Source organism: Megascapheus bottae, chromosome 14 (genome assembly GCF_031878675.1).
Source record: "Megascapheus bottae isolate mThoBot1 chromosome 14, mThoBot2.hap1, whole genome shotgun sequence".
Lineage (NCBI taxonomy): Eukaryota > Metazoa > Chordata > Mammalia > Rodentia > Geomyidae > Megascapheus > Megascapheus bottae.
Window position 1 is genome coordinate 53331012 of NC_143522.1, and position 68684 is coordinate 53399695.

The 68684-nt window shown below is 50.0% G+C and overlaps 4 protein-coding genes across 5 annotated transcripts; 3 read left to right on the forward strand and 1 right to left on the reverse strand.

Moving 5' to 3' along the window:
* Nucleotides 1–10526: 10526 nt before the first annotated feature.
* LOC150055319 (dehydrogenase/reductase SDR family member 4-like) lies at nucleotides 10527–23261 on the forward strand. Its single transcript, XM_090345271.1, has 8 exons — nucleotides 10527–10773; nucleotides 12249–12426; nucleotides 16673–16774; nucleotides 19569–19639; nucleotides 19735–19786; nucleotides 20059–20193; nucleotides 20651–20706; nucleotides 22821–23261. Exons 1-8 carry the CDS (start codon nucleotides 10643–10645, stop codon nucleotides 22933–22935), a joined length of 840 nt encoding a protein of 279 aa, XP_090201397.1. The 5' UTR covers nucleotides 10527–10642; the 3' UTR covers nucleotides 22936–23261.
* Nucleotides 23262–25335: 2074 nt separating this feature from the next.
* Nucleotides 25336–42129, forward strand: Carmil3 (capping protein regulator and myosin 1 linker 3). The gene is made up of 40 exons (XM_090344176.1): nucleotides 25336–25351; nucleotides 25630–25724; nucleotides 26010–26060; nucleotides 26155–26214; nucleotides 26298–26413; nucleotides 26593–26690; nucleotides 26927–26997; nucleotides 27103–27176; nucleotides 27402–27477; nucleotides 27555–27643; nucleotides 28106–28200; nucleotides 28417–28503; nucleotides 28687–28796; nucleotides 28921–28998; nucleotides 29490–29566; nucleotides 29645–29749; nucleotides 29837–29906; nucleotides 30372–30453; nucleotides 30552–30648; nucleotides 30797–30851; nucleotides 30930–31102; nucleotides 31334–31402; nucleotides 31598–31691; nucleotides 31785–31883; nucleotides 32233–32361; nucleotides 32529–32642; nucleotides 33063–33238; nucleotides 33748–33835; nucleotides 33984–34124; nucleotides 34407–34470; nucleotides 34639–34847; nucleotides 35953–36053; nucleotides 36682–36997; nucleotides 37308–37436; nucleotides 39441–39507; nucleotides 39603–39692; nucleotides 41025–41143; nucleotides 41223–41400; nucleotides 41576–41686; nucleotides 41780–42129. Exons 1-40 carry the CDS (start codon nucleotides 25336–25338, stop codon nucleotides 41959–41961), a joined length of 4251 nt encoding a protein of 1416 aa, XP_090200302.1. The 3' UTR covers nucleotides 41962–42129.
* A 2058-nt stretch (nucleotides 42130–44187) lies between these two features.
* Cpne6 (copine 6) lies at nucleotides 44188–50873 on the forward strand. The gene is made up of 17 exons (XM_090345272.1): nucleotides 44188–44290; nucleotides 45544–45715; nucleotides 46165–46344; nucleotides 46981–47055; nucleotides 47214–47288; nucleotides 47454–47537; nucleotides 47628–47717; nucleotides 48014–48118; nucleotides 48374–48460; nucleotides 48710–48769; nucleotides 49032–49165; nucleotides 49239–49293; nucleotides 49384–49435; nucleotides 49739–49872; nucleotides 50002–50238; nucleotides 50378–50551; nucleotides 50674–50873. The coding sequence occupies exons 2-16, from the start codon at nucleotides 45548–45550 to the stop codon at nucleotides 50513–50515; spliced, it is 1674 nt and encodes a 557-aa protein (XP_090201398.1). The 5' UTR covers nucleotides 44188–44290; nucleotides 45544–45547; the 3' UTR covers nucleotides 50516–50551; nucleotides 50674–50873.
* Nucleotides 50874–55345: 4472 nt separating this feature from the next.
* Nucleotides 55346–56840, reverse strand: Nrl (neural retina leucine zipper). Of its 2 annotated transcripts, none has more exons than XM_090345482.1 (2): nucleotides 56775–56840; nucleotides 55346–55678 (listed from the first exon to the last, which is right to left on the reverse strand). In XM_090345482.1, the coding sequence occupies exons 1-2, from the start codon at nucleotides 56838–56840 to the stop codon at nucleotides 55346–55348; spliced, it is 399 nt and encodes a 132-aa protein (XP_090201608.1). The 2 variants fall into 2 exon arrangements, with proteins under 2 accessions (XP_090201608.1, XP_090201606.1); XM_090345480.1 differs by having other exon boundaries at nucleotides 56460–56840.
* Nucleotides 56841–68684: the final 11844 nt, after the last annotated feature.

Genomic DNA, 68684 nt, shown 5'->3' on the forward strand with positions numbered 1-68684 from the left:
TTATGAAAGTTCTGCCTAGGAGCATCTCAGGCAGGTCCTAGTGCCCCTCTGCGGTCTTGGAGTCTGTCAGATCTGAATGTCAACTTCAGGCTGGGCCTGGCAGGCTCCTGACTTCTGCGAGGACTCACACCAGTCAACTAGGAACTCAGATAATCAGTGCTGTGGAGGCCTTGGCTGAAAACTAGTTGCCACACCTAGTATCAAAAGCCAGTGAACAGTGAAACCAAAGGAGGATATTCTTAGGAGTAGAGCACAAAGGCGCAATAGCTATGTGCATATGATCATATAAAATACCAAATAAACGCCAAGGTACGGAAAGAAGAGATTTTTGTTGTTTTTGTTGTTGTTTAAAGGCCAGTAAATTAAGCTTCAGTGGGGAACATACTCTTCCAGGGATAATAAAAGACACCATCTGTGATCTGTACCTACATGAAATGCCAATCGGATGGCATAAAGCAATCATGGAATCAGAAGAAGGGAAGATGGCTAAGGCTACAGGGTTCCCAGCTAGACAGGTAAACAGGTCCTTAGCCCACCCCGACCCTCTCTTGTTTTCAGTCTCAGAAAAACATAGATTGAGAAAACAATATCCTAAGGTAAAAGAGAAATCCCAGAACAGCCTGGGAGAAGGAAAACTCCTTCTCCCTCCTAAACAAATATTCTGTTATACATGACTCAACAACCTAAATGTTCCCTCACTCAAGCTCACACCTGTAAGTCCATGAGACTTTTATCTCCAATGAACCACGAAAAAAAGCCAGACGTGCAGCTGTGGCTTGAGTGACAAAGTTAAAGTGCCTAGGCCATGAGTTCAATCCCCAATGCCAGCATAAATAAATAAATATATATATGCCTTCCTCAGAGTGCTTCTGAGTATTCTTTGCTGCACTGCCACGTGCAGCCCACAAAAATGAGACTCTACCTTGGGAAGCTTTCTCACACGTCAGAGTGGAGTAGGGATCTGGTCGTGGGTCCCCAGCTTCTTTGATTTTTACTGTGAATAATAAAGTTGCTTCGCTTCTGTTAGAATTGCTTCAGCAAACTCAGACTCTGGATCTGTGCAAAATCCTGCTGGGATTTTGGGACCCTTCACGGACAATGTTGGGGTGTTTCAAACCCTCTATCATGACTGGTAACTGGTCCCAGACTTCCCACCCAGGGGTGGGGGGTCCACACACCAGCAATCTGTGTAACAATGACCCACACAGTGCAGGGGAGCACCCTGTCCCCACGATGTCTGGACTGTTACATCTATGAAAGGATGACTCTCCTTTGAAGCAGTAATAGAGATAAGATTTCTTCATCTTCATCTGATGAGTTTCGGTCTCTTTCTTTTCTCCTTAATCATTCCATCTGATCTTCAGCACAGGCTTTGGCTTTGTTGGTTTTGTTTTCATTTGTTGTTGTTTTGTTTTTAATTTGAGCTGGTGTTGCCTCATCCACTGACAAAGATCTCATGGACAGCTGGGTTCATGAAGCTTCCCTGGGGATATAGAATCCCTTCTATTCCCTAAACTCTGCTTCCACATTTCATCTCTATTGCCCCCTGGTCCTCTCTGTTCAGGGCTCCAGGGAGTTCTGGCAGCCAGGTCCACTGCACAATTGCCACAGATCTGACCCACAGGGATTCACTCACCTGTCCTCTTAGGTTTTGCCTTCCCTATTCATATCTACACTGTCTTTGTGGATAAACAAAGAGCAATTCTGAGGACCTTCCTATCTCTCCAGAGGCCACAGCTTCAGGGTGATGATCCGCCTTGTCGCTCTGCAACTTAGCAAATTTGACTGGTCTTCCTGTTTCTGCTAGTCTGGAAAACTTTAACATTTATGGGATAATCAGCTGTCAAGACTTTTCCACCACATTCATCAGCTATGGTAGAGGAAAAGCTGGTCTTTGACAGTGATTTGAAAAGACTCACTGTCCAAGGAAGTTCAAAGGTCATCCTATCCAGCTGTGTTATTCAGAATTATAACGAATACAGGTTTTTGTTTTTTGTGTGTGTTTTGTTTTGTCTTGTTTAGTATATTTTAAATCACTGTACTTTCATAGACAATAAGAGCTGCTATCTAATCTGTAGTTCTTTTTCTGGGCATCAAGGAAACTTTCCAGCTCAGTGAACTATACAAGTAGAGAAAGAGCTCACCAGGGTATAGGTGTTGTGATTCTATTTTAATGTTTGCAGGTACCTTTCAAATATTTTGGCTTCACAGTAAGAAACACAAGTGAAATGATGACCTGATAGTCACACACACACACACACACACACACACACACACACACTACAAAATTGAAACAAAAGTACCTTAAATGGTACTACCGCCTTAGGTGATCGCTATTCAGATTTGCACATGTGCTCTGAAAATACCTCAAAAGAGTGCTTCCTCCAACTGTTCAAGATGTGTTTACACACAAACACCAGTGAGGGGTGTGGAATCCATGCTAAAAAGCAGTAGACACTTGTGCAGGTGTCACTATCTCCGGCCTCAGACTTTGCTCCCCCTTTATCAAGGTTTTGTCATGACACTTCCCCCAATTAAAAAAAAATGCTCTTTTGCTAAGCACCCGTGGCTCACACCTTTAATCCTAGCTACTGGTGTGGGGGAGGGGGGCAGCTAAGATCTGAGGATCTTCGTTAGAAGCCAATTCCAGGCAGGAAAGTCTACGAGACTCTTTTTATCCCTGATAAACTACTCAATAATGCCAGAAGTGGAGCTTTGGCTCAAGTGGTAGAGTACTAGATGAGCAAAAGAAGCTTGGGATCAAAGCTAGGCCCTGAGTTCAAACCCTAGAATGGACACACACTCACCCATCAGCCTTGAGTGAAAAGGGACAGGCTAGGAAAATAAGCAGATTTCTCTGGAGAGCAACTACAAATTCTAGCAAAATATTAAAGACTTGTACCCTTTGTCCTTTATCTTCAACCCTTTACCTTGGCTTACTTAATAGAGTTGTGCAAGAAAGCTGTTACAACATCGTAGGTATTAGAGAGAAACAACTGAAGCCAACTTCAGCATGGGACTTCTAAATTATAGTTAATCCAGATAATTAATGGAGTAAGAATGAAGCAGATATATATGACTACCCTAACAAAGATCTCCAAAATATGTCCACAAATTAAAAGGCATGCATATGTGTGTGGTGCCTCTGTGTACACACACACACACACACACACACACACACACACACACATACACACACACACACATACTGTGGCCCTTGCAGTGCATGCAAAAGTGATAAGAAAAAAGGAGGAGGGGGGAATAGATGGGGTTGAATACTGTCATACTATGGAAATAGATTATTTGAAACTATGGAAATGTAACAAGGAAACTTGTTAGGAATGCTATTTTTTACAAGGAGGGAAGTAGGGAGTGTGAAGGTAAGATTAAGATTGACTGGGATACAGCATTTGTATTGGTGGAGATGTAACATTGACACACCTCCCTGCATAACTAATTTAAGCCAATAAAAATGGGCTGGGAGTTTGGCCTAGTGGTAGAGTGCTTGCCTAGCATGCACGAAGACCGGGGTTCAATTCCTCGGTACCACCTATACATAGAAAAAGCCAGAAATGGTGCTGTGACTCAAATGGTAGAGCGCTGGCCTTGAGAAAGTCAAGGACAGCGCTCAGGCCCTGAGTTCAAGCCCCAGGACTGGCAAAAAATAAAATAGAGGCTGGGAGTTTGTGTATGCTGGACAAGCACTCTACCACTAGGCCAAAGATCTGGGGTCAATTTCTCAGTACCACATACATAAAAAAAAGCTGGAAATGTTGCTGTGGCTCAAGTGGTAGAATGCTAGCCTTGAGGAAAACACCCAAGGACAGTGCTCAGGACCTGAGTTCAAGGCAAAAATAAATAAATAAACAAACAAACAAACAAAATAAATAAATAAAAATAGAGAAGCCAGGTGATGGTGGCTCATGTCTAACATCCTAGCTATTCAGGAGGCTGAGATCTGAGGATCACAGTTCAAAGCCAGTCTCACAGCACAAAAGTCTGTGAGACTCTTATCTCCAATTAACCACCAGAAAACCAGAAGTAGTGCTGTGGTTCAAGTGGTAGAGTGTGAGATGTGTGCTGAAGAGCTCAGGAACAGTACCCAGGGCCAGAGTTTGAGCCCCACGACCCAAAAAAACAAAAAAAAGAACAATACAAAGTGCAGAAAGTGTCTGATGTTTTTACTTTCTCCCTGGCAGAGATCTGAAAGGAGTATTGAGTTCTGCTCAAGAATTTGATCTGACCCAACAAACTGGAAAGCTCAGAAATGGATCACTTTGTCTCCTGCAAGGATTGTGAGGGTATTTTTTTTTATTTGTACCATAGTCCAAAAACAAGAAATAGTAACTGAAACTACTAATAATGTCAAATATTATCTCCAGAGAGAGTAGGCTGGGCACCAGAGGGAAATGGTCCTTTTTTTAAAGTGATACAATGTGTGTGTGGGGGGGTGTCACAGAAATTCTGTGCAGGTAAATGAAAGGGACATTTCACTCTCTCATCCTTGCAGAGAGATGACTAGAAAAATATATTGCAGCTCCAGAACTGAATTTTCAGAGTTGTGCCAGCCTGAGCCTGCCAAAGCCTACCCTTTCATTTTCTGAAGACCTTTGTTGAGTAACTAAACCTGGCATGGGTTGTAGTGACTGAGTTCCTGCTTTAGAAGACCCTGATAGGTTAAGAGTTTGGCCTAGTGGTAGAGTGCAAGCCAGGTTCAATTTCTTGGTACCACTACATAGAAAAGGATAACATAGTGCTAGCCTTGAGACAAAAGTGTTTAAGGATGGTGCCCAGACCTTGAGTTCAAGCCCCAGGACTGGCAAAAAAAAAAAGAAAGGAAGGAAGAAAGAAAGAAAGAAAGAAAGAAAGAAAGAAAGAAAGAAAGAAATGGAGGTATGGCTCAAATGTTAGAGTGCCAGCCTTGAGGAAAAAAAAAAAAGTTAAGGGCCAGCACCCAACACCTAAGATAAGCCTTAGTATGGGCAGTGATAATAATAACAACAACAATAATAACCAGGGCCAAAAAAGGCTAGACGTATGGCTTAGATGTAGAATACCTGCCTAACCAGTACAAGGTCCTGAGTTCAAACTCCCATACTGTAAATGCATACATGCATACATATATCACTAAAGCAAACTTGAGGAAACAACAGCTGGCTAGATGTTCACAGCTAATCGGACTCAAAGCAGCTGAATCCTGAATCCTTTTTTCTTTCTTTCTTTTTCTTTGTGGGGGGAGAGGTTGTTTTGCTTTGTTTTTTGTTTTTTGCAGTCATAGGACTTGAACTCTGGGCCTGGGCGCTGTCCATGAGCTCTTCAGCTCAAAGTTAGCACTCTACCACTTCTGGTTATCTAGTGCTTAGTTGGAGATAAGGGTCTTATGGACTTTCCTGGGCTGGCTTTGAACCTCTATCCTCAGACCTCAGCCTTGAGTGGCTAGGATTACATGTGTGAGCCACCAAGCCCTATCCAAGCCTGAGTACTGAGTTGTTAATCACATCTCTGTATCTGCCACAGGTATCCTCTCTCTGACAGAAACAAGGAAATCACAATTTTGAAATACAGGCTAGAAATGTGAGTATGCCATAGGGAAGCAGAGGCATCCTATAAAAGAGTTGTCTTTCTGTCTTAAAATTCAGTGTGGCTGGGCTCAGTGGCTCACACCTGTCATCCTAGCTACTCAGGAGGCTGAGATCGGAGGATCAAGGTTCAAAGCCAGCCCGTGCACAAAAGAACCTGAGATTCTTATCTCCAATTAACCTCTTAAAAAAAAAAGCGGGAAGTGGGGCTTGGCTCAGGGTAAGGCGGTAACCTTGAGCTGAAGAGCGCAGGAACAACGCCCAGGCCCAGGGTGGTACCCCCAAACCTTCAGTTGATTTCTTGGTACAGTATTATTTTTGAGAAATGGAGAAGACAGTTTAGGGCCTTCCCTATCTCAGCCCTGTCCCAAAGCCTGAAGCTCAACAACCTCATGAAAACTGTGTGGGGACCATAATCCTGGAAAGGGAGGAGAGGTTGGGAGAGGGAGAGAGGGAGATTCTGAAAGGGACCCAAAGGAAGACTGGGTAATATCTAAATAGAATTCACAAATAATTGTCTATGGGCAATTAGGAGAAAAAGTATTTAAAAAGCAGAAATTAAATAAGCTATGCAATATAATTGTGAACTTCTAAATAAAGCAATATCTCACAAAATTAATAACCCTTCACTTTTAAATAGGCAGAAACTGTCAGTCTCTGGCACATACACATCCATTTGCTGTTTTGCTTTGGAGGTTTTTTTTTTTTAAGTAAATGAGTTGCCAACATTTAAAATCAAATGTTTCCTGTTAACACCCAAGTTTCTAGCTTCTGTTTAAAAACCTCAAAATCTGGCAGGCACCAGTAGCTCATGCTTGTAATCCCAGCTACTCAGAAGGCTGAGGGTTAAGGATAGTGCTTCAAAGTCAGCCCAGAGAGACAACTCTGAGAGACACTTATCTCCAGTTCGTCAGCAAAAAGCTGGAAGAGGAAGCATGGCTCAAGTGTTAGAGTGCCACTCTTGAACAAAACAGCTAAGCAAGAGTGTACAGCTCTAAGTTCAAGTCCTAGCACCAGCATAAAAACTAAACAAATAATACATTTTTATGGCCAGGAGCATGGCCTAGTGGTAGAGTGCTTGCCTAGCATGCCTGAAGCCCTTGGTTCGATTCCTTGGTACCACATACACAGAAAAAATTGGATGTGGTGCTGTGACGTAAGTGATAGAGCACTAGCCTTGAGCACAGAGAGGCTCAGGGACAGTGCCTAGACCCTGACTTCAAGCCTCAGGACTGGCAAACAAAAAAAATTTAATTAAATTTTTAAATTAATTAATAAAATTTTTAAAACAAGATCTGGCATTGCTGGACCAGCATTCTTGATTTCACACATGAATAAAGCTAATGATGTTCACATCTATAAACCAGTCCAAGCTCCCAAAAACAGAGACCCAGGGAGTATTACCATTTACCACTGAAGTCACATCATTCACCAAAGTTTAACCCATTATATGTACTATGCACTAGTGAGAAAAGCAGCAGCTAAATTCACCTGAGAAAAACAAACTCATCAAAATTAATTCAGCCTTGTCAAAGGTAATTTGTCCATAGCCATCATTTTAAAATATGTGATCCAGGTAAAAACCATAAAATGTATATATCTTCAAGGCTGTTCACTATAGTATTATTCAAAATAGCAAAACACTAAAAGCCACTGAAATGTTAAGCAGTAGGAGACAGGCTAACTATTCCATTGTGTGGAAGATCCACACAACAGGATACTGTACAGCTATTTTTAAAAAGGGAAAGAAGAAAGTAGACCTATTATCTACTCAGAACATTCCTCAAGAATATATTTTAAGAAATGAAAGAAAAGAATGGGGGAGGAAGAAAAAAGAATCAGGTAATTTGAAGGACTGTATATATAATGTCATCTCATTTGTGAGAGAGACTTTTAAGAGAAAAATACACTTGTAAATGTGAAGAAACTTTCTGGAAAAATACATAAGACCAAAAAACTATGTAAGGAGCAGGGATTTGTTTTTGTTTCTTGTTTTGTTTCATTTTTTTGTGGGTCATGGGGCTTGAACTCTGGGCTTGAGCACTGTCCCTGAGCTCTTCAACTCAAGGTTATCACCCTACCCCTTAAGCCACAGCCTCACTTCCCTTTTTCTAGTGATTAAGTGGAGATAAGAGTTTCATAGTGTTTAGTGCCCAGGCTGGCTTTGAACTGGGATCCTCAGATCTCAGCCTCCTGAGTAGCTATGATTACAGGCGTGAGCCACTGCACCCGGCTAGGGTTTGTTTTTTTAATTGTTGGAAAGAATTACTTTTATTTTCATATAATGTTATTTAAATCATAAGAACATATTAAATTATATATAATACATAAGTTATATATTTAAAGAATTAATATTTTAATGATTATAGCAAAAGCAGGAATTAGGCATCCATGGCTCACGCCTGCAATCCTAGCTATTTAGGAGGCAATCTTTGAACTGCCAGCGTAGGCAGGAAAGCCCATGAGATTCTTCTCTCCAATTATCCCCCAAAAAGCTGGAAGTAAAGCTCTGGCTCAAGGGGTAGAGAGCTCTAGCCTTGAGCATCAAAAGCTCAGGGAAAGCACCCAGGCTGAGTTCAAGCCCCACAACAAGAATGCAAAAGGGAGGGAGGGAGGGAAGAAAAAAAGAGGTTAAAAAGGGAAAGAAAGGAAAGGAAAGGGAGCCATGTGATGTTCATCAAGCCCCTAGGACATAACTTTTTTCCTCCCAAAATCCTTTGATTTTTGAAAAGTCTCCCACTTATCCTCACCTCCTGGGTCTCATTGTACATCTCAGAGGAAGATTAGGTATGCCCTGAAGGATTGTCTCTTTAAGTTCCCAGAGCACCAATACTGTCACCCCCCCCACACACACACCCCTCCTCACACCCCTACCCACCCACCACCCCCCCTCCCGGTGAAGGTAGAAGCTGAGAAGTGTTCCCACAGTGCATTAGCTCCCAACAGTGAAAGAGGAAGAGGAGCGCTGTGCTATCTATCCCTGGTCAATAATTCAGGAAGCTCAGACTGTGGGGCACCAGAGTCAGTTTTCCCTCGACATGGAGAAAAGTTGAGTTAGGCTCTCTTATCTCATCAGAATATGCTGAGTACCACAACTATGCCTTCTCAGTTGAGAAATACACTATAAATCAGAGCATGGCTGCACTATCGCTTACCATACACACACACACTTCTGATTGCTAAAGCCCCATTTCAGCCACTCAACTGACCTCACAAATCCTAAGTGAACCTTTAGCGTGTATGAATTCAATTAAACAAGGACTCCCCAGAACTGGATTTCAGACCACGATTCTCTCCCGTCAAATTGTAGGAACTGACATAAGGTTGACAGACTGGTGATTTCACTGACTAACAACACTTTTTAAAACCTACCCATCTGCTTTAATCATCTTTTCTGAAAGAAAAGACTAACGCCAAAACCGAGAGCAAAAGCACATTGAAGAATAAAGGACTAGCTGTTACGTTAAATATGCTTAGCTTTATGAGACTCATTAGATTTGTCTTTATTTTCTCATTTTGCCTCACACTGGTGGAAATGTTGACATAGGCCAACCCTGTTTCTTGGTCTGGCATTTGGCAGCCCTTGGGTTAACCCAATTCAGACACTTGCTCTTGGATATGTTCAGCCTTTGTATAGTGTACCGTAGCCATCCAGATTTATGAATTCTCCCAGAAACCCAGGAGAGAGATCATTTCAGCCCACTTGACAGAAATGGAGGCTGAAGTCTTGGATCCAGAATTTATAGCTGTGAGGACTTTATTCATCATCTACTCAACATTCTCAGTTCACAGATGAAGACTCTGGCCTGTGGCGACAATAATAATTACTATGTGGTGGCAATAATTACTATGTGTTTAGTAGTTTACAGTTCATGAAGTGCTTTTTATATTCAGCAAATATTTATTGAACTAGGCTGGAGGTTAAGACCTGGAGATATAATGATTGGGAAGAATGTGAGCATTTCTGAGTTCTCTGGGTGTCTATTACTAGCTGAGAAGGGTCCTCCAGTAGTCAAACTACTATTTAGTCCCTCTTAAATACAGTCAGTATCTTTATCCCTGCATTCTGGTTACCACTGTGGTCCCAGTCTGCCCTCATGGACTGTGAACATGACACAGACCTTGAGCCAGAGGACAGGGCAGTGCCAGGCCTATGGCTAGCTACAGATTTGTTTCTTGGGCTCCTTTGAGAACCACAGTCTTCACAGCCTCAAAATACTGTCCTCCTCTGAGCTGTAACCTGTGTACACTCAGATTGCGTGTGTGTATGCATGAGCATGTGCAGGCCAGCAGTGGGGCTCAGACACTGAGAATCTCAAGACTCTTTTGACCACACTGGCTTCGAACTCAGCCTGCTGCCTGAGTAGCTAGGATTACAGGTATGAGCACCAGCACCCAGCCCAGAATAAAATTCTTTCTTTGAGAAAATCTAAGTCTGGGGCTGGGAATGTGGCTTAGTAGTAGAATGTGTGTCCAGCATGCATGAAGTCCTGGGTTCCATTCCTCAGTACCACATAAATAGAAAAAGCTAAAGGTGGCACTGTGGTTCAAGTGGTAGAGTGCTAGTCTTGAGCAAAAGAAGCTCAGGGACAGTGCCCGGGGCCTGAGTTCAAGCCCAGGACCAGCGCGTTTTCACACACACACACACGATCTATTTTGAGGTTTGTGGGAGCAAAAGAAAGCGATTCAGATCCTCCTCACCCAAGGCCTCCCCCCAATCACTGAGCCAGCATGAGAGATGGAAGAGGGGCTGGGGCGGGGAAGTGGGCGGAGTTGCTGGGGTGGGAGGAGCTACGGGGTGGCCCTACCGGAAACTCCCACCCGGGCAGGTAGGTCGCCGAGTCCGGACGAGCCCGGCGGGGGGCGACGGCCGGGCGCCGGCAGGGGGCGCCCGCGGCCGCAGCGGGCGGCCGGGTGCGGAGCCGCCCCGGGCCCAACGCCCGGCCCGGGAGGCGTGGGACGGGAGGCGGGAGGAGGGAGGCGGCCCGCGCCTCGCCCTGCCCCTCGTCCTCTGAGCCAACCCCGGCCGGGGCAAAGGTGAACCCACCCCGCAGGCCTGAGCCATGCAGGAGGCGAGACTGCTGCTCGGTGGCTGTGCGCGGGTGTGGAAGTCCGTGAGGATGGCCAGTTGCAAGGTGACCCGCCAGAACCCGCTCCAGAATAAGGTGGCCCTGGTGACGGCCTCCACCGACGGGTGAGTGCCGGGACCCGGGCGCTCAGGCCCTCGATCCCAGGAAGCCGGGACAGCCCGCCTAGCCTTTGTCCTCGAGCGTGACTCGGGGAGAAGAGGAGGCCACGGGGCACCCGAGCCCCCCGCCCTCGGGAGTGCCGCCGCTGCCCTAGCCCTGTGCCCGTCCGGCCTTCCAAGACCCAAGCTCCGGCTCGGGCTGCCCCAGCCGACAGCTCCACCTAGAGCCCGGGAAGACCGGAAAGCGGACTCCCGAGGGGCCACCCTTCAAACTCGGGTCCCGCATTCTCCATCCTGCAGGAGAATGCCGCCGCCACCCTGTTTGGGCACCCGACAAGTCACCCAGCCTCCTTATCTGGCTGGATTTTGGTTCCAGTCAATACATATTGGCCCACCGTGCGTGGCCTGGATCCCATCCATCACCCCACCACCCGTGGGGCTCTCCTGTTTCTCCTTCCCAAAGGACTTTGCTGGATGGCAGTTCCTCGTAAATGTAGAATACAGAGCCCAGAGCTAGTGACTCACACTTGCAATCCTAGCTATGCGGGAGGCTAGGATCTGAGGTGGTAGGCTCAGCAAGAAAGTCAGAAAGCCGATCTCCAATTACCCACCAAAAACCTGCAAGAGGAACTCTGACTCAAGTGGTAGAGCACCAACCTTGAGTGAGAAAACTAAGGGAGAGCACCCAGGCTTTGAGTTCAAGCCCCAATATCGACACAAAAGTAAGTTGGTAGGTAGATAGATTGAATAAATATTCAATACAAGTTATGTGAGCTGCTCGTGGCTGGGCTCAGTAATAGGACATTTGACAAGCGTGCAAAAAGTGGTAGCCAAAAGGGACATCGATGTGCGTGAAGTAATGCACCCCTCTGATTACAATAAAAATATATGGAAAAAAAGTGGTAGCCTTATAGAGATTCCCTTCTTGAACACTTGTTTGTTAAACATGTCATTTGAAATATGATGTAAAAAATCAATGTTAATAAATTCTTTAATAAAAAAAGTGGTAGCCAGCAATTGGAAAATGTATCATCTTTATTTCTGTGAGAATATTAATTTTTTTTAACCAGCCTTTCTCATTCAACCCCAACATGTAACTAAAGGAAATCCCTTTTCATAGTTGAGAATGATGTACTCTGGTAAGGGAGATATTTGGGGACAGGGTTTTTGTTTTTTTGAGGGAGACCCTCAAATAGCTGATGTGGCTGCTGCAGCACCCCCATCTCATTCCTGTCTCCTGTCTGCATTAGATATCTGGAGATGATGTCAGGTCCAGGGAACTAATGTTGAAGGGCAAGATCATGAATCTGCCCAGTAAAGACCACGCCACTTGGCCTGTTTTACGTCTAATGGAGATACATGGGGATTATACAGAGGAAGAGCTGAATCCAAACCCAGGCAGTCGGAGCCAGAGCCCACGCTGGCAGCCTTTTTCCCTGCACAGGCTTTGACAAGTCTTTGTCTCTCTCTCTGCCTGGCAGGATCGGCTTCGCCATCGCCCGGCGTCTGGCCCAGGATGGGGCCCACGTGGTCGTGAGCAGCCGGAAGCAGAAGAACGTGGACCAGGCCGTGGCCACGCTGCAGGGGGAGGGGCTGAGCGTGACGGGCACCGTGTGCCACGTGGGGAAGGCCGAGGACCGGGAGCGCCTGGTGGCCAAGGTGCGCGGCAGGGATTAGGGCATCCAGCCAGGAGGTGGCAGAAGGGAGCCAGTCTGCTCCATCTCGTTTCCTAGACAGCTTTGGTGAGATGCAACGCAAAACTATTAACGAAAATTTAACAGTACATCTAAATATCCCACTAGTACACTAGCTTTTTTTTTATTATTGTGTGCCTTTCTATTATGTCATTATCCCAAAGTCTGAGAACCATCTGGTTCCAATCAGAAGATTCAAAACTATTCTAATATTTCAACCCTGCATCATCTCTTAGCCAGGGGAATGGGGGACTGGGCCTGGTTCTCTAGGTGTTTTTGTGTAATTGAGCAGATATGAAAGGTAAATACAATCACAAAAATAGATGTGCCCATTCCTAATCAAATAGACAATCCTCTGTGCTTCTGCTTATCCTGGGAACTTATCAGAGGCAACACACCGTATTTCAACCATCCTCTGCATGCTACTTACTGGTTTTGAGCCATACACAGGTTTTCTCTAAAGCTGATACTAACCCAAGCACAGCAAGGATTTTTCTTCCTGTTTTCGCAGACTGATTCAGATAGCTGAAGCCACTTCCCCAGGTCTCACAGCCAATAGGGAAAGAGCTATGATTCAATCTAGATCCCCAGCTCTTTGGGGTACCTCACTGGCACTTCTCCATTAGTATAGAGCCAGGCCTTAGGTGCCTATAGGGACTTTAATCTCAAAGAAAGCATCTCAGTCAGACTTTAAGTTGGTACCTGACACCACCTTCCAAGTGCAACAACCATACAAACCATCCAGCAGAGAGGTTCCCTTGCTCTCTACAACAGAGTAACAGGGAGAAACTCTCCATGAAGGCAAAGTAGGAGATTGTGCTAACCGCTTGGAAGAGAGGTATTGTGGACAGGTAAATTAATTCCCTTTCTAAGGAACAGTGTGGCAAATGTTCCAGTGTGATTGCAAATGGACAGGTATAGACCTAAGATCATCTTGCATCATGTTATAAGCTGATGGCCAGAGCCAGAGATTGGACCTTGATTTTTCAGGATGAAGGGAAACATTTAGAGAGCCAGTCAGTGACTAATCATTTGAAATAGATACAGTAACCTCCCCTCTCTTTTTATTTTCCAGTGCCAGGGGTCAAACCTAGGCCCTCTTAAAATCCTACAGGGCCAGGCACTGGTGGCTTACACCTATAATCCTAGTTACTCGGGAGGCTGAGATCTGAGGATCTTGGGTCAAAGCCACCCAGGCAGGAAAATCTGTGAGACTCTTATCTCCATTTAACTAGCAAAAAATGAAAGGAAAAAAAAAAAGGCAGAAGTGGTGTTGTAGCTCAAGTGGTAGAGTGTTAGCCTTGAGCAAAAAAAGAAAGGCAAGGGAAGAAGGAAGAAAGGAAGGAAAGAAGGAAGGGCAAGCCAGGCCCTGAGTTAAGCCCTAGGCACAGGAAAAAATATTTTACTTAGGTAAAAGTCCTCTGGCCAATGCCGGGTCTACCTAGCAGGTCCTTTCAGCCCTACTCAAATAGGATTTGAGCAATGAGTGAGAGACAGAGTGAGGATGGGGATCCAGGTGACCTTACAAAATGGACAGACAGCCAAGGAGAGACTGGGGCAGAGAGGGAAATTCTGAGTCCTTGGCATAGAGCAGTTACTGAAGAAAGACTGTGGGAAATGATGGGCTGTACAGAAAAGGTGCAAACAGGGCCATCCACAGCCTCCTGGAGGCAGTTCAGCATCTCCATAGGAATAACAAGCCATGCGAGGCTTTGAGCAGGATGAGGATGACCATTAATCAATAATAATCCAGCAATGGTAGGAAGGATCACTACAGAAGACCCTGAGCCAAGGCCATTTTTGAGAAAGCTGTTGCTGTCATCCATGTCTAAAATAGTAGTGCTGGGACTGGAATGAATTGTCCAAGAAACATTTAGCAGGAACCAACCAACATTTTTTCCTGAGCCACGTGTCAAAAAAAAAAAAAAGGCCCTGAAAAATAGAAGAGATAAGTCAAAACAACTTGGGAAGTGTGGTATGACTGATGTCAGAGTGCAGAAAAATAGGCAATTACCAGCAGTTTGAGATGTGTCTGACTGTTTCCAGCTGTTAGCCTGCACTGAGAAAACCTGCCACCATGAGGGTGCTTACTACTGTGGCAGATAACACATTTGCAATTTCTCTACTTGATGATATTTTTTTTCTTAAAAAAAAACTAATAGCGGTCAGCACACAAACCACTTTAGTGGGTAGTGATCACACAATCTAGAACAAGATTTAGAAGGAACCAGAGAAATCATAGACATCTTTCTCATTCATCTTACATGGTGTTTGTTCTGTTCCGTCAAAACTTAGCCTTTAGCCAGATGTGGGTAGCTCAAACCTATAATCCTAGCTACTCAGAGGCCAAGATCTGAGGATCATGGTTTGAAGCCAACCCAGGCAAGAAAGTCCATAAGATTCTTTTTCTCCAATGAATCGTCAGAAAAGCTGGAGGGGAGTGCACAGAAGTGTAGGGACAAAGGGTAAACAAATGCAGCAGTGGTTCTCACTAGACACTATGATGGAAAGGAATTATGTAACTTGTAGGCATGCATGGGAGGGGAAAACTGGGAGACAGCAAGGGAATGGGTGACATTGTCCAAAATGAATGAAAAGGTGGGGCCGGGAGTGTGGCCTAGTGGTAGAGAGATTGCTTAAGCATGCTACAAAGCTCTGGATTCAATTCTTCAGTGTCGCATACACAGAAAAAGCCAGAAGTGATGCTGTGGCTCAAGTGGTAGAGCTCTAGCCTTATGAAAAGCTCAAGAACAGTGACCAGGCCCTGAGTTTAAGCCCCAGGACTAGCCAAAAAAAAAAAAAAAGGCTGGAAGTGAAGTTGTGACTCAAGTCGTAGCAGGAAAGCTGAGGGACAGTGACCTCAGGAGCAGCACATGTGCACACACACACACACACACACACACAGCTACTCATTCACAGAGCATCAAACACATCACTGTTTGGTAACTAAGCCATTCACCAGGCTTACTCAAGGCAGAGTGGATGAGTGGGATTTAGTACAACACCAAAAATTAGAAAGCACAAGGAAAGTATTGGTTTTAAAAGATTATGTGACTTTAAATTTTGTCCAATTTACATATTGACAGCAATGTAGAAACAACTCGGCTTAGCAACTAGTTAGCAAGAATAATTAGTTAAAAGGCAAAGCTAACAGATGGTATGTATTGTTAATAACACCCTTTGTGTGCCAAATCTGAGGCACAAAGTTAATCAGAAGCCCATTTCATGTTACTTGCCCAAGCCATCAAAATTGCCAGATCCAGGCAAATGCAGAGTCTGGTTTCGGGATAGCTTGTATTGAAAATGTTTGTTGGCAGTTCTCCTTGGCCATCCGTTCCTCTAAAATAAGCCTTCACCATCTACTTACAACTTATAAAGGAGATAACCTCCTTTGTTCGTTAAACCTTAGTTTCTGCCTTCCATCTCCCATGCCTCTGAATCAAAAAGAAGAAAAAGAAGAAAAAATGACATCAAAGCTGAATGTGGAACTGCTTTAAACTTAGGGTGGTCTCTTTATCATTAGTCGGATAATGATCCTAACTCACTTTCTGAAGGCACCTGTGCACTAGCTCTGTGCTACAAAGTGGGAGACTGGCTAGTTCTACCACCACTAACTGGCTTTGTTGGCTGAGCAAATCCATTTACCTCTCTGACACCAAATGGGCAGGCTTCCTGTTCTTCACCAGCCCTAACATAGCATTCTGTATTGTGTGACTTTGAATGTCCTTGGGCTCCAATTTCACCACCTCTGCCAGGAAGACACTGGCTCACGTGATCAAAGGCCTTCCAGTGGTAACTTTACCTTAGTCCTGTTGAATCTGTTTCCTCATTCCCGGGGAGTATGAACAAGCCAACCTAGAGATTGGAGTAACTTATCCAAAGACAATGGACAGTCAGCACCAGAGGAAATGGGGTCAGGACTCAATGTGAAAAGAAGAAAGGGGTTCTATTGGTCTAGAAAGAGATTTGAGGTGAGTGTTGAAGGAAGATGTTCCTTAAGGAGGAAATGTAGAGGAAGGAGTCAGAAAACATCCTTGGATGAAGTGGCTGACTAGAAAAGCCAAAGAAATAAGACAACATCTTTTGAATAACCACCTTAAGCTCTTCTGCTAGGCATTGAAAGTTGAGTTGCTGTTCCTAAGAAGAAATCCTTTATCAACATTGCATCTCCTCTGACCTGAAGTCCTGACCCAGCGCTTCCTCTTCTCCAGGCCGTGAAGCTTCATGGAGGTGTTGACATCCTGGTCTCCAATGCTGCTGTCAATCCCTTCTTTGGGAACCTAATGGATGTCACTGAGGAGGTGTGGGACAAGGTATGAGCAAGCTAACACAGCAGGGGGCAGGCCTTAGGAAACATCCAGCACAAATGTGATCCGCGTTTAGCAGGCTTGTCAAATGCCAGTGTAAATGTAACACTCCACACACCCAGCGTGCACCTGGTAAAGGCCAGCTGGGTGTGGTCTCCTCTGTCCTGTTCTTCCTTCCGTTCTCTACCTTCCCCAGTTTTATCTTCTTCAGTTTGCTTCATGCCAGCCATCTTCTGCCTCTCTTCCCCAGCTCTCCCCCCCAGGGTGCTTACTCTTCTTTCTGATTTATTTCCAGCCTAGACATGGCAGCTAATAGGCCAACAACTAATCCACTTAAGCTTACACCCACCCATCCTTCTTGCAGCTGCCAAGAAAGAATGCTTTTGCATTCGTTGGGAAACATGGATAGCTGCTGGTTAAATGAAATATCAATTCTGGTAAAATTACCAAAGTTGTTACTTTATAACATAATAGCCTGCCTCTCTCTCTCTCTCTCTCTTTCTCTCTCCCCCCCGCCCCCCCCCCCCCGGCCCCAATAATGAGTATTAGACTCAGGGCCTCTTACTTGCTAGGCAGTCTCTGCTATACCTCCAATCTTTTGAAATATTTTTGTCTTGCTTTATGCCCAGCCCACCTGGGCAGCGATCCTCCCGTGTGTGCTTCCTGTGGCACTGGAGATAATTGCTCTTTACCACTGTGCTTCCCCCATAGCTGGGGTAACTGGGTGGTGCCCCAGCATTGAGCCATTGGTTGAATGGAGTCTCACAAACTTCTTTGAACCTCCATCCCCCATCTCTGCCACCTAAGTAGCTATAAGATTACAGGTGTAAGCCACTGTGCCCAGGTAAGACCTGTCCTCTTAACTATAGTTAAGAAAATCTACACCCAGATAGCCACTTCATTCTTGTGTTGCTGGGGTTTGAACTCAGGGCCTCATGCTCACTAAGCAGATGCTGTACCACTTAAGCTACACCCACTGTCCCTGATATCAAATTCAAATGCTAGAATATCAGTTTTTATATGAACATGGTGATTACATCATATTCATAGTATATTTCACCCACTTACATCTTTAATTACAAAGCCTTAATTAAAATATTTGTCTTTGTTTACCAATGTTTACTATTCCCACAAGGTTTGAAAATGGTAAAAGTCTTATGATCTCCCATGGTTTTCCTTTTTATTCTAACATCCATGATTTCTTAGCACTAAAGTTTAAGGATACTATGCCAGGAGCTGGTAACTCATGCTTGTAATCCTAGCACCCAGGTCCTGAGTTCAAGCCCCAGCACTGGCACATAAAAAGGTAAATAAATTAATTAACTAAGTTTGATACTAAAGTATTATAATTCAGAAATACTTCACACACATAAGGCTAATGTGCCAAATTTCCTTCATTAAACCAGATCCTGGTTCTGACGTTGCCTAAAGAAGCATCACTTGTGAACACTAAACAGAGACCAAATTAAAATCAGTTTTTAAAGAAATAACTTTTTAATTTATACTCCTTTAATATCATAGTACATCAAACCTACATTCAATGTTTGTTTGGTCCAGAGTTGTACAATTTTGGTTTTTTGTTTTTTGGGAGGCTTATTTTGGTTTTTGTAATTGTTTTGTGTTTGTTTTTCCAGTCCTGGGCTTGAACTCAGGGTCTGGGCACTACCCTAGGGTTCTCTCCAGGCTAATGCTGTACCATTGAGCTTTTTTCTACCATATGTGGCTTTTTTCTGTATATGTGGCATGGAGGAATCAAACCTCAGGCTTCAGGCATGCTAGGCAAGCATTCTACCACTAGACTACGCTCCTGGCCCCTGTTGTTTGGTTTTTGAGACAGAATCTTGTTATAAATTAAAGCCCAGACTGGCCTCAAATTCAACTGTTCCCTGCCTTAGCCTCCCAAATGCTGGGATTATAGGCCTGGGCCACTATACCCAACTCTACTTCTATCTCAATTTTTTTTGTAAGATTGAAATTGAGGGCATCAGAGGAGAATATCTAGCAGCATTTAGGTCAAACATGTTTGGTTAGTTTTGGGGGTTTTCTGCTTTGTTTTGTTTTTCTTATGTGTCAGTCCTTGGGCTTGAGCTCAAGGCCTAGATACTGTCCCTGAACTTCTTTTGCTCAAGGCTAGCACTCAGCCAGTTGAGCTATAGCTCCACTTACAACTTTTCAGACTTTACTGCCCACGTTGGCTTTGAACTTCCATCCTTAGATCTCAGCCTTGTATGTAGCCAGGATTACAGATGTGAACCCAGCCAAACATGTTTAAATTTGGGATGCAGACTCTTTCCATTGCAGCCCATGCCCTACTTCCTCAAAATGTACCTCCTGATCCCACTTTCTGTAAATTTCTAGAGAGTCCTGGAGGGCCAAAAGCATTCCACTACCTTGCTTAGAAGTCAGGGAAATGCTAGAACCACCCTAGAAACCCAAGTCAGGCCACATCTTCCCTGAGAAGTACAGCCCACTCTAGGACAGGTCCAGGAGATGACCCAATTCCAGGTTAAAAGGAACAAAAAACACAGGGGGGTTGGGGGCGGGATTCAAAGGACTCAAATCCAAAGCAAACCTAAGAGTCTAGGCTCATTCTCAGCTGGTTAGGAGACATGAACCTAACATGCTATCATTACCTCCCTGAATGAGCTACCTCTCACTGGGACCTTCCCTTGTCAGGTCCAGGTAAATGACTGCTGACGTCTCTCAGCTCTAATAAACCAATCCTGGAAGCCGATAGCAATTCCTTATCACTATGCCCCTCCAATACCCTTCCCATGTTGTTTCTTCTTTCTGGCTTTAGATTCTGGACATTAATGTGAAGGCTGCAGCCATGATGACAAAGGCGGTGGTGCCAGAGATGGAAAAAAGAGGGTACGGAGAGGGAGAAAGTCTGGGTGAGATAGGGCTATGAGCAGGCTGAGGGCAGTGGTCTCCACCAGGAAAATTATCAACTCTTTCTCTTCCAGAGGTGGGTCAGTTGTGTTAGTGGCTTCCATAGCAGCCTTCAGTCCATTTCATGTAAGAATCCCCTCTATTTCCATCCCATCCTTAATCCCACTCCTCCACCCCTCTAGTTACCCAATAAAGTGTGCGTGTGTGTGTGCGTGTGTGTGTGTGTGTGTGTGTGTGTGTGTATCGTTCTAGGATCATACCACCAAATCCAAATTTTATACACACACACACACACACACACACACACACACACACCTTGCCTCCCAAACTGCCCTATTGATCCTTTCCCTTGATGGCCTGGAAACTAAGAGACTAACCTATTTTTTTTCTTTCTTCAGGGCCTGGGCCCTTACAATGTGAGTAAAACAGCCTTACTGGGTCTTAACAAGAACCTGGCCAGGGAACTGGCCCCAAAGAACATTAGAGTGAACTGCCTGGCACCTGGACTCATCAAGACTAATTTCAGCAGTATGGTGAGGAAGCAGAGCCCTTGAAAGGCATCTTATCATTTTGAATGGGGAAAACCTAGTAGCAAGAGTCCTGAACTCACACTTATTTCCGGCCTCACTTCCCTAGATATTTCCATGTTTCTCTCTATTCCAGCTCCTCTGCCCACAGAGACTCCCACACTTCCCTTTCCTGAGGTGCAAGAGGGTAGACAGGAATTCAGACACTACTGACATGACACTGGGTCTTATCTCCTGACGTGGATGAGAATTGGGGAAAGCCAACAAAATGCCTCATTAGTCCTAAAAAGAATAAAACAGGGAAGGGCAGTGAGGAGTTTGGGGAGCCAAAAAGCAACATGAAGGAAAAGGGAGTGTCTCTTCATCCTTCCTCTTAGTTAACATGGGAATGGAAACTTGTTTCCCTTTACCATCCCTCAGTTTCCTCTTCTTTCAAATAAAAAAGAATCCCTTCTTCCTGCAGTTTTGGATGGACAAAGCAAGAGAGGACAGCGTAAAAGAAGCCATGGGTATTAGAAGGTAAGCTGTCACAGGGGAAGAGGAGGAAGGATGGTGGTGGAAGTGTTCCCTCCCTGACATCCCAGAGCTGACTGCTCTGGTGCAACAGATAACATGGGCTTTTCTCCACCACCTCTTAGACTTCACAGGTTCATAAACGCTATCACCACAGTAGACTTCCCAGCTGTGCTGCTTCCATTGGAGAACGCAGAGATGCTAGGTTTTCTGCAGAGTAGAGATGTGGGATAGGCCCTGACCTCTACTTTGCTCTCTACCACCCCCTCTCTGCAGATTTGAATACTGAGAACCAAAACCAGACTTGTTTAGTTCCCCCCTTGAATATACAATCATGTTTCTACAACTCAGATTGATGATCCTACAATCCTACCAAATAAAAGGAGGAAAGAGCTTTGCTAAGCCCTGAACTCTTTTGCCTAAGGAAATTGTTCTCTTCCCTAATGGGCTGGCTAAATTATTCAGACATCTTTGCTAGACTTCCTTTCCTCTAAGTTCCATGCCTCTCTTCAATTTGCTCTGTTTGTGTGTGTGCTTGGGCACTATCCCTTAGGTTTTTTTTTTATTCAGGGCTGATTCGTTCTACCACTTGAGCCACAACTCTGCTTCTGGCTTTTTGCTAATTAAATAGAGATAAGTGTCTTATAAATTTTTCTGCCTAGGTTGGCTTCAAACCAATCCTCAGATCTCAGCCTCTTGAGTAGCTAAGATTACAGGCAGGAAACACTGGCACCCAGCTTCCTTCTGTCTTTGGAGCATTCTTGCCTTTGGCTTCTCTATCTTGACCCCTCAAGGACAAATGGCAACTGTTCCTCCAGACTCTTTCAAATCCTCCCAAAACCATTTTGATAACAGGCATGATCTGCTGGTCTAGTTCATGAATAAGTCAAGGTATTGCCATCTTAGAACATTCAGTGAATGGTCCAGCCCAATGTATCTCAACTGGATGCACATTAGAATTATCTAGGGAGCTTTTTAAACTGCACTTGCTCAGACCCTACTCCGGAGATTCTTCTTTAATTATTCCACAGTGGAAACTACACATCTCTTCTTTTTGTTAAGCCTCCCAAATGACTGCAACATGCAGTCTCCAACATGCAGTTGGAGAATCACTAATCCCAGCCTTGTAGAGTTGAGTTTCTTTCTTAATTTCTTTCTTTCTTTTTTATTTATTGGTTGTGGGGCTTGAACTCTGGGCCTGGATGCTGTCCCTGAGCTCTTCAGCTCAAGGCTTCCACCCTACCCCTTGAGCCACTTCCCATTTTCTAGTGGTTAATTGGAGATAAGAGTCTCATGGACTTTAATACCTAGGCTGGCTCTGAACCTCAATCCTCAGATCTCAGCCTACAGAGTAGCTAGTATTACAGGCATGAGCCACCACGCCTGGCTGGAGACTTGAGTTTCTTATTCTGCCTAACTCTAGAGCATTTTATTTGAGTTCAATTCCCTAACTATCATTAATACAAACAGTGAAAATTAACAACTTCTTACCAAATGAACATGACCTTAAGGAACAAAAATAGATTACTGAAATAGTAAATTGAACTTGCACAAATGGGATCACTTAATCACACCATTTACTGTCATGCAGACTCCTGACACTTGAATAGTATGTACATGCGTGAAACAATTCTTCTTTTGAAGTATGAAACAATTGCTCACCATTTTATTAATAAGACTTTGGATTCTGATATTCTTAACTCCCTAAAAGTGATGTCTACAAATAGAACATATTTTAGCACAACACAATATTTATGCTTATACAAAATTATAACAGCTTAGAATCGTAATATTTTTTTTGTTACTGGTCCTGGGGCTCAAACTTAGGACCTGAGCACTGCTCTTGAGCTTTTGTGCTCAAGAGTAGTACTCTACCACTTGAGCCACAGCTCTACTTCTGGCATTTTTGCTGGTTCATTGAACTCTCTGAGACTTTCCTACCCAGGCTGGTTTTGAACCATGATCTTCAGTTCTCAGTCTCCTGAGTAGCTGAGGATTCCGGGAGTGAGCCACTGCTGCCCGACTTCTGAAAATTCTTAGTTAAGCAAATTTCTCTTGCTGTGGAACAAGTGAGGGCCTATTTGATTTTTACCTGCCTATTTCTTCCCCTTGTTCCCCAGAATCGGTAAACCAGAGGAGTGTGCAGGCATTGTGGCTTTCCTGTGCTCTGAAGATGCTAGCTATATCACTGGGGAGACTGTGGTGGTGGCAGGAGGAGCCCCATCTCACCTGTGAGCTCTTGACACAGCCTACCACCACACAGGTTGATTCCAGGGGGCCTTCCCCACCTCTGTCTGTTCACCCCATAAAATCAGTTCTGCCTATGCTATGGTCCAGCCTTCCCTGCTTCAAGGTACGACCTGATGAGGATTTCCACGGTTGCTATGGCCTTGCATAGAGGCTTCCCTTGAACATAGCAAGTCTGCTGAGGATGCATCTGCCTCTGCAAAGATCAAGTTCCTTGGTTTGGTTTGGGGTCTCTGGGGAAATTGAGGGGAAATGGAAGAAAAGGAACCTGGAGTGGAAGAAGCAGGGTTGGAAAATAAAATGCAGATGATCGCTGCTTTGAGTTAACGTGCTCATTCCTCAATGTGTGCTGACCTGAGTCTGGGCAGAAGTCTAGACAGGCCCACCTGCATGGCCCACCGCCGGCCCCGGGCCCCCCACCCTGTCTCCCGGCCTGAGCCCGAGCTCCACGCGTGGAGGTGTCTGCAGAGCTGCCAGCAGGGAGGAGGAGCAGGAGGAGGAGCAGGCTCGGGAACTCCTAGGTGCTACTCTCAGCCTCACACCCCCAGGGACGGTGCCAAGGACGCCACGGGGATCCCCGAAACCGAGCAAGCGCACAGAAAACAGGGGCCAACTCCCCAGGATCCGGCCGGGTCCTCTGCCAGCATCGCCCTTGGTGGCAAGTTCCCTCCAGGGTCAGCGAGGACGAGCAAGACGCGCGCCGAGCCCGGCGGGCGAGGGAGAAACACGGGAGGGGCCCCGCGAGGGCGACCGGGGAGGGAGTCCGAGCCCCAAAACAAAGAAATCGGGGGTCCTGCCCCCCACTCCCAGGAGCCGGGGGCGCGGCCCGCACGAGCACGGGCCCCGCCCCCGGGCGGCCGGAACGCCGGGCGGCCCGCGCGCTCGGGGCCCCGCCGGGCGGCCCGCGGGAGGGGTCGGCGCGGGCGCGCGCGGGGTCTCACGCGGCTCGGGGGCGCCGCGCGCATGCCCAGGCCGGCGCCTCTCCGGGCGGGGCGGGGGACCCGGCGCTCCGGGCGGGGGGAGGAGCGCTCGCGCAGCCGCCCCTGACGGGAGCGGGCTCGGCGGCTGCTGCAGCGCTCGGCGCCGGGGCCCGGCCGGAGCCGGGACTAGCATGTGCCGCGGCTTTCGGGCGGCGGCGGCGGCGGCGGCGGCGGCTCCTCGGCGGCGGCGGCGGCGGCGGCGGCAGCAGCAGCAGCGGCGGCGGCCGCCATGGCCAAAGCCGGCGTGGAGCTCACCCGCGAGCTGCAAGGTACGAGGTTGCCCGGGTGTCTGGGACGCCCCGTCCGGGAGCATCTTCAGACCCAAAGCTTTTCCTGCCCGCGCTGCGCCCCAGCCCGGCGCCCCCCGCCCCTGCCGGCGTCCTTGCTCCGAGGCGGTTCCTCTTCCCGCAGCCCCGGGGCTCGGGCAGCGCTGTCCGCGGAGCCCCCGGCTCTGGCCCCCTCGCCTCACCCTGGCGGTCCCGGGCCGCCCGCCCCGCTCTTCGGGGACAGGTGCAGTTCCCTGCGCTCCCCGGGGCTGACTCCGAGCGTCCCGGACCGGCCCCTCCGCGCGGCGCCCCGGCCGGGCGGGGCCAGGCCCGCCCCGCTAGGCGACGGGAGCTGCCCCTGGTCCTGACCGCCCGCCGCTCTCCCGGCACCGTCCTCCTCCCGGCCCCGCCCCGGACCTGCCCCCCAGGAGGCCGGCGGCGCCGGGCCAGCGGGGCAAAGGAGGGAGTCCGAGGAGAGGGCCCAGACTGAGAGCGGGGTCTCTGCGCCCCCCCCCGCCTACCCCTGCTCACTACCCACCACCCACACCTCCAGGCCTCTTCTGCTTGCGTGATTTCCCAGATCCAGCTTGGCCCCCTCCCCCTGGCACTGCCACAACCCTGACCCCTCGGAGGCAGGCGCTCAGGCGAGCCCACGCAGAGAGCAGGACGCTCAAGGATACTCAGCCATGCTGCACTCTGGCGATTTCCCACACCTACACACACACACTCAGGAACACAATCATGAGATGTGTGTAGACACAGCTTTACAGAAACTGCACCCCCACCGCACACATATTGTAGGATCTCTGGAAGGTATTGCCAGAAGAGGGATATGGGGCTCATTTAAACACTAAATCCCTTCCCGGTTCCCCAAGCCCCCACTCCCACTCCAGACACCCCTTCCTAACGGTGAGGGGGGGGCAGGCGCTGTCTGGCACTATGCTCCTTTCCCAGCTACAAGCCAGCATATTCATTCACACTTCTCCATCAACACCAATGCCTCCACCAATGCTCAGGCTTCTTGGCATCCTCAGAAGGCAGGCATACACTCATAGTAAAGGCAGACTCTCATACCCAGGCCACACAGCACATACTCAAGGGACACTCCTGCACCCTACATACTGACTCACTGTGTAGTGTTGATGGCTGTTGTAGTGCGTGAGTTGGAAAAATCCTTTACACCCTCAGAAGTGTAAGACACACCCTCCCACAGACATTGTCGCTCAGCAACTGTCCCTTGACTGGGGGACATCGGGATCCAGAGTTTTCTCCATATCCTGTATCCTCTCTAATGAGAAAGTCACCAAAGAAGGAAAAGTCTCTTCATCCCTATTTCTCTCGCCACTCTCCTGCCCCTTCCTCTACCTGGAGACTTGTGGGAAAGCGGGGGTGACCTGGGAAAGAGAAGGCCTGAGCAGGAACCCACCTACTTGCAGACAGCATCCGGAGGTGCCTGAGCCAAGGGGCTGTTCTCCAACAACATCGTGTGAAGCTGGAGACAAAACCCAAGAAGTTTGAGGACCGAGTGCTGGTGAGGGTGTAAGGGTTGAGAAGAGGAAGCAGGCGGTGAGAGCATCTGGGCTGTAGGGAGATGGACAGAAGAAATGGTGGCGGGGCAGGGGGGTCCCTGAGAAACCAAAGCTCAGGAGCAAGAGAAGAGAACTGAACTGGCTTGATGTCCAGGAGCTGAGGGTAGGGAAGGAGGTACTCAAACCAAAGCTAGGTACTCTTATCTGTACTTAAGAGGGGGCAAAAAGAGAGCAAGGGCACCAGAGCCTAGACAGCTGCCATGAGCTATTGCTACTCTCTTCTTCAGGCTCTGACCTCCTGGCGCCTTCACCTCTTCCCCTTTAAAGTTCCTGCCAAGGTGAGTTGGGCTGAGGAACAAGAGAACACTTGGCATGCTCTCTCTCATGCCCAGTGACCAAGCCCTTAGCGGCTAAGTCTCTCCATCTCTCCAGGTGGAGAGCTCCTTCAATGTCCTGGAGATCCGTGCCTTCAACACGCTCAGTCAGAACCAGGTGAGCACCCGGGCTCAGGCCTCTGTTGGGCCAGCTGAAGGAGAGAGCTGAAATCCAAGGCTGTCCAACTCCCTCTCCCCCAGATCCTGGTAGAAACCGAGCGTGGCCTGGTGAGCATGAGGCTGCCATCAGCTGAGAGTGTGGACCAGGTGACTCGACACGTGAGCTCTGCCCTCTCCAAGGTCTGCCCTGGCCCTGGGTGAGTGGCAAACTAGGAGTCTCCCAAAGGATTCAGCATCACGAAGACTCCTCTTTCCCCTGGGCACAAGAAGCATGTCTCCTGTTCTTTCCAGGAGACCTTCTAGTCCCCAGGAATAATAAGGAAAGGATTGAGAGTCCCTTTCCCCCTATCTCTGGGATGATCTGTTCATCTTCCAGGTGTTTGATCCGGCGTGGAAATGCAGACACCCCCGAGGGGCCCCGAGACACATCCCCCAACTCTGAAACTTCCACATCTACCACTCACAGTGTGTGTGGTGAGCAGGGGTAGACATAGGAAGGTGGGCCATTAACCACCCTGTCCGTGGAGGGAGGCGGCGGGGGGGGGGGGGGAGGGCTGTGCTGAGGATCCCACTGTTCCTGGACCTCAGGAGGTACATGGAACAACACGGACCAGGAGACTATCATATACCATGACCTCTACCACTCCTCGAACCCCAAGCCTATTCGCCATCCCTGTAGCCCTCATGAAGCCATCCTGCTCGCTCCACAGGTGGCTTCTCTGAGACCTATGCTGCCCTGTGTGACTACAATGGGCTGCACTGTCGGGAGGAGGTGCAATGGGTATGTTGGGGCAGGGAGGGAGGGACTGGCAGGGAGGAAGTGGCCCCAGAGGGAGGGGACAGAAAAGGAAAGGGAGAAGGTATGAACCTGTTCCACCTCTCCAAGGATGTAGACACAATCTACCATGCTGAGGATAACCGCGAGTTCAATCTTATGGATTTCAGCCACTTAGAGAGCCGGTAAACACACTCAGCAGATTCAGCTCTGAAATTCCCAGCCCAACCTGGCACTTTCCAATACCCCCTTCACAGTCCCACTCACAATCCCTTCTCTTACCTCCCCAACTTCCCACCTCATCCCACTGCCATATAGCATTCCCCTGCCCAATCAGCCCATCCCTAGCCTCTTACTTCCTGTCCCAGCCACGTGCATACCACTTTCTACCCCCTTCGTTGTCCCCACAGAGACTTGGCCCTAATGGTAGCAGCCCTGGCCTACAACCAATGGTTCACCAAACTTTACTGCAAAGACCTGCGGCTGGTAAGAGCTAGGAGGGTTGGGGAAGGGCAGAGGCGTGTCCTCCTTGGCTCCTGATCACAGGACTCCTCTGTCCTCAGGGCTCAGAAGTGCTAGAACAGGTGCTACATACTCTGAGCAAATCTGGGAGCCTCGAAGAGCTGGTGCTGGAAAATGCTGGGCTTAAGACGTGAGGCCAGTCTCCTCTGTGGGCAATGGCTCCCCTTCATGTATCCTGAGGCTTCTAGAACTTCAGAGCATGCTATGGGTCCCCGGATTTACTCATCTAGCACCTCTCTTTCAGAGAGGAGGCTGGCGTCCAAGGAGGGCATAAAGCAAGCCAGTAGTTAGACCTCAGCCTCACAATGGCCTTTGTCCATTACACTTGGTGCCCCAGCTCCTCTTCCCATCAACTACGTAGGGTGGGCTGCTCCAGACCTGAAAACTCAGCGCGGGGCTTTGTGTCTGCACACCTTCCTCAGGTGTGGAACACCCCAGGTACTCCAGAAGTGACCAGGTCCCTGGCAGTCCCTGAGCTGCTCCCCCCCTGTGGGGGCCTCTGGCCAGGCAGGCAGGCAGAAAAGGAAGGGAAGGCCAGGGGATGGGACTTGAGGCTTAGCTCAGGACACATCCTTCCTTCCCTTCCCTGAAGGGACTTTGTCCAGAAGCTGGCCGGGGTGTTTGGGGAGAACGGGAGCTGTGTGCTGCATGCCCTCACTCTGTCCCACAACCCCATCGAGGACAAGGGTGAGCCCTAGCCCTGAATCCTATCCCCATTGCAATGCAGACCCCTGGCCTAGCCCAGAACCCAGTCCAGGACCTGAGCAAGAACCTTGGGCGCCTCTCCCCCAGCACCTCCATCCTCTACCCCAGGCCTGCACCCCCACTTGAACCCTCACCTTATTGGGCACCACCTGTCGCCACTGCAGCCGCTCACTGGCCTGTTCTCCCTCCACTCCTCAGGTTTTCTCAGTCTGAGCCAGCAGCTCCTCTGCTTCCCTACTGGCCTCACCAAGCTGTGCCTGGCCAAGACTGCCATTTCCCCTCGAGGTACTCAAACCAGCACCCCTGACATGACCCTCCCCTGCTGCTGCCTGTGATATTGTACCCCAGAGGTCCACCCCCACACTCACCGTCCAGAAGTCAAGGGAAGAAGGGAGCAGGCAAGAGGCATGTACTGCAGGGAAGAGGTGGGAAGGGGGGCTATCCCAGCCCAGTGCCCGCTGTGCTTAGGGCTCCAGGCACTGGGCCAAACCTTCGGAGCCAACCCAGCGTTTGCCAGCTCCCTTCGATACCTGGACCTGAGCAAGAACCCAGGGCTGCTTGCCACCGACGAGGCCAATGTGAGTCCATGGACTGTATAGTCTCCGTTCCTATCAAAGCACCTTTAGGATTCAAGCCCTGGGAGTGTGGAGACTCTGTCATCCCTTCTTCTGGCAGACAGACTGTCTGTGCTTTCTTCCCCAGGCCCTCTACAGTTTCCTGGCCCAGCCCAATGCCTTGGTGCATCTGGACCTATCGGGGACTGACTGTGCCGTTGACTTGGTGAGGGATTGATGTTGGCGGGAGCCAGACTGAAATTTGAGGAGGTTGGGATGGGCTGTCTCACTCTCCTGCCCTAAGTATACAGGGAAAGAAAAATTGTGGGATGGGTGTAGGTTCAGCCACAATAGCTCCTGCCTATATGAGTTCATACTTCCTCCAGACACAAGGGTGTTAAAGCTAGCCCTCAGTGCATCTCACTGAGCACAGCACTGTACCCACAAGTGAGAAAGGATATTTCCCCCAAGCCAGAGCAAAGATGCCTTGGGAAGCCAGTAGTAGCTGTGTCTTATAGCCACACTGCCTCTGAGCCACACGTGTGGCAGCCAGGAAGAGGGTCGACTCCCCTTCCACTGAGGCTTTTATGGGCTGCATGGGCATCCAGCATGTGGCTCTCAGGGAGGGGAAGAGGCAGCAGCTTGATGGAGGAGGAGAGGGCATGTGGACCCCCGCCTGCCCAGCCCCTCTGAGACCCACCACATCTCCATCCACAGCTCCTGGGTGCCCTACTCCACGGCTGCTGCTCCCACCTCACCTACCTCAACCTGGCTCGCAACAGCTGCTCTCACAGGTGGGGCAGGCAGGGCAGGGAGGGAGGGAGCACGTGGTGGCCTTTCCCCTCCCTTTCTGACCTCAGGGGTCTCCACAGGAAAGGCCGGGAGGCCCCACCGGCCTTCAAGCAGTTCTTCAGCAGCGCCTACACCTTGAGCCACGTCAGCCTGTCCTCTACGAGGCTGCCCCTGGAGGCCCTCAGGTCGGGTGGGTGCAGGGTTGGGGGTGCCCATGGGAGCTGAAGGAGCAGGGGGGAGAAATAAAGATGTGCCTCCTGGCTGTCCCACAGGGCGCTGCTTCAGGGCCTCTCCCTCAACAGTCACCTCAGCGATCTGCACCTTGACCTCAGCAGCTGTGAGGTGAGCCTGGGCACGCTGCTGGCCCCCACGCCGATTCCCCCAGTGTTCATCTCTCCAAGCTCAGTTGGCACTGGCTTCACCTCCCCTCTCTGCTACCACCCTGCACCTCTCCAATCCCACCACAACTCTACTTTCTCTCTCAGACTGGTCAAGGACCCTCTCTTTAGTGGCCATTCATTTTTAGACTCCAGGAGCTCTGCCCCTATCATTAGATGTGAGATACTAAGCTTTACCAGCAGAGGGCAGGAGCAAGCTGTCTTACGAGCAGCAACCTTTCTAGCTGAAGCTGGGGCGATTGTCCTGGGGAAAGATGCACTGTGGAGAAAGGGCCTCTCTGACTTCACAGCCAAAACTTGGCATGACCTTGAGATCTAGGGTGACTACATCTGTCTCTGAGGGTTAAAATTGCCCAACCACCTCCCTCATTTACCCTACTCCTTTTCCCACCCCTCCTTGTCCTTGCAGCTTCGCTCAGCAGGAGCCCAGGCCTTGCAGGAGCAGCTGGGGACTGTCACTTGTGTGGGCAGCCTAGATCTATCTGATAATGGTGAGTCAGGATGGCTCTTTGAACATGGGGAAGAAGCCCTGAGGAGATTGTGTCAAGTCCCAGGCCTCGAGGCCAGGATATTCCCATTTCCTGACCAGGGTTCGACTCAGACCTCCTGACACTGGTGCCTGCACTTGGCAAGAACAAGTCCCTCAAGCACCTGTTTCTGGGCAAGAACTTCAATGTCAAGGCCAAGTGAGCACCGTCCCCACCCTCATGCCTTCACAGACCCTCATCCTACCATTCACCCGTCCTCTTGGCTCACTGTCTTGCCTCTGGCCACCTCTCCAATAGCATGACCGCAAACCTCTCCCCTCCCGCTCTAAGCCCCAACTCCCCACAGGACCCTGGAGGAGATCCTCCACAAGCTGGTGCAAATGATCCAGGAAGAGGATTGTGTGAGTGACCTGGCCTAGGAGAGGACCAGCAGGGAGGGCACTGTGGGGACTGGACCCAACCCCCACTCTCCCACTCAGTCCCTGCAGTCACTGTCAGTGGCAGACTCCCGGCTGAAGCTCCGCACCAGCATCCTCATCAATGCCCTGGGCAGCAACACTTGCCTGGCCAAGGTGGATCTGAGTGGCAATGGCATGGAGGACATCGGGGCAAAGATGCTGTCTAAGGCCCTGCAGATAAATTCCTCGCTCAGGTGAGAGCACATGGAGCCTCTGACCCAGAGCCCCATACACACACACACACACACACACACACACACACACACACACACACACACACACACACACACACACACACACACACATTCTCCTCGCTTTCTTCCATGCCCTGTGCCTCTCCTTTTTGGAAGTCATCCTCATCGTTCAGGAAAGAAGGGTCTCTGAAAGGACTGTACCCCTGACCCTCACCTTCCCCCACCCTCCAGAACTATCCTGTGGGACCGGAACAACACGTCTGCCCTGGGCTTCCTGGACATCGCCAGGGCTCTGGAGAGGTGAGTGGACCAAGGCCTGCCCTAGTCCAGCCCCCAGCCTGCTGATGTCAAGGTCAGGCCTGAACCGCTCCATGTCCCTCGCACACCCTTGACCTATGTGCACAGAAATGTAAAGAATAGCCGTGGAAAAGGGAACTGGTGAGCAAGGACTAGGTTTCTGCCTTATCTGTTCCCCACCTATGTCCCCTACCACAGCAATCACACACTGCGCTTCATGTCCTTCCCGGTGAGCGACATCTCCCAGGCCTACCGCAGCGCCCCTGAGCGCACCGAGGATGTCTGGCAGAAGGTAGAGGTGCTGTCGGGAGCAGGGAGGGGTGACAAGGGGCAGAGGACAGCCCACATCCCCAGCCCTCCCCACCCCCCACTCCACCGTCCCCAGATCCAGTGGTGCCTGGTGAGAAACAACCACTCCCAGACATGTCCCCAGGAGCAGGCCTTCAGGCTGCAGCAGGGCCTTGTGACCAGCAGCGCCGAGCAAGTAAACGTTTCCCTCTGGGACACACAGGGTGTGCATGGGGCATGCATGTGGTAAAGCCCAGGTAAAACATGACAGCATGAAAAGGCATATGTAGTGCCCGTCACTGGATGGAGTAGGTGGGAGAGCAAAAAGACACTCAGAATATAGGGCCCAAATCCATTGTGGGCCAACAGCAGGTAGCCCCCAGACAAGGGCTGCACGGGACTTGGAGAGCTTGGCTGGTCACCCATGGAGAGAGACCAAGTGATCCTGAGACCTCACCACCATCACCACTGGCAATGCTGGCACCAGAATCCTAGCCCAAGGGCTCCATCCTGGGAGCCCTGACACTCTTGCCATTGTGCTCCAGATGCTGCAGCGGCTGTGTGGGCGAGTGCAGGAGGAGGTGCGAGCCCTGAGGCTGTGCCCATTGGAGCCTGTACAGGATGAGCTGCTCTATGCTCGGGACCTCATCAAGGATGCCAAAAACTCCCGGGCGGTGAGCATTCCACAGCTCTGCCCTTCCCTGACAGCCTGCAGAACTCAAGAAGGCCCCATAAGCTAACTCAGGAGAATGCAGGCGGTGTCCCATGCATGCATCCTTCTAAATCAGCCACCTAGGAGGCCCAGATTCTGGCCTCTGAAGTTAACCCTTTCCTTCTCCAGCTGTTTCCCAGCCTCTATGAGCTGGGACATGTGCTGGCCAACGATGGGCCTGTTCGACAGAGGCTTGAGTCAGTAGCCAGTGAGGTGTCCAAGGCTGTGGACAAAGAGCTGCAGGCAAGTTCTGGGGGAGGGAGGAGGCCATGACGGAAGTCCAATATTGATGGAAGTCCTAAGCCAAGGGCTGAAGTCAGAGCAGGGAGATTATCGGGGAGGGGCAAGAAGAATATGCATAGAGCTGAGACCCCTCAGAGTTCCCCATGTCAGGGTGCTACAAAAACACTTATAGTTCTTCAACCTTGAACCCTGATCTTTAACCTCCCTCCCACCTCTGGATTCTGATCCTTGGACGGATATGATAGCGTAGACCGAGCAGTGACGAAGCAGTAGAGAAGCTTGACCTGAGATCCCTCAGTTTCACCACGAGGGGGGCAGGGGCAGGGACTGGACTAGTCAGGCTGAAGTCTTTTCTGTTATGGTGCAGTCCTGACCCTGTCCCTCCTAGATCTCTGCCTCCCTCTCCCCACTCCAAACTAGGTGATCCTGGAGTCCATGGTCAGCCTAACACAGGAGTTATGCCCTGTGGCCATGCGGGTGGCCGAGGGGCACAATAAGATGCTGAGCAATGTGGCAGAGCGCGTCACTGTGCCCCGGAACTTTATCCGGGGGGCACTGCTGGAGCAGGCTGGACAAGACATCCAGAACAAGCTGGAGTGAGTCGGAGGATGGGGCTGGGGCTGCATTTGTCCCAGAGCACTTAGACTGGGGAGCCATCAGCAATGAATAATACATGGATAACTTCCATTACAGGGGTAACGCTTGATCCCATGCAGCCTTACCATTTAGGATCTGACTGCTCTTTGCCCTAAAAACCTAAGTTTAAGTTTTATTGCAGAAATGAGGGTAGGACACAAATAGGCATACACATACATGCCCCACACATACACTAGACTATGGGCAACGAGAAAGTAATATGAGCCAAGTATAGAGATGTGCTCTTTTCCTTGCCCCCTCCCCGGGTTTATTCATTCTGGGCTGAGTGCTACCACTTACCAAAGCAAAAGGAATTTAGTGCACATGTCAGGATGAAACAGCCAGGCTTGAGCCTGGTTCCTATCCTTAAAACCAGACCAGCTGGCTCATTCTTGGGCATCTGAGAACAGAAGGGCTGAAGCACACAACCCTGGCAGGGGTGGCTAAGCAGCTCCACTTTTGCCTACAGTGAGGTGAAGCTGTCAGTTGTCACCTACTTGACCAACTCCATAGTGGATGAGATCCTGCAGGAGCTGTACCACTCCCACAAGAGCCTGGTAAGGCCTGTGCGCCCAGGGAGACTCAGGCATGTCCTCCACACCAGATCAGCCCTCTCCCCTGAACCATGCTCACGCACTCTCTCTCTCACGGCCCTGGAATGTGAGCAGACTCCTTAGAATTCTATTCACATCGGTCCTGCCCCAGGCCCGGCACCTGACCCAGTTAAGGACACTGTCAGATCCACCAGCAGCAGGACCTGGGCAAGGACAGGATCTGACTTCCCGAGGCCGAGGCCGGAACCACGACCCTGAGGAGACCACAGACGATGAACTCGGGACCAACATCGTGAGCCCCCAGCACTCCCACTCCCCTCTTTAACCCGGGCCCTGTCCCTGAACTCGTACAACACTGTCCCATTTCTCCAGACTCTTCTGTTTACCCCACTTCGCTTGACCTCCTTCAGCCCCAGTCCAGGCCAGCCATTTCCCTAGTCCCAACACTCAGCCGTTGAAGGAGAGACAGGATGGACTTTAAGGAACAGGCCATGATCCTTGGTGAGGGGTGAGAGACTCCAGATGAGGTTTTCTGTGTGAGCCCTGGCCCTACACTTTGTCTCCACTTCTGCAGGACACCATGGCTATCAAAAAGCAGAAGCGCTGCAGAAAGATCCGGCCAGTGTCTACTTTCATCAGTGAGTCCCCAGCCTCCCTTGTTTATGTGCTCCAGCCACACTTTCCCTGTTCTTTTTTTTTTTTTAACTGTCTTTTTTTTTTCTCTGCTTCCCCATCCTGCTTTTTCTTTTCTTTTCTTTTCTTTTAAATTCCTCCTGCTAGTCCCGCTAATGCTATTGTGCCTACAGGTGGGAGCCCTCAGGACATGGAAAGCCAACTGGGAAACCTGGGAATCCCTCCTGGCTGGTTCTCAGGACTTGGGGGCAGCCAGGCTACAGCTGGTGGCTCCTGGGAAGGCCTATCTGAACTGCCCACTCATGGTTATAAGCTAAGGCATCAAACACAAGGGCGGCCCCGACCTCCCAGGACCACCCCCCCAGGACCTGGTCGGCCCAGCGTGAGTCCCAGAGGCCTTGCATGAGAACCAACTTTCCTTAGCAATGAAACTAGGGGTTCTAGTGTTAGGACCCAAATGCCCAACACATTAGCTTCAGTAAATTGATAAGATGCCAGGCAAGCCATCAAACAGTTAAAGGATTATCCAGTTGGGACCAGAGCCAGACCTTATTAGAAATAAGAAGTTTCTGTCTAGTCAGACTTGGTATAGTTGTAATCCCAGCTACTCTGGAGGCCAGGCCGAAGCAGGAGAGGATTGCATAATCCATGAATTCAAGACCAGTGAGACCTGCCCCTCTCCCCCATCTCCAAGGAAGGAAAGAAAGGAGAGGGGAAGGAAGGGATGGGGAGAGAGAGGGAGGAAGGAAGAGAGAGAGGGAGGGAGGAGGAAAGGAAGGAAAGGAAGGGGGGAGTGAGGAAGGAAAAGAAGGAGGGAGGAAAGGGATCTCTGCCACACAGAGACTTATATTTGGACTTCAACTCAGAGCCTCATACCCTCACCCAGCTTTTTCCACTCATGGCTAACACTACCATTTGAGCCATACTTCTGCTTCTGGCTCTGGTTACTTGGATATAAGACTCTCAGAATTATCTGTCCAAGCCAGTGCAATGACTCACTCCTGTAATCCTAGCTACTCAGGAGCCTGAGATCTGAGACTCAAGGTTCAAATCCAGCCTCGGCACAAAAGGACCTGAGATTCTTATCTATAGTTAACCTCTGGAAAATAGGAAGTGGGGCTTGGCTTGAGTGTAGGATGGTAGCCTTGAGCTAAAGAGTTCAGGGATAATGCCCAGGCCTAGGGCTATGGTGGTACCCTTGAGTTGAAGAGCTCAGTGACAGCTAGGCCAAGTTCTAGCCCCATAACCCCCCCCCCAAAAAATTATCTGTTCAGGCTGACTTGGATCCAGATTCTCAGATTTTAGCCTCCTGAGTAACTAAGATTATAGATGTGAGCCACCAGCGCGCCACTGGCAGTGACTTTCTGACTGGGGTGAAGGGGCACTCCAAGTGCTACAAGCTTAGTGAATGCCCTGTTGAAGTCTAAATTTTAAGTACAAAAGATAAAGCCCTCAGATAAGAAGTCATGGGACCTCCTTCCCAGCAGGTCCCAGCATCTGGGACTCATCAGGAGAACGGGATGGCCACCCGCCTGGATGAGGGGCTGGAGGACTTCTTCAGCCGAAGAGTCATGGATGAAAGTTCTAGGTATGACACCTGAACATGTTGCCATTTTCAAAATGCTCCAAGGCCCTATAAAGGGCTCCTGTGTTCCCCTGCCTCCTATGAAATCTCTGACAAGTGTCCCCAACTCAGTGTCTCTGGGACATTTCCCCATGTTCCTTGCTCATCCCTTATCTCCTATGGCTTCTGAGTCTCTTAGAATGGCTGGATAAGATGAACCACTGGAGTGGGATGGTGGAAACAGAGCAGGGTGCCAGGCTCTGGGGTAGAGGCCCTGAGGAGAGTAGTCTTCCTCAGTGCCCTGCCCCGACTCCCAAGGCCTATTATGGAAGAGCTGGGTCACTTGGAGGAACTGGGGGGAAAAAAAATGGTGGTAGGAGTGGAGAGATTACCTGGAAAGATAGACTCCATCTTGGGGAAAGAAGACGGGGAAATAGGAAAACCACCTGCTCTGATAATCAAGCAGAAAGGACTACATACAGTGAGATGAGAGTAAAAAGGATGTTGGTTAGGCACAGATCCACACAGGAAACCCTCTCCCCTCCACACACACACACACACACACACACACACACACACACACACACACACACACACACACATCAGATCATGCTTCTGCCATTTATCACTAATTCTCCCCTACCCTGCCCAGCTACCCTCGGACTCTGAGGACCATGCGGCCAGGCCTCTCAGAGCCACCACTGCCTCCACTCCAGAAGAAGAGACGTCGTGGCCTGTTTCACTTCCGCCGACCACGGAGCTTCAAAGGCGACAGAGGGCCAGGATCCCCTACGGCAGGACTTCTCCTCCCTCCACCCCCACCCCCACCCCCAACTCAGGAGAGCCCTCCCAGCCCAGATCCCCCAAGCCTTGGCAATAACTCCTCTCCCTGCTGGACCCCAGAGGAAGAGAGCAACCTCCTTCCCGGCTTTGGAGGCAGCAGGGGGCCTTCCTTCCGGAGGAAGATGGTAAGTGAGGCAGAGGATCCTGCATCCACCCCTTCTCCAGTCCCACATAAGGCCCAGCCTAACCTTGACAGGAAAATCCTAGAGCCTAGCATTCTGGGGAATCTTGGTGGTTTTAATTATCCTCTTTTGGAAAACCTGTGGTCCAGAGCACACTGGGAATGCTGCATGCAAACAGAACATCAGAGGGGTCTAAACTGGATATCCCCAGAAGGGGCTCCATGGGGGCACAAGTCCTCCCCACGACTCAATTGCTGCCTGTGCAGTCCGTTTTCAATCGAGAACTACTTGTAAACTAGACACCTTGTTGTAGGCCACTGAGGGGACTGAGCCCGGGGAAGGGGGCCCAGCCCCTGGGACAGCACAGCAGCCAAGACTACATGGTGTTGCTCTTCCTGGCTTAGGAAGAGCTAAAGGTTGGAGCTTCGATGGAAAAAGAGAGGTGAGGAGAGTCTGGGTGGGCAAACTGAAGTCCTGTGAGAGTCTATCCAACAACTTCTTCCTGCTTCTTTATCCCTGGTGCTCAGTGGAGAAAGCAGCCTGCTTTGGCACTAGAAGTTGTTAGCTGCCATCTGTTCTACCACATACTTGCTATGGAATCAGAACCAGCTACTTACTGTCCTGGAGCATATAAAATGCCATAAAATGCCTCCAGTGCTATGTTTAGCAACTTTTGGTGACTTGATTACAACCATTACCATTTGCCTTTTACTTCATCCATGTGCTACCTGAATTATTATTTACATAAATTTTTATTTAAATTTGCTCATCCTTTGAAAGTTATCATGAGCCTAAAATCACAGGTTTCTTGTAAGCAACATTTTTTTTCCACTACAAGTAAAATATACAAATGCCTTCCTGTGATGAAGCTAAGATCTGAGGATCTCAATCCAAATGCAGCCAAGGCAGAAAAGTCAGTGAGACATTTGTCTCTAAACATTTAAAAAAGTTAAATGAAGGGGCCGGGAGTTTGGCTTAGTGGTTAAAGTGCTTGCCTAGCATGCATGAAGACCCAGGTTCGATTCCTCGGTACCACATACATAGAAAAAACCCAGAAGTGGTGCTGAGGCTCAAGTGGTAGAGCTCTAGCCTTGAGAAAGTCCAAGGACAGCGCTCAGGCCCTGAGCTCAAGCCCAGGACTGGCAAAAAAAAAAAAAAAGTAAAATGAAGCCAGGTGCCAGTGGCTCATGCCTGTAATCCTAACTACTCAGGAGGCTGAGATCATGGTTCAAAGCCAGCCTGGACAGGAACATTAATGAGTCGCTTATCAATAATTAAAGCTTTTTTTTTTTTCAGATTTTTTTCTTTTTTTTCTTTTTTTTTTTTGCCAGTCCTGGGGCTTGAACTCAGGGCCTAAGCACTGTCCTTGGGCTTTCTTAAGGGTAGAGCTCTACCACTTGATCCACAGCACGACTTCTGGCTTGTCTGTATATGTGGTACTGAGGAACCGAACCTGGGTCTTCATGCATGCTAGGCAAGCACTCTACCACTAGGCTAACCTCCCAGTCCCCAAACAGTTGTTTTTTGTTTTTTGGGGTTTTTTTGTTGTTGTTGTTGTTGTTGTTGTTGCCCTGGGCTTAAGCTCAGGGCCTGAGCACTGTCCTTGGATTTTTCTCAAGGCTAGAGCTCTACCACTTGAGCCTCAGCACCACTTTCGGCTTTTTCTAAGTATGTGGTACCAAGGAATCGAACCCGGGTGGGTCTTCGTGCATGCTAGGCAAGCACTCTACCACTAGGCCAAACTCCTGGCCCCTGTTTTTTGTTTTTTTAAGGGGGGAAAAAAAGCCAGAAGTGGAGCTGTGTTCCAAATTATACAGTGCTAACATAAAAGCTCAGAGATAGCAGCCGAATATGGTGGCTCACACCTGTAATCTTAGCTACTCAGGAGGCTGAGACCTGAGGATCCAAGGTTCAAAGCCAACCTGGGCATGAAAGTCTATGAGACTCTTATCTCCAATTAACTACCAGAAAACCAGAAGTGGCACTGTGGCTCAAGTGGTAGATCGATAACCTTGAGCTGAAGAGCTCAGGGACAACACCCAGGCCCAGAGTTCAAGTCCCACAACCAACAAAAAAATAAAAAATAAAAGCTCAGAGATAGCACCCAAGCACCTGAGTTCAAGTCCCAAGGCATCAGGAGGAGGAGATTTGGTTCAAGTGGTAAAACACCATACTTGAACACAAAGCTAAGAAACAGTGCTCAGGTCCTTAGTTCAAGCTCCAGTACTAGCACATATACATATAATTAAGATAGCCGTATGTTCACGTGTGTAAGTTATTTCTTTTACCTGTGTGGTGGTATAGATGCCACTCCTTGGAAAGCATAATCCTAGAATCTAGGAGCTAGTTACATGCCACTGACACAAGCTGCTAAATAAAAAGCCCTTGTCAGCTGCAGAACCCCATGGAGGGGACTTTTCTCATGATCTGACAGCCATCCTTTCAGGGCGCAGGCCCAGACCTGGAGGACAGCGCCCAGGCTTGGCAGAAACGGCGCTCTTCAGATGATGCAGGTGAGAATGAACCTTTGGCCCCTCTTTCATGGATCTCTCTTAATTATGCGTTTCCTTTTTTCCCTCCATTTTCACATCCCCTTCCTCCACTCCAGGGCCCGGAGCCTGGAAACCCCCTCCGCCACCCCAGAGCACCAAACCAAGCTTCAGCGCCATGCGCCGAGCAGAGGCCACATGGCACATAGGTATGGAAACCTCTTCTCAGGCAGCAGCATTCAAGGTTCACGTATACCCATGTTCCCAAAGAAACAGAAGCCATAGTCCTTGCCTTGGGGAAGTTACAGCCAAGATGTTGTTGTAAGAAGCTAACATGATAATGTTTACGGATATTTACAAAGTGACCTATTCTCAGTACCGAAACTGTGTTTTGTGATTGGTTCTGGTGAATTCCCTAAGATAGGTGTCACCTCTGCTCACTGTCAGCACAGTGAATCAAGGCCTTCCCTCTGTGGAGAAAGCCTAATTCTGCACCCTAGCTCAAAAGAGGTGAGGCAATTCCATCTACCAGTAAGTGCCAGAAATGTCAGGTCTGCTGCAAATTCCCCAGCTTTGTGCAAACAGAAAGATGCCCTAAAGGAGAGAAGCCTGAGTATTAATCCTGCTTAGCAACCCAGAACCTTAAACAAGCCACTTTCTGGTTTCATGACTAGAGAGGAGTAATGGAAGGAGGGATTATTCCAGGTCTGGAAACTGTCCTCCTGATGGGCTCAGAGTACCTTCTGATGAAGCCACTACAGAAACTCGAGTCCATTCAAGTTCCCAATAGCCTGCAATAGGACTCCCAACAGAGTCTGACCGGGACAAAATCTCCCTGCAAAACACACACACTCTTAGTCCGAAACAGATCTGGCTTGGATCATCTACTGCCCGTTGTCCTGTCCTGCTCCATCCAACCTTCGCACCTCTCTCCCCTTCCCAGTGCAGTCAGCTGACTTGAGGCATAGTAGTACCTAATAGTGTGTATCCCATCCTCTGAAGCCAGCCTGGCATGGGTGGGGGGCATCTTTGCTGATTTCACTTTGAGTGCTCCATTGACACCAGAGATACAGACTCAGCCAATATCTTTCCCACTATTCTACCCTTTTGCCCATGTTGCTTAAAGCCACAGGGCTGAGGAACAAGCATTCCAGGGCACCTCTCCTTGAGGCTCCCATTATCTAAATCAGACTGGCAGATGACGCAGTGCCCAGCTGCAGCCTTGGCAGAGCCCTGGGACACTGCAGCCATGGATGGGCAACCATGCCCATGGACCCAAAAGGCCCCTGCCCTGGCTCTGCCCCAACAGGAAAAAGCCTGCTCTGCAGGAAGGACAGTAGGACAGAAGTGACAAACTTAGGGTGACCCCACAAACCCAGGAATAGGAACTATGGAAGTAGAAGAAGACATAGAGGGTAATTGTGGAAGCAGATGGACTGGGGCGGGGACTCCTGGCCCATAGAGAATCATGGGAGGAGGATCCGGGGAGGGTTCTGCCATAATGCCTTTTCCTCTAGCTTCTCTTGTCTCCTGTCCCCTAGCTGAAGAGAGTGCCCCCAACCACAGCTGCCAGAGCCCTAGCCCAGCCTCCCAAGATGGAGAGGAGGAAAAGGAGAGGGCCTTATTCCCCGAGAGGACAGTTCCAGCTAGAAATGCCAAGGTGAAGGCAAGAAGGTGGGGGAGGGTATGCTTTGAAGAGCAAGAGACTAACTGATCCAGCCTCTTCCTTCCTCTGCCAGCTGCAAGACCCCCCTTTAGCTCCACGACCCCCCAAGCCAGTGGCTGTACCCCGGGGTCGGAAGCCCCCCCAGATGCCAGGAAGCAGGGAGGAGGCTGAGGCTGGCAGTGTCACCCTGGGAGTCAATAAGCCCCGGCTGAGACTGGGTTCACAAGACCAAGAGGAGCCAGATGTGCAAGGTCTGCCATTCTGGCTGAGCGGGGGACTGGGGGAACCTCTGGTCCCTTGCTGGTACGTCACATCCGGTCCCCTTCTAAAGCACGAAATGGGTGACAGCCAGAGTCATAGCCTGGGTGAACGGCCCAGCCTGTGTGTCTCTCTCGTATGCTAGATTTGCTATGGCTCTTATTTCAGGACCCCCTGATCCAGGCCGCCGGACAGCCCCCCTGAAGCCCAAGAGGACACGTCGGGCACAGTCCTGCGACAAACTGGAGCCTGATAGAAGACGGCCCCCTGACCTCGCAGGTGCCAGTGGTGAGAGGGTGGGTTCTCTTTCCCACTGACCTAGCGTGGTGCCCCTGAAACCCCAACACTGGGTGGCTGCTTCTTTCTGCCCAGGAAACAGGGTTCCCTGGACTTGTCTCCAACAGGAGCCAGTGAGCCAGGAACAGACTGACATTACGGAACACCCTCCCCAGCCTTCTGCGACATGTGCCTCACAAGGACTCAGACCCCCATCCACCCCTGCTCCCCCAATCCCCAGCCAGCCCCTGCCCTACACGGCAGCATGGCAGGACTAGGCCCAGAGAGCAGGATGGGGGACTGGAAGGGAAGGAGCCCCTGGAAAGAGAAAGACTCTCAATGCTTGCCTCTAAGCTGTGCTCTGCAGACAGCTTCCGGGCTGGGCCTGGCCCCTCCCCCGGGAGGGTCTATCTCTGGTCCTCTATGCCCAGGGGCATCCTCCCCATTTGTACAGAATAAAAAAAACAAAATCACTGTCTGCCTCAAGTCTCTGCTGTCTTCTCCAAACACTGCCACCAGCCCACCAACACCTGCTCCCGTCTTAGGCTCCTAGGGCTTGACCACAGTGGGGATTCGAGGGGCACACACCTCAGGGATAGAGATGGGGTTCCAAGAGGGGAAGGAGGAGGACCAGAGAACTGCTGACAGAGGCCCCCCGTCTAGGGTGGAGGTTATATGCAGTCAGGGTTACACAAGGGACTGAAATGACAGAAATCAACACAGTGTGTGTCCAGCGTATGGGGGGTGGGGGGAGTGATGAGATTGGAAGACTAGTACACAGAGAAGGGACTGGGGAGCAGTACATGTACACACTCATACACGTGTTCACCTATGATGCTATATGTTGGGTCATCCCTGGAGGCCATCAGTCTCGGAGTGGGTTAGAAGTGTGCACATCTCTAGCTTGGGAAGATCAATGGTTAAATTAATCATTTTCCTTGGTATCCTAGCAAATACGAACCTGGCTTTCTTTTCTTTCTTTTTTGTTGGTCATGGGGCTTGAACTCTGGGCCCTGGGCGCTGTCCCTGAGCTCTTCAGCTCAAGGCTATCACCCTACCATTGAGCCACAGCCCCACTTCTGGTTTTCTAGTGATGAATTGGAGATAAGAGTCTCTCATACTTTAGTGCCTGGCTGGCTTTGAACTGCAATCCTCAGATCTCAGCCACCTGAGTAGCTAGGATTACAGCCATTGCACCCAGCTTAACCTGGCTTTCAAAGCCTGATCAGGGCTCTTCCTTCTGAGAGACTTTTCCTGATGCCTTCCCCACTCATCGCACTGTGCCCCCCACTGTGCCTTAAGCAGATCCATCATTTTGCATTTGTCATACTTACCCCCATTTTTGTAATGGCTTGTGTGTCTGTGTGTGAGTTTCTATCTCCTATGCACCTACCTCCCTCAAGGGCAGAGATGGTATATTAATCATGTGGCTAAGCCCTTGGCCTAATGCCTGGCACCTAGGAGATGGTTAAGTAATTATTCCTACCTTTATAAATGAGTGACTTATGGCATGAAGAATGAAGATGTCCTGGTGAATGTTTCTATGTACTCATCCAGATGACCAGGTGCCCAGATATCTTCACTTGTGGCTTATAGGCAATTGCTCACTTCCCCTCGTCTCATCAGGAATGACTAATGTCTGTTTCCTTAAGATCTGTGCCTGGCACAGCTCCTCCCACCAGGATGTGACCATATGGGTGGAATCTCTGGGGGAGGCGGAGTTGGTACATTGTGGCCCTAGGAAGATGCCTTGGCAATCCGCTTCAGCACATCTCCCCCCGCCCCCAACCATGTAGCCCCATCCTCTGGCTGTGTGATGGGAATGTGAATCTGTGTAGCCTCAGCAATTGTGTGATTTGCCGTATCTCCTTGTAAAGAAGGTGGCTAGGGAAATAGATGTACGTCATTCCCAAAGCCAAAAGGTTTAGTATGGTACATGATGGTTTTTAAAAAGCACGTGAGAATCAACATTCTGTTGTCGCCAGGGTTGGCGAGGGTGAGTATATGTATATGTGTCACAAGTACAGCCCCCGAGTTCTTTTAGATGTGGCTGCAAATATGCTTCACAAGTGTAATACTCTCGTATTGCACTTGCTGTGAGGCTGGATGTGTTTGCCACTGTGTATCGGTGTAGCTGTTATGGTGTCACTGTAAGTTTACGCACTGGTGCCTATGTGTGTGGAGATATGTGTGATGTGAGCCTGTGAGTCGTGGGTGCATGTGTCGCCATCATCCCTGGATGTGTGTGCATGTGCCACCGCAATGTGTGCCTCTCTGTGATGCTGGCTGTGGGTGGGGTATGGAGGGGAAGATATGTGTCACTGTGTCTGTGGGGGTCCTGCCTTGGAGCCACCCCCCAAACCCCGCCGGCCCTCCTCCTCCACATCATGCTTCCCTCCCAGGCAGTGGCCCTGCCCCTCCCCTTTTCTCCCTCCCAACCAGTCTGTGCGGGGGGAGCTGGTGCTGCAGCCCCCCCCCACCCCTCCCCATCCAGGCCCCATAAATAGCAGCAGAGCTGGAGCCGGAGCCGGCGCCAGCGGCTGGAGCAGCAAAGGAGTCAAGGCCAGGGTGGAGCATCGGAGAAAGGGGCTTCCCAACGAAGCCCAGGTGAGTCCACCCTTCCTCGTCCAGCCCCCGCTCTGCCCAGCTAGCCCAGTCTCCATAACAACACCGCTTTTCTAGTCCCCCGGAGTGGTCTCCAGCCCTGCCCCATCTCCTCACCACCACATGTCTCTGCCTACCTTAGGGAACCCACAAAAACTGGGAGACTTGTAGCTAAATGGAAGACAACCTCCATGGAGACCCTCCCTCCCATATCCAGAAAGACTTGCATTCTGAGTATCCAGCAGAGGAAGGGGTCTCAGTTCTGATGAACTGTCACGCCCTCTCCGAGATGGACAAAGCGGGGGGGGGGGGGGAGGGACAGACGGAGGGTGGAGCCCTCAGACACACCACTGCACATTTGGTCCGGGAAGCAGGGCATGGCACCAAAGAGCCTCACCTTGAGATCTGGACAGAGCTAGATGGCCTGAGCAGCCATGCATGGGGCCGGTGTACCCCTGCCTGCTTCTGCCTGAGGCTTGCTGGGGGAGGGTGGTGTGCATGCAGCCCACAGGCAGTATGGAGGGGGCCGTGGATCCCCCAAAACCCTGTCGCTAAGAGACAGTGCCAGTGCTGCCAAGAAGTGTGAGAACAGGGGAGGTGGGGATGGAGGCAGACTTTTCATAGTGGGAGTCCCTGCCAGGTGCCTGCAGGAGTTTTCAGCAGAGCCTGGGTCCTGACTGGAACTTCTGAAGCCCACCCCATCAGCCGGCCGGAGGGTGATAGAGGGTGGGGAAGGAGGGGATGGGTAGTCCAGTGGTCTAACCTATCTCTTCCTGCATACTGTAGATTACATTCCAGTAGCCCATTCTCTTGGGACCTCTAGGAGCCTCTCCACCCCTGCCCCACCCCTTTGCCCCAGTTCAGATCCCTCATGCCAAGACTGAGTGCAGCACTGGCTCTAACACCAATCTGGAAATTACACAAGGTGCTGAGACAGCAGAAAGCGTGGATCGATGGATGGATAGCCTAGGAGCCCAGACTGCCAGGAACCCCTCAACCCCAATCCTTTAGCCTTTTACAGCCCCATCCCTGAACACCTAGGCTGGGCAGGAGGTGCTGGGGCGGGGGGAGTGTGCAGAGAGCTTAGGGCTTCTGTTCAAGGCTCTGATCCTCTGCCCTCACCTGCTGAGAGCTCTAGAATTGCCTAGCAAAAGAGAGAAGAAGCAGGATATCACAAGAGAATGAGCCCAGGGCCCCCAGAGCACCGACCCCTCCCCCTTCTCCAAGTGTCCAGATCATCTGCTCTGTCCCCACAGAGACATGACGGATCCTGAGATGGGATGGGTACCTGAGCCCCCAGCCATGACATTAGGGGCGTCTCGGGTAGAGCTTCGGGTATCCTGCCATGGCCTCTTGGACCGAGATACGCTCGCCAAGCCCCACCCCTGTGTGTTGCTCAAGCTCTACTCTGATGAGCAGTGGGTGGAGGTGAGAGCAGCTGGAAGGGAGACCCTGCACCAACCTGGGTTAAACCTGAACAGGCAGGAGGCTGGGCGGGGTGGGGTTTACTGAGAGCCTCACAAGGGAACGTGAGAACTCCAGGATATCTTTTCTAGGCCATGTGGGTAACCTTGGAAACAAGCCTATCTTCATTACAAACCCAAACCATTTTACAGCTGAAAGCTCAGAGGCTCAGAAGGTCCTGCTGTTGCCCCAGAGGTGGTGGGATCGCTCCCCAAGCCCTGAGCAGAGCCCTAGAGGGTTTAAGGGCTCAGTGGACCATACTACCCTGAGCTCAGGATGAGACTAAGAAGTAGTTATGGAGGGTGAAGGTGGGTGAGGGGAGCGTCCAAGGAGAGCTGGCATAAACTGGGTAGCTGAGGCCAGGGCTGGAGCCCATAACACCCGTTCCCAAAAGGCTCTCGCCACTGCTGCAGGTGGAGCGCACGGAGGTGCTTCGCTCTTGTTCTAACCCCGTCTTCTCCCGGGTACTGGCTCTCGAGTACTTTTTTGAAGAAAAGCAACCCCTGCAATTCCACGTGTTTGATGCTGAGGACGGAGCCACAAGCCCCAGCAATGACACCTTCCTCGGTTCTATAGAGTGCACCTTGGGCCAGGTCTGCATTCCCCTCCCTCCATCCTATCTGCCTAAGAGGAGAGCACAAATCCTGAAACTCGATCATTCTGGGACCAAGCCCTGTTTTAACCATACACAATCTGGGCAGCCTTGGGTATAATACTTAATTTCTTTACTCTTAGTTTATCCATCTAAAATATAGACAATGTGCCTGGTTCTGCTAAACAATTACTCTACACCTCCGGAACTACACCTCTAACCCCTCTCTGTACTTCCCTCTTAAGGCTGCTCTAGAAATTGAGTGTAGCCCTGTGCCAGTGGCTCACACTTGTAATTCTAGCTACTCAGGAGGCTGAGATCTGAGAATCACAGCTTGAAGCTAGCCCAGGCAGCCAAGTCCATGAGACTCTTATCTTCACATTAAGCACCAGAAAACTGGAAGTGGTCCTATGGCTCAAAGTGGTAGAGTGCTGGCCTTGAGTGAAAAAGCTTAGGAACCGTGCCCAGGCCCTGAGTTCAAGCCCCTTGACCAACCAAAAGAAATAAATCAAAGAAATTGGGTCTAATCCTAGCCTGGGCCAATGCTATGTACACTCAGCATTTCTTCTTCTTTTTGAACCCTGGCCAAACCAGGTAGAAGCATTATAGCTCTGTCTCCCTCTATCTCTATTCCCAGATTGTGTCACAAACCAAGGTCACCAAGCCATTGCTGTTGAAGAATGGGAAGACTGCGGGCAAGTCTACCATCACGGTAGGCAAGGTCACCTGGACTCACCTTTGGGCCAGGCATTCAGTGTCCCTTCCTTGAAATCCATGTAGGACATCTGCCTACGACCCCTCCACTTGTTGAGGGTAGGGTGGCCCTTGTGGTGGGGAGAGGGAGGCATTGCCGCTGTGTTCCCTTTGCAGATCGTAGCCGAAGAGGTATCTGGTACCAATGACTATGTCCAACTCACCTTCCGAGCCCACAAACTGGACAACAAGGTTGGAACCCCTGAATCCAGGTCTTCGTGTCCCTTGCTAGAGAACCATAGGCCTCCCACTGGAGACAGATCCCAGAGGTCCAGACCTGCTCTTTCGCCATATCAGCCCCCTTCCCAGCCCCTTTAGAGACCACACCACTCATGGGCCCCTCCTCTGCCTTGTCAGGATCTGTTCAGCAAGTCAGATCCCTTCATGGAGATCTATAAGACCAACGGGGACCAGAATGACCAGCTGGTGTGGAGGACTGAGGTCAGTGTCTGGGGCAATAAGACTGAGGTAGGGAGAAGAGAAGAGGGAAATGGCAACAAAAGGTGACCAATCACCTGCCGCCTCTCCAAGGTGGTGAAAAACAACTTGAACCCCAGCTGGGAGCCATTCCGCCTGTCCCTGCACTCGCTGTGCAGCTGCGATGTCCACCGGCCCCTCAAGGTAACTGCAGCTCCTGCTGAGTGCTGTGTGTCTCCACCCTCACCCCCTCTAATAAGCACTTCTCCCTGTGAGATAAATAACAGTTCACAGCTGAGTGTTCAGCTTCCCACACGTGTGCCTTTTATCACAGACCGACGTCCCTGCCAACTGAGCTCAGCAGGTAGCCTTACAAGGCACATTAAGGACTTCTGGGCCTAGAAACTTCACGCCCCTTCCCTCCATCCTAAGTCACCGCCCTCCCTAGGGATCACTGCAAAGCATCTTCACCTCATCCCACCCCTTCCCTCCTTTCCCAGTTCCTGGTGTATGATTATGACTCCAGTGGGAAGCATGACTTCATTGGCGAGTTCACCAGCACTTTCCAGGAGATGCAAGAAGGGACGGCAAACCCTGGACAGGAGGTACCACAAAGATACCACACACACACACACACACACATCCCTAGAATCCACCCATAACCCTGGCAAACACCTGAAGGTGCTGCTGGAGAGATCACTCTAGGTGACAGGAGGTGGTGAAGCGGAGATTCCCAGGCACTGCTAAAGGATAGATAGGCCCAGGAAGGTCTTATCCTGGGAGGCTTTGCTGGAAGGGGGACAAGGGGGAGTCACCTGACCAGCTTGTGTCTCTGCATTTGTTGGGTGGCTGGGGTCTAGATGCAGTGGGATTGCATCAACCCCAAGTATCGGGACAAGAAGAAGAATTACAAGAGCTCAGGGACCGTGGTGCTGGCCCGATGCACGGTAAATCCCAGTTCTTGTCTCAGCCCCACCCTGCCCCTGTTTGCACCTGCTCTTGTCTCTACCACAGTCTCATCCGATTCCAGCCTTCCTTGCTTCAAAATTCAGTTCACTTTTCTGCTCCCAGGAACTGCTGCCTTTTTCTCTATCCCATCCCAAACTACAACTCCCAGAACTCTGGCACTTCCCCTTTCCCCAAGCTCCCTCCAGAAACCACCATCTCATGCCCCCACCCCACCCCTTTCCTGTTAGGTGGAGAAAGTGCACACCTTTTTGGACTACATCATGGGTGGCTGCCAGATCAGCTTCACGGTAAAGACTCCGAGGATGGGGACAGATCAAGAGAGACAGGCTAAGCCGGTGGCACATGGAAGGACCTCAAAATCTCATTTGCCTGGATGGGGTGTTCCATGAGCCTTAGCACTGTTGGCATGTAATGCACACCTTGGCCACAATGGGGCTGCCTGCACTCCCCGGACTCATCCCAGTCCTCCCTTCAGACCCCAGCTCTGGCCTAGGCTCTCTGGTACTGGCACTCATGGCTGTCACCCTTGCCCCACCCTCACCCCTACAGGTGGCCATTGATTTCACTGCCTCCAATGGGGACCCAAGGAGCAGCCAGTCCCTACACTGTCTTAGCCCGCGCCAGCCCAACCACTACCTGCAGGCCCTGCGCACGGTGGGAGGCATCTGCCAGGACTATGACAGGTAAGTGGGAGGCGGAGGAGGGTCGGGAGGGGAGGCTTGCCCAGTGAGGCCCACAGCCCTTTCTTCTCTTCAGTGACAAGCGGTTCCCGGCTTTTGGCTTTGGCGCTCGAATCCCCCCCAACTTTGAGGTAGGCTGGGCTCAAAGGAAGGGAGCTGATGAGACGGGATGGGACAGGAAGGACAGGCATCCTCTCACTGCCGTCACCTGATCCTCACAGGTGTCCCATGACTTTGCTATCAACTTTGACCCAGAAAATCCTGAATGTGAAGGTAAGCTGGGAGGACCCCACAGCCTGGCTTCCCCGGGCACCATGGCTTGCTGCACGCGCCTTTGGCCCGGGCTCTTTCCTGTGAGCCCAGCTCCTTGTCCCTTCCACCCATCGGCGCCCTGTCTTCGTTGGGGAGAAGGCTGGTAAGACTTCGGGTCTTTGCCTGGGTGACCGAGGCAGCTGGAAAGGCCAGGGTGCTAAGCCAGCCCGCCCCGCCCCCCCGACTTAATGGAGCATCAGGAATGGCTCCTCACTCAACTCTGCCCCTTCGCCTCTTCTTCTTCTTCTCTCTGCCTTCCCCCAGAGATCGCCGGGGTCATCGCCTCCTATCGCCGCTGCTTACCCCAGATTCAGCTCTATGGCCCCACCAACGTGGCTCCCATCATCAACCGCGTGGCTGAGCCGGCCCAGCGGGAGCAGAGCACCGGCCAAGCCACGGTGAGGAGCCGCGCCACGGGGCAGGGGCTGCGCGAGGCCCGGGCGGGGCCGGGGCTGGGGCCCGGGCCGGGGCCTGGGCTGGCCCTGCACACACCGACCGAGGCGACCCTTCTCTCCCCCGCCTCTCAGAAGTACTCCGTGCTGCTGGTGCTCACCGACGGAGTGGTGAGCGACATGGCCGAGACGCGCGCCGCCATCGTGCGCGCCTCGCGCCTGCCCATGTCCATCATTATCGTGGGGGTGGGCAACGCTGACTTCTCCGACATGCGGCTTCTGGATGGCGACGACGGGCCCCTGCGATGCCCCCGAGGGGTGCCCGCAGCCCGCGACATCGTCCAGTTCGTGCCCTTCCGGGATTTCAAGGATGTGAGTGCTCCGTGCCCTCTCCCGGCCAAGGGCCTCCCCAGCGCCACCCGCCAGTCTGGGGGAAGGAGGCGGGCCGCCCGGCAGCCCCGCCCTCCCCCAGGTGCCTCCCCCCCCCCCGACGCGCCCCTCCCTCCCCCAGGCGGCGCCCTCCGCGCTGGCGAAGTGTGTCCTGGCTGAGGTGCCCCGGCAGGTGGTGGAGTACTACGCCAGCCAGGGCATCAGCCCAGGGGCTCCCAGGCTCTGCGCGCCCACCGCAACCTCCAGCCCCAGCCCCTGACTGCCTCTCGCCCTACCACACTCCCTCAGCCTCTCGGTAAGTCTTGGGGACCCAAAGGCATGAGCACAAGGAAGGGTACAAAGCGAAACTTCCAAGGAGCCGGTCCTGGCCCGGGGTAGTGGAGAGGGGACGCTTATATCTCTCCCACCCGCTCCCAGGTGCCTGTCCTGACCCCTGTGACTTGAGTGACCAGTGCCTCTGCCTCTTGGACCGGCTGTGTCCCCTGGGTCCCGGAAATGGGTGGTGGGCCCTGTCCCCGTCTCGCTAAGCCCTATCAATACGCTGTGGCGCCTTCCGTGACTTCCTTCAGTAACCTTGAACTTTCTGGCCATTAATAAAGGGATCCAGCCCAGCTCTTCAGCCTCTGCTCATTCCTCAGAGGCCCAATGGGCAAGGAAGGCACGTAGCCCTCACGAGCACCACAGGAAAGGTGCTGTCTCTGTGGTGTTCCCTTAATATGTGCCAGTGGGCTGTAAAGAGCCCCCCCCACCACTTCCTAAGCCCAGGGGGTCTACACCCAAGGGGGTTAATTGCAGAGGAGATGGGGAAGGAAATAAGGGGCTGTCGGGAGGGTAGGCTGACACCTTCTCACAGCTGTCCCCAGAGACCCCGCTGAGACGCCCAGGGGCTGAACCCCGGCCCCCACACAGCTGTGGGGCGGACTAAGAAGAAGGGGAAGCATTGAAAGGGGGAAGCAGGTCTCCTAATGAGTTACAAGCATGGAAGAGGCATTTCTTTTTCTTTTTAATGCTGGTTCTGGAGCTTGAACTCAGGGCCTGGACTCCTGTCTCTTTGCCTTTTTTACTCAAGGCTAACACTCTACCACTTGAGGCATAGCTCCACTTCCAGTTTTCTGCTGGCTGATTGGAGATAAAGTCTCATAGACTTGCTGCCTGAGCTAACCATGAACTGTGATCCTCAGATCTTAGCCTCCAAGTAGCAAGATTCCAGGTGTAAGCCCCTGGCATCCAACTCCAGAGGGGGCATTTAAGGTGTGAAAAGCCTGATATTCCTGGTGTTAGTGTAGCACACACCCTTGGTTCTTCATGAGTATGGCTTCAGTGTTTCAGAAAGTCCAGCAAAATGGTTCTTTACTATCCACCATTGTTTCTTTAAGTGCATACATTATAATAGTAAATGGTAGCATCACTCTCCATTTTTCTCACTCACACCTGGCACTTTACCACTTGAACAATAATATCTCCACCTCCATCTTTTCTCTCTATTTTTCCTTTTTCTTTCTTTTATTCTCTCAGTTGTGGGGCTTGAACTCTGGACCTGGGTGTTGTTCCTGAGCTCTTCAGCTCAAGGCTACCACCCTGCCCCTTGAGCCACAGCGCCACTTCCAGTTTTCTAGTGGTTAGTTGAAGATAAGAGTCTCATGGACTTTAGTGCCAGGGCCGGCTTTGAACCACAATCCTCAGGTCTCAGCCTCCTGAATATCTAGGATTACAGGCATGCCCAGCTTATATTTTCTCCATTTTTCTGACAAAGCAATAAGGTGTTTTTGTTTTGTCTTGTTTTGTTTGTCAGCCGTGGGACTTGAACTCTGGGCCTAGGTACTGTCCTTCAGCTCGAAGCTTGAAGTTACTGCCCTACCTCTGGGCATTGGCCCAGCCTCACTTCTGGTTTTCCAGTAGTTAATTAGACTTTAGTGCCGGGGATGACTTTGAACTACAGTCCTCAGATCTCAGCTTCCTGAGTAGCTGGGATTACAGCCTGCTTTTTATTTTCCCCCCTGCTTTTTATTTTATTTATTGGAGCTTGAACTCAGAGCCTGTGCACAGTCTTTAGACACTTTTTGTTCAAGGCTAGTGCTCTGCCACTTGAACTACAGCACCACTTCTGGCTTTTTCTGTGTATATGGAATGGAGGAATCAAACCCAGGGCTTCTTGCATGATAGGCAAGCCTCTGCCACTAGGCTAGGCCCAGCAATAAGGTTTGATTTTTTTTTTAACTCACCCATAGTCAATGAAAAGCTAGTTGCACTAGAAGTTGAACTCAAGCCCTAAGAGTGTGGCTAAAGAGCTCACATTCTACATCACTACAGTGATCAACTTTTGTTTGAGGACAAGCTATGAGACCCCTGAGACTAAAATCTCAAGATGTGTACGTGGCCTAGTTGTGTCCACAGGCATAGGAGAATTGGTGCCTCTGTCCTTGTGCACCATACATGTATGCATGAATAAGTGACTAAAATAAGAATGCATGGATGGAGGGGCCGGGAGTTTAGCCTAGTGGTAGAGTGCTTGCCTGGCATACACGAAAATCCAGGTTCGATTCCTGGGTACCACATACATAGAAAAAGCTGGAAATGGTGTTGTGGCTCAAGTGGTAGAGCTCTGAGAAAGCCCAAGGACAGTGTGAAGGCCCTGAGCTCAAGCCCCAGGACTGGAAAAGTATGAGGCCTAAGTTCAAACCTCAATACCTCAAAAAATGCAAAAAAAAAAAAAAAGTATAAGAGAAATAATGAGTCTGGATCGTAGATCCATACAGCAAGTGAGGACACAGGTGAAATTCAGCATAAGAAAAGGATGTGGGGTACACACCTATGGTCCTAGCACTCAGAATGTGGAGGCAGGAAGACCTTGAATTCAGCGAGAGCCTAGGCTACATAGCAAGACCTAAATAAATAGCCCATTGAGTAAGGAAAGGTGGGCTGAATTCTTGGAGATATCCTCTCTGCCCCAGTCCCATCATTCATAATCCTAGCCACTCAGGAAGCTGAGATCTGAGGTTTGAAGCCAACCTGGGCAGAAAAATCTGTGAGACCCGTATTACTAATTATCCAGCAAAAAAAAAAAAGGTGGAGCTGCGACTCAATTAGCACAGTGCCAGCCTTGAATGAAAAAGTCAAACACTAGCACAAGGCCCTGGTAGGTATGCACATGCACGTGCACACACACACACACACACACACACACACACACACACCCTCATAGAGAGGATCCCGAGCCAGAACCCAAGAGGATGGCCATTGGCTGAAGGTAGAAAATGAAGAGATGAGAGAAAGTCTGAGAGGGATAAAGAGGACTCTGAGTGGAGGAAGGATAAGCTGAGCTAGAGAAGGGGGAGGAGGGAACAAGAATTGTGATGAGAAAAGAGACAGCGGGACAGGGGGCGGATGGAGAGGGCAGATAGGAAGAGAGACATATGGGAGCACTTCCCCCACACCCAGCTGCTTCTCCCATTTATTATGGCCCTTAGAGGACAGTCATAGTGGCTGATGAGGTTTTCTCTCCCAGCTCAACACCTCTACTCTGCCCAGAGGCCCCATGGCCCTTCTCTTATGCTACTGACCTGGAAGATTGAGTTGCCATAGCAACAGCAAGACCGCTAGGATAGCCACAGATAGGCCTAGTCTGGCCCTGCTGTTACTGGGCTTTTGTGGTGGTGGGAGGAGGAGGAGGAAGAGATTCCATCTGGACCAGTCCCACCTCCACCCCATTTTTATTGGTTTTCCACAAATGCTCAGCTCCACACAAGGACACACACTGTCTCTCCTTCACCACCACCACACACAAAACAGTAGCTTGAAGCTGGGTGAGAAAATGAACACTTCTTAAAACTGCAAGAACATTTAACCAGTAGTATTAGAGTTCTGTCTAGACTTCAAGTTTAATTCACAAAAGCTCCACTTACTGAACTCCTCATCTGGAGAAGTCTCACGTCTGCTGAGAGGCAAGAGGTAGCAGGAGCCCCCTCTGCAGATTTGAAGGAAGGCCTAGACAGCCTGAAAGGAGCAGCAGAGGACAAGTTTGAATGAGAGTTTCCAGAGAAACCATGCTTTCCCAACTGAGCCACTCCTCCACTGCCTAGATTCCGGCCAGGAAGCTGGAGGACAGGATGTCCCTTTAGTGAGGTCATCTTGGCTTCTCTTGGGGAGGCCTTTGGGAATTGCTCACTGGGGGCATGCCAGAACTGAAAAGGTGTCAGAAGTCATCCAATTCGAATGGGGATTAGATAAAGTAACTGAAGCCCAGGGGAGCAATTGATTTGGTCAAGGTGACAGAGGGATCCTGTGACAGAGCTGGGACCAGTGCCCAGGTCTCCAGGCTCCTGCCCAGGGCTCTCTCCCTGGAGCTCCTTCCTCTGCCCTGAGCTGCTCTGGGTCCTGAAGGCCCCTGGGTTTGAGAGAGAAAAACATTTTAGGCCGAGTTCCTAGTCTGATTATTGTTGGGAATTAAAATCTCGAAACTGCAGTCATTTTAAAGTGGAAAAGTTATAAGACTTTCAATGAAAACACAGCCTTAATGCACTACAGGTTGAAAACCTTGAATTAACGCCTGGAATCCTAGCTACTCAGGAGGTGAGATCTGAGGATTGCTGTTTGAAGTCCTTGAGGCTCTTTATCTTAGTTAATCAAAGAAAGAGCCTGAAATGGTGTTGTGGCTCAGGTAGCAGAGCACTAGCTTTGGGCAAAAAAAAAAGAGTACTAGGACAGCATCCAAGCCCAGAGTTCGTACCCTGGGACCAGCAATAATAATTAATAATAATAAGTAAACCGGGGAGGAGGAAGCACCACTCCTTTCCTCTATTCACTGCGCAGCCTGTCTATCCTCCGCATCTCCCCGCTCAGGTTGCCCCTGGCCTCTGCAGAGCCTGGTGTGTCACACCTGTGAGTCCACAACCTGAAAGAAGGGAGGGGCCTAAGCTCCCAGAAAATGGCCAGCGTCTAACCTGGGCTTGCCCTGAGGGCCCGGAAGGTTAGAGATGTGCATAGTCTTCCAGGGGAGGAAACGAGACCTAAAGGTTCCTGGGAGTGACTAACACAGTGACCCAGTGTCCCCCACCCCCCCGCCACTCCCCGCACCGCGGGTCCCCGGGGCTCAGAGGAAGAAGTGGGCGTGGTCCCCGGCCCCCGGGCCGCCCGAGCTCAGCCGCTCACAGCGGGCCTTGTAGAGGTCTCGCTCCCGAGCCAGGCGCGCCACGTCGGCGCGCAGGGCGTCCAGCTGGGCGGCCAGGCGGGCGCGCTCCGCCTCCAGCCCGCGCCGCTGCTGCAGCCGCTTGGAGCGGCAGGCCTGCGCGTACCCGCGGTTCTTCAGCGTGCGGCGCCGCTGCTTCAGCCGCAGCGCCTCGTCGCGCCCGCAGCCCCGCAGCTGCCGGTTCAGCTCCCGCACAGACATGGACACCAGCGCCGCGTCCGAAAACCTCTCTGCCAGCTGCGGAGGAACAACAGTGCGGGCGCTTGGTTTCCCCACGCCAGGCTGGGAAGACTCCAGACCCGGCCCCAGGCTCCCCGCAGGTCCCGGGCCTCGCCCTTCGCCCCGCCCTCTCGTCGCTTTAGACACGCCCCGCGGCGCACGCCCCGCCTCCTGCGGGCAAGCTAGCCAATCGTGCGCCCGAACGCTTAGTACCCCCCCTTGGCTGGCCACGGAGTCCCGCTCCACGTGGACGCGAACCCGCATCCAGACAGGACCCGCCTTTCCAAACGCCCCTTTTCCCTGTCCGGAAAGCCACAACCCTGTGCCCTCAAGGGATTTAGATTATGCCCTAATGCCTGCCCTCCACACCCCCATCTGTGTCTATAATTAATAGGATGAGTCCCAATCCTTCCTGAGAAGGTTGGGCCCAGGGGAAGCCTTGACAAGGCCAACGTCAACTGCGGCTTACATGGGCTCCCTTCCACACCCCACAGATGTTTATTTCCTTGTAATCGCTCCCTCCTCTACACTCCTTCATTTTCAGCCCTTCCCCTTTTCACCCTCTTCTAAGGGTCTTACAGTTCCTCGTGGTTGAGCCTACTCATTTCTCTGCATTTTGGAGGGAAAAAAAAATACATAGCTTTGTTCTATCTGATCTCTTCCAAGGGCCTTTCCTCCCTTCTCCTGCCCTCTTTTCAGTCCACAACCCTCTCCAGAAACTCTCTTTCCTCCCCTGGCTCGCACCCTCCCCCAGCTTGCCTCCCCATACCAGAGATGAGCTTGCTGACTACTCACTCACCTGAGGATGCTGGATTCCTGTTTGCTCTGGGCTCCCTGGGTAGTAGCCGTGGGGCCCCTCAATCGGGACTGGGCCCTGACCCTGCAGCAGCTCCACAGCCTCGTCTGGGCTGAGTCCCAGTGCTTCTCCAGCTCCCAGCTGCTGCTGTAGGGTAGCCAGCCAGTACAGCTCCTCCAGGCCTGGCCGAGGGCCCTCGCTGGCCCCCACCATGCCTGGCTCACTGAAAGTGGGGGAAGGTGGTTCAGAGCTGTAGGGTGTGGAACCCAGTGAGGCCGTGGGGAGTCCAGATCTTCCCTCAGAAGGCTCCCGCTTTACCTCAAACTTCATCAAGTCAAAGTCATTGACATATTCCATGGCCAGGGGGCTGGGGGGCAATGCCATTCTGAGCCTGGGGTGGGAGATGTGAGCCTGCAAGAAAGAGGAAAGGTCTGGAGCACATTGCCACTGTCTGTCATCCATGCCCTTCTACCAAACCCCTCTTTCTCCAAAGCCAAAGTTCTGGAAAGCCAGGATGATGCTATAGCCCTGTTTCCTCCAGTCACCACCAGATTGAGGGCCACTTTTCATGTGGCAAGGGACTGTGACAGGCAGCTGATGTTCTTCAGGAGGGAGAAGACAACACAGCCTCTCACTCCACTGGTACCACTGTGATCTTTGAAAAACAAAAGTGATATGACAGTGATTCAAGCCTGCCAACCCTTAGACATGCTGAAAGATTCTGTCATCTCCAGAGGCACAATTCCATTTACAAGCAATTAAAAAACTGTGCTTAATTAACTATAACTAAGTGTGTGTGTGTGTGTGTGTGTGTGTGTGTGTGTGTGTGTGTGTGTGTGGTGTTTTAAGACAGTGGGAAGGCATTGTATGCTATTAATTCTAAGAAATAAGGATACTGTACTATTACAACTCTATCTTTCAAAGCCCTCAGGACATTGTCTTACATATACAAGACTTCAGTGCACACTTGTGCTATAGATTACTCAATCAATGAATTTCTTTTATACAAGCTTGAGCCTTTCTAAGGTGAAAAAGAAAGGTCCTAGAACCAATTCTGAAAAGATCAGGATAGCATAACCACAATTTCTCCTCAAAGCCAATGTATCCAACAGGAACTCACCAGCACTGACCCAGCCTTCTTCGATTCAGACCCATGTTCATACAACATGGAGCAGATCCAGACTGCTCTCCTGACTTGCTTCCCCTTCTGTTCAATGAGGGCAGTTAGACTTTGTCAAACCCAGAGTGTTTCTACAGAACACGAATTGTGTGCTCAGACAATTTTAGACAAGGCTTCTTCCTAGCCTACCTTGGCAGATTCACAAAGTACAAGAACACATTCACCTGAGAAGTCATTCAGCAAACTATCTGTTTAACTTCACCAGATTGTCCGAACGTGACACCAAAGATCTCTCTCTCTTTGTGTCATTCCCCATGCCCTGCCTCCGTTACCAACTATAGAGGACATGTTCACCTGAGTTACTTCTAGCTAGATAACTTCAGAAATCCTTTCCAGCCTGCAAGTCCCAGCTGTAGCCCAGCTCTCAATATAACAACCCATCCCTCATGCCCAAAAGGGGCAAGATGGAGAGTACTTATCTCCAAGGCTCTGGCTCCCTCTCAGTGCCCTAAATCTAGGTATACCTCTTTTCAGCCACATCTCAGTCCCCCAAGGACTGACCAGAGTGATAGGAGGAAAACAAGACCTCTTTTCCTGTCCCAGGAAAGGGCTGCTGCTCTCTATGGAGCTCCTTACCTCAGAGAGGACAGAAAGGTTTAGAAATAAAGGCACTATTAAAGGAACTAATTCTAGCCAGCGGGAGATGGTGAGACATGAGAGAGGTGTACAGAAAGTCCTGGGCATACAGAAATGAAATCAGTAGGGGAGGTTGCTTATCTTTCTGATATGATAGCGCAGGGTGTGAATGAAGCTGGATGTAGATGTGTGAAGCTTCTAGAAAGCAAGCAACAGAGAGCAGACAGCAGGTATTGGGGGAGAGGGTTCTACACCAGACATCTAACAGTCAAGTGGGCTCTAGACATACTCACTTTAAAGATGGCAGAGATGATGTCGTCAGTGTCAGAGCGAGACAAGCACAGCTCCCTCCAAGACTGGAGAAGCCATGGAGCAGTGACTGGGGCCCCTGTGCTTAGAACTAGAGGGGCTATAGGCACAGAGCCCAAAGGGCCCTCTTAAAGGGCTAGCTCCTTGAGATCAGCTGTGGTGTCAGGCCTCAGCCAATGAGGTAAAGGGATCCTTTGCATATCTCATTAACCTGGAGGATTGGTAGAAAGGGAGTATACAGCATGACTATTTTCAGTGAAGGGAAGGGGGTATCTTTCCAAGCACATTACTGACTCATAGGTGCTTGCTTCTCCAATACAGAGAGCCGCATTGACTCCAATCACTTATCCCACTGTGAACACAATCTCAGCCCTCAACCATCCAAACCTTGGGACTGGGAAAGAGGGCTAGGCAAAGTCCAAGCACTCTGTCTTCTGGAGCTCTGTGCATGTCTTCAGTGTTCTTTAAGTTCTCTTATACCTACTCTTTCCTGTCCTCATGGGTCTGTGTCTGCTTTTCAAGTCTCCTTACATTTCTGCTCCTTCCCATCCTCCACCTTGACTGTCTCCCTACCCCACCCCAACCCAACCATGTTATCATAAACTTTTCTCCATGGGGAACTTTCTTAATAACCCAGGCCCAAATTAGAAGAGAGATTGGGGAACTCTGCTCTTCATTTAACCACCAGAAAACTGTAAGGGAGCTGTGACTCAAAGTGGCAGAGTGCTTTCTAGTCTTGAGCACAAAAGCTCAGTGCGTAGGCCCTGAGTTCAAGTCCACAGCACGCGCAGCAGTGCGCGCGCGCGCACACACACACACACACACACACACACACACACATAAATGAACTAACCATATGCATATGTATATATACATTTATGTACACACCAAAGGAAGCTGGTTGAATGCAGGAACCTGTTGACAATGTTTCTCAAACTGTGCCAGAATTGCCAGGAAGATTTGTTTAAACACAGTCCTTCTATAAGGTCCTATCACTAGAGTGTCCAATTCAGCAATGTTGAGGTGAGGTCAGAGAATTTGTTTGTTACATCTCTCTGGGCAAGTTATAGATCTGGGGACCGTATTTTGAGAATGATTGTTTTAAGTAATTTGCATCTACCACCTTGGGCATTAGGGAAGAGCTGGTAGATGCAAATTACTTAAAACAATCATTCTCAAAATACGGTCCCCAGATCTATAACTTGCCCAGAGAGATGTAACAAACAAATTCTCTGACCTCACCTCAACATTGCTGAATTGGACACTCTAGTGATAGGACCTTATAGAAGGACTGTGTTTAAACAAATCTTCCTGGCAATTCTGGCACAGTTTGAGAAACATTGTCAACAGGTTCCTGCATTCAACCCAGCTTCCTTTGGTGTGTACATAAATGTATATATACATATGCATATGGTTAGTTCATTTATGTGTGTGTGTGTGTGTGTGTGTGTGTGTGTGCGCGCGCGCGCGCGCGCGCGTGCTGTGGGACTTGAACTCAGGGCCTACGCACTGAGCTTTTGTGCTCAAGACTAGAAAGCACTCTGCCACTTTGAGTCACAGCTCCCTTACAGTTTTCTGGTGGTTAAATGAAGAGCAGAGTCTCAAGGACTTTCCTGCCCAGACTGGCTTTGAACTGTGATCCTCGGATCTCAGCCTCTTGAGTAGCTAGAGTTTGCAGTCATGAGCTATAGATGCCCGGCAGAATTAGTCAGCCTTTCATTACTATTATGATTTTGATATGGAGTGCATCCCTAAGGCTTACGTGGTGAAGGTTGGGTCTCCAGTGGTAGCACAACTGAGAGGTGTATGGATTGTTGAAGGTGCTAACCTCACCAGTAGGGAATCAACTGAGGTATTCCTACTGAGTAGACCAGGAGGTGGGACTTCATTAATGGAAATAAGTCACCGAAGTATACCTTTGGAGAACATATCTTGTCCTCAGCTCTTGCTTTGGTTTTCCCTCTGCTTTCCAGCCACTATAAAAGTGAACTGCTTTGCTCCACAATTACTCTGATATTTGGACTTGTCACTGAGCCAAGGACTAAAACCACTGGAAGAGTGAGGGAAAAACATCTGTTTCCCTTTTGTTGATAGTGAGAGAAGTTAATACCCCTCTCCAGTATTTTGTCACAATTGTCTAGACTAACACAATTACTGTAACAAAAAACATTGCCAGAGCTTGGCTCGGTGGCTCATGCCTGTAATCCTAGCTACTCAGGAGGTTGAGATCTGAGGATCCAGACACAAAAGAACTTGGCACTGTTATCTCCAATTAACCTCTAGGAACAGGAAGTGGGGCTTGGCTCAAGGTTAGGCCGGTAGATGAGCTGAAGAGCTCAGGGACAATGCCCAGACCCAGGAGTAGAGTAGTAGCCTTGAGCTAAAGAGCTCAGGGACAGCCCCAGACCAAGTTCAAGCCACATGACCCACCAAAAAAACAAAAAACAAAACAAAACAAAAAAACAGGTTGTCTTAACCACTCTGGAAGCTGAGATCTGAGGATCACAGTTTGAAGCCAGTCCAGGTAGAAAACGACCAGAAGACCTCTTACTAGGCTCCACATCTTAAACGTTTTCCATTGCCTCTCAAGAGTGTCAGACGAGACAGGCACCCTGGCTCATGCCTGTAATCCTAGCTACTCAGGAGGCTGAGATCTGAGGATCAAGGTTCAAAGACAGCCCGGCACAAAGGGACGTGAGACTCTTATTTCCAATTAAGTTCTAGAAAATGGGAAGTGAGGCTTGGCTCAAGGGTAAGGTACTAGCCTTGAGCTGAAGGGCTCAGGGACTGTGCCCAGGCCCAGTTCAAGCCCCATGACCCACAAAAAAAAAAAGTGTCAGACTGAGGGCTAAGCCTTTAACACATAGGCATCTGGGGGACATTTAACATCCAAGTTGACACTTCCTTTCTCCACACATATTAGAAGACCTGGATCAGATGGCATCACTTTCTTCCCATGCCTGGGCCTCCATTTTGTGAATCAGAGTTATGGTCATCATTTAAATGAAAAAGCTTCTATTAAGCCAGGCCTAGTGACTCATGCCTGTAATTCCAACTATTCAGAAGGCAGAGACAGGAGAATCACAAGTTGGAGGTCAGTCAAGGAAAAATTACTAAGTCACTATGTTAAAATAAAAAATGTGTGTGTGTGTGTGTGTGTGTGTGTGTGTGTGTGTGTGTGTGTTCCAAAAGGGTGGTGAATGTGACTCAAGTAGTAGAGAGATTGCCTGGCATTGTTGTGAGACCCAGGATTGAATCTCTAGATCTTCAAAAGAAGGGAAAGGAGAGGGAAGAGTTGAGGAAAGAGAAGGGAGGGAGGAGACAGGAAGGAGAAGGGAAGAATAAAGAGAGGAGGGGAAGGAGAGGAAGAGGAAGTATAGAGGAGAAAGGGAGAGGGAGAGGAATTAAGAAGGAGGAAGAGGGGAGGAGGGGTAGGGAAAGAAGGAGGAGGGAAAGAGGATGAAGAAAGGATTTGTTTCACCTGTTTTGCTAGAATAAACAAAAAGCTCAAGGCCTAGGAAGCAGACACAAAATGGGAATTCGGATCCTGGGATTCCCAGACCTATGCATGCAAAAGACAGCTCAAAAATGGATACCCAGGGGCCAGGAGTTTGGCCTAGAGGTAGAGTGCTTGCCTAGCATGTACGAAGACCCGGGTTCGATTCCTCAATACCACATATATAGAAAAAGCTGGAAGTGGTGCTGTGGCTCAAGTGGTAAAGTTCTAGCCTTGAGGAAAACCTAAGGACAGTGTTCAGGCCCTGAGTTCAAGCCCTGTGACTGGGAAAAAAAAAAAAAAAGATGTATACCCAAACAGCTAAAATTTCCCTGAAGGAAGAAGAAACAGAAAATGTCGAAAGCATCCCCTTTTTCATGCCATAGCCTGGCCAGACCCTTGCCCCAAGTGGGCATCTGTCAGGCCTGCCTTGATCCTCTTGTTTACTGGAGGGCTCAAACGTGAGATGGGAGGACTAAGCCGTTAAGGGACTAAGGGAGTCAGACTAAACAAGCTTAGGCCAATTGAGCCTCACTCCAGGCGCAGACCAGGCACAGGGAACCAGGGAAAGGAATCAGGGCAGTGAGGACTGGGCTCGGGTCTGGGGAGAGGACCCATGGCACCCTGAGGAGAGGCTGTAGGCAGGCAGGGGTGGGAAGGATTCAAGAGGCAGAGTTCATTCCAGAGGGATCCTAGAGGAAGAGAAATCAAGAGACTGAGAGACTTATGGAGACAGGGAAGTAAAGATGTAAAGATGAAGTCAACGTGAATTCCAGAATGATGGTTTTAAAAAAAAAAAAGAAGCCAGCAGGGTTCAATGGCTCACACCTGTAATCCTAGCTACTCAGGAGGCTGAGATCTGAGGATCAGGGTTCAAAGCCAATCCGGGCACTAAAGTCCTTGAGACTCTTATCTCCAATTAACCTTTAGAAAACTGGAAGTGGTGATATGGCTCCAGAGGTAGGGTGGTAGCCTTGAGCTGAAGAGCTCAAGTACAGTGCCCAGGCCCAGAGTTCAAGCCCCATGACCGACCAAAAAATAAAAAAAGCCAGAAGTTGTACAGTGGCTCAAGTGGTAGAGCTCTAGACCTGAGAAAAGCCAAGTACAGCGCCCAGGCCCAGAGTCCAAGCTCCGTGACAGAAGAAGAAGAAGAGAAGGAGAAGGAGAAGGAGAAGGTAAAGGAGGAGGAGGAGGAGCAGCAGCAGCAGCAGCGGCAGCAGCAGCAGCAGAAGCCAGACAAGGAGACTAGCTAAGGAAGCAGTAGGTGTTACCCTGGCACAAAGATAGAACACAGAACACATCAGGTGTTAGCTGGGATGAAAACTGCAGTGAAGCCATTCTCTTGAGAGCCAACATTCTTGAGAGCCCAAGTTCTGCCTGGCTGTCTATCTCAAGGTTGCTCTGTCCTGGCCACTAACGTTGACCCAGCCTCCTGCTCCCAAGGCAGTCCCCCATCTTCTTGTAGGCTCCCTATAAATACCCTTCTCTAACTTCATGACAGCTGCTGCTGTCTGTCCTGATGGGGTGAGCCTGCCAGTCTCTCCTGCATTAAACTTTTCCTCTCCTTTCAGACATGGGTGGTATGCTTTATTCGGCAGAGATATCTAACATCCAGGGCTCCATGGGACGGTGGGTAAAAGGGGACACACAGAAATAATGAGCAGCAGGCCATGGGGAATTAAGAAGAGAATGAAGACCAAGAAGAGAATGAAGGACAACTCCAGAGGTAGATAAGAGCAAGATCCTAGAACAAAAGATGCTGGAATGGGCCGGGAGTTTGGCCTAGTGGTTAAAGTGCTTGCCTAGCATGCATGAAGACCCCGGTTCGATTCCTCGGTACCACATACATAGAAAAAAGCCGGAAGTGGTGCTGAGGCTCAAGTGGTAGAGTGCTAGCCTTGAGAAAGTCCAAGGACAGTGCTCAGGCCCTGAGCTCAAGCCCAGGACTGGCAAAAAAAAAAAAAAAAAAAAAAAAAAAAGATGCTAGAAGCAAATGGCTCTCACCTATAATCCTAGCTTCCCAAGAGGCTAAGATATGAGGATCACAGTTCAAAGCCAGCCTTGACATTCTTATCTCCAATTAACCACCACCCAAAAAAAAAAAAGGAAAACAAAGCCAGAAGTAAAACTGTTAGCTCAAGGAGTAGGGAACAAATGTAGAGCATAAAAGCTAAGAGACAGCACTCAGATTTGGTGTTCAAGCTCCAGGACTACCCCCCCCACACACACACAAAGTGGTAGAGGAGAGTGAACAGGGAAGGGCATGGTAGTGTATACCTGTAATCCCAGGTCTCAGGAGGCAAAAGAATCAAGAGTTGGAAGCCAGACTGGTCTACATAGTGAATTCCAGACAAGCCTGGGTTACATAGCTTTCTGGAAAAAGAACTGAAAGGAAGGAAGGCAAAAAGGGAAGGGGAAAAGAAAAGAGCAAAGGAAAAGAAAGGGCTGGGCTCATGACTATAGTTCTAGCTACTTAGGAGGCTGAGATGTTTGGAGTGAGATTTGAAGCCAACCTGAGCAGGAAAGCCCATGAGACTCTTATCTCCAACTTGTTACCCAAAAGCCAGACGTGATAAAGGCTCAGCCTTGAGTGCTTGAGTAACATTCACTGAGTTCCAACCCCAGTACCAGCACAAAAAGAAGGAGGAAGAGAAGGAAAAAGAGGAGAAGGCAGAAGAAGAGGAGAAAGGAAGGGAAGGAGAAGAGAGACATCTTCCAGCTACAGAAAATGAGCCCCATCTTCTCAGAACCCTATTCTAGATATCTAGGAATTTCCTGCCCAAAACACCCAAGCCTACTTCTAGGACTTAGACATCTTTCCGGATTTTCTTTGCTATAGCTGGACCATGGCATTAATGCACAAATCCATAGGTTCAAAGGGTAACCAAGAGGTGACTGCTTGCAGAAGTTTGTTGGGATGGGCAGATGAGAGAGCCTCCTGACAGCTTTCTCTCAGTCAGAGCGGGCGTCAGGGGTTGGAAGAGAAGCGGTCCCAGCCAAGGACCAGTGGCTGGAAGCTGCCTTGCCTCACACCGCCACATTCTAGCGCAGAATCCTGAGGAGAGAATTCCAAGCAGAATCAAAGTCACCAATCAGACCCTTACAATGCATATGATTTGTCAAGGAAAAATGTCAGGGTCTTTTGTCCTCAGTCCCTCTCGATCAGCAGGAGAGATAGGGAGAACACGCCCCGACCAGGACAAGCCGAGAGGAGAGGGCCCACTGACCGCCCGCACCCAGCCCTCCTTCCCAGGAGGACAAATAGACTCGTCTGTTTGCCAAGGCAGGAATCTCTAACCCCAACCCTCTTCTTGAGGAAGTCCCTCTAGCTAATATACCCCCACTCTAGGTCTCAGCAGAGAGTGATAAAGCAATAACACATTCGTAACCAATGGTAAACAAGTCTTGTGCCTCGCCTCACACATCTTGCCTTGCCTCTCAGCAGAAAATGATTCACAATACCAGTGAAATAGCCCAAAGTTACACATGGCGTTATTCGGCTCCCAGCAGAAAAAGAATAAATAAAAGAAGCATACTTGGGGCTGGGAGTTTGGCCTAGTAGTAGAGTGCTTGCCTAACATGCACGAAGACCCAGGTTCGATTCCTTGGTACCCCACATACATAGCAAAAAGCCAGAAGCGGTGCTGAGGCTCAAGTGGTAGAGTTCTAGCCTTGAGAAAGTCCAAGGACAGTGCTCAAGCCCTGAGCTCAAGCCCAGGACTGGCAAAAAAAAAAAAAAGAAAAAGAAAAAGAAAAAAGCATACTTTACTTAAGTTTACTGTACATTTAAATATTTTCTTTTCTTTTTGGAAGTTTTGTGGGTCTCTATTTATATTCTTGTCCTAGGCTTTCCCTATTTACACTGATATGACCCCCCCACCCATACACCCACACCTGACTTACTTTCTTTCTTTCTTTCTTTCTTTCTTTCTTTCTTTCTTTCTCTTTCTTTCTTTACCAGTCCTGGGGACTAAACTCAGGGCCTGAGCACTGTCCTTGGCTTTCTCAAGACTAAAGCTCTACCACTTGAGCCACAACACCACTTCCTGCTTTTTCTATTATGTGGTACCAGGGAATCGAACCCGGGTCTTTGTGCATGCTAGGCAAGCACTATACCACTAGGACAAACTCCCTGCCCAACCTGTACTCTTCTTAACCCAGAATGGCCTCCAGCTCCTGTGCTTAAGTCATCTTCCTGTCTTATCCTCCTATGGAACTGGAACTGTACGCATAAGCAGAGATGAGTGCTATGTAGAAGGTCAGGGTGCTTTGAGCTTTGATTTCAATGAAGATGAAATCTTCATGGAGTCAGAAAGGAGGGAAAGGAGGTATTGCAGGGTCCAGTTGCCTAAAGAAGACACAGGAGGGGCCCGGGAGTGTAGCCTAGTAGTAGAGTGCTTGCCTAGTATGCATGAAGCCCTGGGTTCCCTTTCCCAGTACCACATACAAAGAAAAAGCCAGAAGTGGCACTGTGACTCAAGTGGCAGAGTGCTACCCTTGAGAAAAAGTGTCCAAGGACAGTGCCCAGGCCCTGAATTTGAGCCCCAGGACTGGAAAGCAAAGAAGAAGAAGGAGAAGGAGAAGGAGAAGAAGGAGAAGGAGGAGGAGGAGGAGGAGGAGGAGGAGGAGGAGGAGGAGGAGGAGAGGAAGAGGAAGAAGGAGGAGGAGGAGGAGGAGGAGAGGAAGAGGAAGAAGGAGGAGGAGGAGGAGGAAGAGGAGGAGGAGGAGGAGGAAGAGGAGGAGGAGAAGAAAAGATGAAGACGACATTACAATATGGCCTAGAGTTTGGCCTAGTGGTAGAGTGCTTGCCTAGTATACACAAAGACCCGCGCTAAGTATTCACATTATACCAGTCCAGTGAATAGAAAGTGCCTGTGTTTGCAGGTCCAACTCTAGTAATAGAAACCAGAGGTTTTGTCTTTGTTTTGGTTTCTTTGTTTATTTCCTTGGGAAGGTAAGGGAGGCACAGTAATGGTGGGACGAAGGATGGAAAAATGCAACAGTGGTACTCACCAGACCCCATGTTAATTATAAAAATGGACTATACAACTTGTGTGTGGGGATATGAGGGAAAAACTGGGAGACAGTGAGGGAAGGAGTGACATTATCAAGAAAGAAGTATACTCATATACCTGACTTAACTGTCACCCTCTGTATATCACCTGTTTCTTAATGTTAATTTTATTATCATTAATTTTTTTTTGCCAGTCCTTGGGCCTGAAATAGGGCCTGAGCACTGTCATGTACTTTCTCAACGTTAGAGCTCTACCACCTGGGCCACAGTACCACTTCCAGAGTTTTCTGTGTGTGGTTCTGAGGAATCAAATCCTGGTCTTCGTGCATGCCAGGCAAGCACTCTACTAGTGGGCCAAATTCCCAGCCCTGTATCTTTTATAAAAACAAAACAAAACAAAAGTTGGAGATGGTGCTCGTGCCTATAATCCTAGCTTCTCAGGAGGCTAGGCAGTTCAAAGCCAGCCTAGACAGAAAAATTCCTGTGAGACTCTTATTTCCAATTAACCACTCAAAACCCAGAATCGGCGCTGTGACTCAACTGATAGAGTGCTAACTTTGAATACAGAGAGGCTCAGGGAAAGTACCCAGGCCGTGAATTCAAGCCCCATACCCCCCCCTCAAAAAAAAGTAAATTCCAGAAATAAATCAATCATAATTTAAAAATTCATAAAATCTCACACTTTTATGTCCTGCTTATGCTTCATTCCTTAGACTATTGCATCCACACTGTGTGTGTGTGTGTGTATCTGCCTCAGTGGTCATCTCAGCAGATCTATGCTGGTATTGCAGTACTTGTGTTTATATAACATTTTTTTTCCTTTTGGTCAGTCATGGGGCTTGAACTCTGGGCCTGGGACCTGTCCCTGAGCTCTTCAGCTCAAGGCTACCACCTTGAGCCACTCCAGGTTTTCTGGTGGTTAACTGGAGATAAGAGTCTCACACGCAGTCTTCAGTGCTGGGCTGGCTTTGAACCTCGATCCTCAGATCTCAGCCTCGAGTAGCTAGAATTACAGGCATGAGCCACTGTGCCTGGCTCAGTATGCCTAATTTCGAAATTCAACTTTTTATCTTAGATATGGATATATAGGGAAGAACTTAGTTTCTCTGTGGTTTGTACTAATCCCCAGTTTCAAGAATGCGGTGGGAGTGCTGGGATGTAACCCATACCTAAGTGTGGACTGGGTTTATCGACTATTTGTGTCAGCTGCAGACATAATGAAGTATCCTAATCCTAAAGATGGGGCCAAGGACGTCCACAGGGTTCATTGCAAGGCTCTGTGAGACATGAATGAATCCAAAAGGTCTCTAGGAAAAAGAGACTGCACATCAGGACAGTGCCCCCTGGTGGTTCTCACCGGACACCGGGCTGACTAATGGACCAGGCTATGTATTGAGGAAGGAGCAAGAATGTGGTAAATAAGGGAGTAAATAAGGGTATATCCGCAATGGGAATCCTGTCAGGATCCTCTGGGTCAATTTGCCTAAAGCTAAGAGAGAATTAGTGGTTGGAAAGTTTTCAGAAATGTGAGACACATCCATTCTTCAGTTCAACCACCATTTATCAAGTGCCTAAGAAAGGCCAGATACAGCTAGGTCAGATAAGATAAAAACAAAAATATTGTTCCTATAGGAGATAAAAAGGCAAGTGGGG

Excerpts from the sequence above, each read along its gene's own strand:
- Carmil3 (XM_090344176.1), top strand. Across the intron at positions 26,061-26,154 it reads CCTTTAAAGTTCCTGCCAAG|GTGGAGAGCTCCTTCAATGT; the intron begins GTGAGTTGGGCT and ends CCATCTCTCCAG. Across the intron at positions 31,403-31,597 it reads ATCGCCAGGGCTCTGGAGAG|CAATCACACACTGCGCTTCA; the intron begins GTGAGTGGACCA and ends CCCCTACCACAG.
- LOC150055319 (XM_090345271.1), top strand. The coding sequence starts at position 10,643 with ATGCAGGAGGCGAGACTGCTGCTCGGTGGCTGTGCGCGGGTGTGGAAG. Across the intron at positions 10,774-12,248 it reads GTGACGGCCTCCACCGACGG|GATCGGCTTCGCCATCGCCC; the intron begins GTGAGTGCCGGG and ends TCTGCCTGGCAG. Across the intron at positions 20,707-22,820 it reads GAAGCCATGGGTATTAGAAG|AATCGGTAAACCAGAGGAGT; the intron begins GTAAGCTGTCAC and ends CTTGTTCCCCAG.
- Nrl (XM_090345480.1), bottom strand. The coding sequence starts at position 56,840 with ATGGCATTGCCCCCCAGCCCCCTGGCCATGGAATATGTCAATGACTTT. Across the intron at positions 55,679-56,459 it reads CAGGAATCCAGCATCCTCAG|CTGGCAGAGAGGTTTTCGGA; the intron begins GTGAGTGAGTAG and ends GTTCCTCCGCAG.
- Cpne6 (XM_090345272.1), top strand. The coding sequence starts at position 45,548 with ATGACGGATCCTGAGATGGGATGGGTACCTGAGCCCCCAGCCATGACA. Across the intron at positions 47,538-47,627 it reads AGCTGGTGTGGAGGACTGAG|GTGGTGAAAAACAACTTGAA; the intron begins GTCAGTGTCTGG and ends CGCCTCTCCAAG. Across the intron at positions 49,873-50,001 it reads AGAGCACCGGCCAAGCCACG|AAGTACTCCGTGCTGCTGGT; the intron begins GTGAGGAGCCGC and ends CCCGCCTCTCAG.